General features: G+C 37.6%; 1 protein-coding gene across 6 annotated transcripts; it reads left to right on the top strand.

Annotated features, from left to right (window-relative positions):
* The first annotated feature begins 16,138 nt into the window (after positions 1 to 16,138).
* Positions 16,139 to 52,802, top strand: LOC121313593 (sorting nexin-13-like). 6 transcript variants are annotated; one of them, XM_041246288.1, is made up of 26 exons: positions 16,139 to 16,303; positions 23,142 to 23,254; positions 28,956 to 29,058; positions 29,744 to 29,833; positions 34,099 to 34,220; positions 35,233 to 35,360; positions 37,328 to 37,429; positions 37,664 to 37,752; positions 38,583 to 38,666; positions 38,858 to 38,996; positions 39,129 to 39,217; positions 39,781 to 39,880; positions 40,114 to 40,307; positions 40,785 to 40,889; positions 41,048 to 41,180; positions 41,881 to 41,918; positions 42,767 to 42,836; positions 44,383 to 44,525; positions 46,309 to 46,416; positions 46,877 to 46,987; positions 47,489 to 47,650; positions 47,777 to 47,848; positions 48,253 to 48,398; positions 48,924 to 48,992; positions 49,081 to 49,193; positions 50,206 to 52,802. In XM_041246288.1, exons 1-26 carry the CDS (start codon positions 16,292 to 16,294, stop codon positions 50,451 to 50,453), a joined length of 2,883 nt encoding a protein of 960 aa, XP_041102222.1. In that variant the 5' UTR covers positions 16,139 to 16,291; the 3' UTR covers positions 50,454 to 52,802. The 6 variants fall into 6 exon arrangements, with proteins under 6 accessions (XP_041102222.1, XP_041102225.1, XP_041102223.1 ...); XM_041246287.1 differs by lacking the exons at positions 16,139 to 16,303; positions 41,881 to 41,918 and adding exons at positions 16,927 to 17,504; positions 42,148 to 42,185; XM_041246286.1 differs by lacking the exon at positions 16,139 to 16,303 and adding an exon at positions 16,927 to 17,504.
* The last annotated feature ends 19,287 nt before the right edge of the window (positions 52,803 to 72,089 follow it).

Genomic DNA, 72,089 nt, shown 5'->3' with positions numbered 1-72,089 from the left:
ACTCTCTTACATGTTAACTGATGAACAGTGCATCATACAACCAAACTAAAAGGACCATGATATCTCAGTGCAGGGACCATGAAGAAGAGTTAAGCTCATTGAACTCATGCTTTTATGATCCTCAATTTGGTCTGATCCTTTGTATCCCCCATGTATGCCTTTACCTGGCATAATTCCATGTGAAACGCATTACGATTAAGATATATACTGTTATATATGATATATATATATATATTGTTTTTTTTTATCAATCTTCAAGTTTAGTCCCGAATCTTGCCATACACAGTGTATATATTATAAACTTAAAGAAAGCTGTTAAGAAATCTATCAAGTTTTCAGATGATTGTGAACAAATCAATAAACATATGATAGCTTTCATGAATACATCCCATAGATTCTGTCACTTCCATCCAATTAAATACTCAAAGATACAGTTTTCAGAAAATTTTGTATGTGGGCTTTACACTTAACAACAATTTAGTCATTTTTTAAACATTATGATAAATGTTTTTAAGAGTTGATTTTTTACACCACTCTAATTCTTTAAGATTTTATCAACCCATGTATTATGCCACACCATTGTTAGTTTGATGGAAGGGCTCCTCTCCCCTTACACTTCCTATGTTAACAATAAACAGATCTAGTTTCCTGCAGCATGTGCAGTATAAAATGTAAGAGTAAGGGTCAGATGGGGTTCTATTGCCTGTAAAAGTGAAAATATCAACAGCAACATAGAGATGCTTATGAGAGGTAAGTATTTTATACAATTAAATCTACCGAACCTAAAATGTAATACACAAGGGTATATAAGGCACTTCTGTCTTCAGAGTAATTCATACAGTGTGAGAAATTCACAGAGCCTTTGTTATCAGAATTTTTTTTTTCTGAAAAGAGAACAATAACCTTTTATGTTTCAACACAAAGAATACTCCACTATTAAATACTTAAAAAACAGTGTGTTACATTCCTGATTTTGGTTATTTTAAGTTAAATATAAAAACATATACACACTGAACTTTGAAGTATGTCTTAATGCTCTCAGTGCCCTCTTCTGACAAAAAATGGTGCTTTCTAGTATGACTTACCCTGTGTCTTGTTTTCTAAACTTTCCCTGTCTGTTATTCTTTTCTGAGACTTTTTATAAACATTTTTTTAAGAAGCCAGGTCAGTTAATAATCTCCTTTCTAACTTTTACAAAAATGTACTATTCAGTAGCATCTGTGTTTACCATTAAATGTAAATGTATACCATTTTGGGACATTTGATTTCATGGTATTTTATTTTATAACATTATAGTACCACTTACCAACTTCATAACTGTAGAAAAAAATGATTATTTATCAAGGCTAACTCTTGCTCATTGTTCAGCGATTTATCATTGGAACAGTTGTGAAAGGGAAAGTGATCTTGAGCAGGTTGTAACTGGACACTTGTGCTATGTCAGCAAATCACTAGTGATAAGCATTTGGACAAGAATGCAGCCAATATTTCAAAAGGGTTTATCATATCCAGTGGATGTGTATACAACTAAATAGTATAGAAGATACTTGAAGCTATTGCATAGTGCAATCGTACCGCAACCTACACCAACAAAAAGCCCAGGAATCATGTTTACATCCAGCAAATGCTAGACCATAAATGCAAATGGACTATGCAAGGATGATACAATGATAAGAAAAGATTGCATGCATGCCTTGCACATAAATACAAGGGTAATGTTTGGATGATGCAAGAGCTCTATGGCCCAAACAAGATTTACAATATTTGAACTTACAAACAGAAATTATACTACACATTGATGAAATCCTTCCTTATCCTGGCTTAGTTGCATGCTTTAAACATAAATGTTATGCTACTCCAAGTCTTGATTGATCCTAGAATAATTATTTATTTTGGTATGGGAATACAAACTATTAGGTTTGTATCCCATGTATCCTAAGTAACGGTAGTCATGGTGTGCTCTAAAATCACCCAGAGAGTTAAGAATATACAAGCAGATCTTAGTGACATTAAGCAGAAGAATTACTTGCATCATTGGTGTTTCGATTGTTTTTCCTTCTGCGGGCTTTCCATACAAACACCACCCTGCCTCTCCCGGTTTAGAAGAAGGCACACCTAGGCAAGGACTAGTTTTAAGGGATATGGAGTAACAGGTGCTAATGCATATGCTTATATTTTTTTTATTATTTACATTAGCTATAAAAATTGCCAGTACTAGTTATAGTAAATAAATATAAATAAATAAATAAATAAATTTGTGACAAAACTACATTATCATGGTATGTTGTAGTACCATATTCAAGAATGAAAGTTCTTAAATTCTTACTTTCAACATACATATAACATATATATATATATATATATATATATATATATATATATATATATATATATATATATATATATATTTATATATATTACACACAGTATAATACGAGCTGCAGTCCTATTCACTTGGTACATCAGTCACCTATCACTATGCTCTTTTGTTTGCACAAGTAAAAGATAATGCATTCTATTCACAGCAGATTATCATCCTTCAGTGCAGAGTAGTAAAATCAATCAATCTAACCTTAACTAGAAAATTTGCAGTCTGGGTGGAATAAACGTTTGAAAAGTACTATAGTCTTTAACAAATGACAAGAAATCCAGCGTTAGATAAAAACTTAAAGCAAACACAGTTACTTTGACCACCAAAGCTTTTCTTACTGCACAACTAAATCGATGGCAGAATGAATGCTCATGGTTGAGAAATATGCAGTAAAAACAACAATAATAATAATAATAATAATAAATAATAATAATAATAATAATAATAATAATGAAAAACTGTACACTTCCTACTTTTGTGTTATCGTCAGATGCAAATAGAATGCGTACTTTATTTTCACTCAAGAAGCCAATAACAAGTTTGCAGTTTTCAGTTGAATGGTTATTTAAATTGCAAACTACTCAATACAACTAATATCTATTATATAACCGAGTTTGTGTGTGTGCGCTTGAAGGACTTAACGAAACCATTAATTCTAATAAGAATCTGGTGCTAGTCGTAGTAGCATTTTACCATTCGCGGACCGATTGCTTCTGGTGAACCTAGAGCTTAAGTGTGACCCGATTTGTCTGCAAAGTCTCGCTTCTTTTGACATGCAATTTAAATGATGTAATACAATAAAAATGTAGCTCGCAACTGGATATAGTATATCCTGTACTAAGGCAACAGTAACTAAGTAGCGTACATTTTTAAATGTTGCCGTATTAAATAACTACCTCTATATGTAGAAAAGAAGTAGAACACAATTCAAATTTGTCATCCACCTGTGCATTATACGCAATATAAACGTAACATTTTTTTTTTAATCTCAGTTACAAACGTAGCCGTTATACCATCTTCAAAAACACCTTCTTTACATTTTTCAACAACTCATTTAAACACAGATACTTCGTATCGTTACATTACCTTTTATTTCGTGTGGAAGGCTCCAGGTGCACATGCAAGTTCTAATCAGCGTGTGATCTTTTAAAATCTCGCCTTCCTAAAGAGAGTCTGAGAGAGCAATGTTTTGAAACTGCAGAGGCTTAGAGATGCGATCAGCGCCTGTGGCGACACGAGTAGGATTTACTAAAAATAGCAACACAGTAGAAGCAGGAGATTGCCTGAGCCAACAATCAGGATCGTTTACACAACGAGAGAGAGAGAATACATTGTGATGGGCACTTACATAAAGCTGTGCACATTCCAAACAATCGACAGAAAATCCACGAATTGTCTGTGGTAGCTAAAGTTTCACTGTACAGCATCAAATGCGACGAATGAAATGTGTATAGTGAGCTGCTTGCGCTTTCCTTATAGCAGGGCCTATTATTTGACAACGTGTACTGTTACTATATATAGCATTTAAATTATGCTAGAAGACTCTGAAGTGCCCAAACAGCTACAATTCTTGTCACTAAACTATATATATATATATATATATATATATATACATATATATATATATATATATATATAATATATATAATATATATATATTTGTCCATAAAATGGACAAAATATCTCCAGGAAGATGCCAGGGTCCTTCTACGGTCCTTACAAAAAAAAAGACTAAAAAAAAAAGACTACAAGCTGTAAAGGAAGCAAAGGGTGGGCACACACAACACTAACGTAAGGTGCCTAAATACTTTTGTCAAAGTATGAAATTAGTTTTTGCATGTTATTTTTCCTTTTATGGATGTTATGCAATTTATATCTTTCAATAGAACAATTATTTGTTGATAGATGCAATGGTAGATGATAGACAAAGAAGAGACCTTGAGGCCTCTAAAGCTTGTGATTGATTATTTAGTTAGCCCAATAAAATGCATCACATATCCCCTTTTTTGTCTATAATAGAACAATTAGAAATTACAGAAATCACTTCTTTTGTGGTTTTTCTCTTTTTATTTAACTGCCCAGAAACCTACACAGATTATATTATAACTCATGTATGGAAATGCCAATAAAGTGAGTACTTCGTTTGTATAGTTTAAAAGGACTAAGGGATGTTTTATATGAGTCATATGCACTACAGTTAATCATTGAGATGTGTTACTGTAGCACATACAGTATATTATGGGACATATTAACCCTGTATCATAGTACTTCCACAGTCCTTTTTGGAGCATAATGTATATTAAGCAGTTAGAGGTAGAAACAACATATTAGTAGTAGAGTACCAACATTCAATATAAGTAACAGCTAAGGGTATTCACCAGGAGGTAACAGAAGCCATCGGGTAATGTGAGATATGGCTTCACAGCTGGATGGGTATAAGCTCACATGATGTCCAGCTATGCTACACATTGACATTATTGTGAGAATGTTCTCTTTGAACAGCTCAGCTCCTTTGTTGTTATAGTGTAAGTGAGAATACTGTATACAATCCCTAAAAAGATGCATCCCTGTGAATCTTTAGTATAATGTGGGCTCGGCAGCAGATGAAGTAAAGAGCAAACCTTTACTTTGTTTGTTAGATAGCAGGGTGTTCATTTTATGGGTAAATAAACATTCATTTAAAGTGCTGTACCATGAGCTCTCGAAATGTCTGAGTCCAGCAATACCTAGATTTAAATAGTTTTTGGCTATTTTTGTTTTTGTGAGATTTCTTTTTGTAAAGGCACTATTCCCTTCACACATATAGATGTTTTTAGAAGTCGTACATGAAGTAGCCTACTGGTATATTATTATCACCTGAATAACACATGTTTTTTTTTTTTTTTTTTTTTTCCACCATTGTAAAGGACCTCGTATTGACTCATAAAGATATTGCAAAACCTCAATTAGATAATGTAAATGTAGACCCACACATACATTCCATTGCCACTTTTATTGTTTGTGAGCCAATATTTGGTTGATATTTTGAGTATTCAGTTAATGTGAATTAACTAACTCTGTGTGTGTGTGTGTGTGTGTGTGTGTGTGTGTGTGTGTGTGTGTGTGTGTGTGTGTGTGTGTGTGTGTATATATATATATATATATATATATATATATATATATATATATATATATATATATATATATATATATGCATTTTACAGCAAAATGCAGTCTGGTTTAGGTAATGAAACATTAAACGCTCCTTCTGTCTGTATATTCAAATTTGAATCACATTTTTAGATTATAGGTACAAAAGCTATTAAAATATATAAAATACCTGTCAGTCATTATTATTAAGCATAAAGCACATATTGATGACCCTATACTGGATGATAATTCAAGAACAACAGGAGTCACGTTCTGAAAAAAATAATTCGTTTTTACTTAAATTATTAAACTTGTACAATAAATGTAATGCACTACTACAGAGTGCAATAATGGATACCTATTAGTATACACCACCTACTGGACGTCAACCACATTACAGTTCACTGTACATACAAACTAATGGTTAGTGTAACCATCCCCTACCAAATGAATGTGAAAGAGTGGGAAATATTGTAGTAGTGTACTTATGAGTGATTATCTGATGGCCACATAGGTATTAAGAATGGACATGAGTCAATCATGACCAGTGTCAGTATTGTTTTATATCTGACAGGTATAATCCACCCTCCCCATGTTGGAGTGATTGTGTACATTGTTCTTCCAAAGGGAATAGAAGTATACATTTCAAATACCTACTGATCAGTACCAACAGACAAGATGGGATAGGAATCAAATATTTACATGGACATGTTTTCACCTTATGGAAATACCATAGGGTATTTGCAGAATTAACTTGCCTATTTTTTTCCCATGCATAGGTCACTTTTCCAACTTGCCATCAATTTAAACAATATAATATTTTAATATTTGTCACATCACATAATGGTAAAAACATGTTGGAGACTGAAGTTTTGTTCAAAGATAGCTCTCGGATTTTAAAAAAATGGATGCAAAGTAGAATTTGATAAATATGGACAAAACTTATGATGTGATTGTGGCAATCACCATGTTCATTCTGCAAATATACCCTATGCTAGTTCCATAAAAGATACAATAACTTCTAGAGTAAATATTTAAATTTTGTTTGTTATTTGCAGGCAAATCCAATCTTATAAACCCTTGCCCTTTACTTAGTAACCAAAACCTGACAGGATCAGAATCCAGGTATGCAGATGATTAAGCATATTTAAAGTACAGCAGTGTTATTTCTCTCAGGCCAAAAATCCAAAGAATACATCTATTGATGTAATTATTATTGTTCCCTGACAGGCAGGGCATGGATCTGTGCTACCTCTTTAATGTATTTTTAGCAGTCAACCTTTTCATCAAGAGGTCCCAGGCAGAAGCCTTATATTTAAATGGTAATACATGTAAAAAGTGAAAGACCTCAGCTGCATGATCATTAAAAACATTTTCCTTCACAAATGCTGTATTCTTTCTCAAGTACGTTACACTAATCAAATCATGTCACTATTAATACAGCAAAATCTGGAGTCTGTTATGTCAAAACCAGCAGCTATTATAGCAAGTGAAAACATTCCAACTGCAACTAAAACATGTAGAATAGATGGGAAATGCTATTAAATCACAGAATATTAACCAGGCAATGAATTAGAGTGTAGATTGTTTCAATAATAACAACTGAAAGACATTTCCAACTTCAGACTTCAAACAGAATCAATATTTATTTCTCAACTTATATGTGAATATTCCTAGCTTGGCAAGACTGATGCATTCTCAGTTTTCATACCATTGGCTTCTCTTTAAAGCACATTAAAAGCATTACAAAAGCATGGGGAAAACTAGTTTTACCATGCTTAACTTTTACTAGGGCCAGGCTGCAAAACAAATGATGTACATTAAAATTTAACTGCAGTGCAAGTTACAGTGAACAATGGTACAATGCTGTAATTTCAGCTTTCATCAGTACACCAATAGAACTTTACTCTGCTTTTTGTTTACAGTGCCTGAGACAATATAGTTAGATCTGACTCAGAAGCAAGAGTGCCCCCTATTGAACCACCAACACAAAGCTTGGACAGCACCCCCTTTTCCATGAAGGTCCACCATGTAAGTACCAGCCACGTCAAACCTTAGCATATCTGAAATCTAATGAGATCAGATTCTCTTGTAGAATTATTTTTTTTTTTTTTAAAGCTATATGCTGATTATAGAAAGTATCCCTTTAATATCAAACTTCAAATGTGTATGTACTGTTTACTACATCAGTCAATGCAACTGGTCACACTTCTAGAATTGATATGTACTGTAGTTATCTGATACTTGATCGTACCTGCCCTGCCTTTAGCATTTGCATCTCAAAGTTATAAGGATAAGGTTTGGTGTGGAACTTGCTTAAAAAGCATTGTAACTGAAATAAACATACAGGCACTCGTTAGAGTTGCCTAACAAAACAATATGAATTAAACATCTTGTGGTTCCTCGCTGCAAAATAACTGTGATAAAAAAAAAAAAAATTACACCACACACACACGCACACACGCACACACACACACACACACACACACACACACACACACACACACACACACACACACACACACACACACACACACACACACACACACTTAATTCATTGTAGAGACTAATTTTGGAGAAAGAAAGAGCTCTCACCAACTAGCTGTAGAAAAAAAAATCAGTTATAAGAAGGATTATTGGTGTTTTTATATAAAATCTAAATGTAAAAATGAAATGCTTTTTTAGTATGGCATAGATTACAGTAAAACTATTAAACCAAACAGGGTCCCGTCAATTGGGAGTCGATGGTATTTAAACTTTACTATACAATAGGTAATCATGCTAACCCTACCCTAACCCATGTTTACCTGTTTTTACCATGATTTTACTATGTCTGTGCATTGCTTTACTATAATGTACTTTGCTAAGATGTTGACAAGCTTGTGTCATAAGAAAGTGCAAGACAGGAATAAAGAACGAAACAATAAAATAACAGCTGGAAAAAAAAATAAAACTGGTACATTTATGTTTGTTAAAATAGCAACATGTTAAAAAGTATATACAATTATATTTATTTTATCTTATTTTTGTATGTTGCAGTCATACACTATTAAAAAACTATTGGTATACCATGTGTTAACCATAGCAGACACATATGCAAACCAAAAATTAAAGGCTGGTTCATATTAAAGTCTTGGTTGTGCGAAACAGCTACAGTAGCTATAAATCATTGTGAGTGACTGTCATGAAATTTGAGTATGAACCAGCTATTAATGTCAAAACAATAGATTTGGAACAGTACTGATACAGTAGCAGACAATTGCACAATACTACTGCTATAGACAGGGCCAGCCTTAGAGCATCTGGCACCACAAGCAGACAAAACAAAATAACACAGTAAATTCATATATAATCTGCAGTATTAGAAAAATGGCTTACCTTACTTAGCTAGCTTACCTTGATTGAGGTTTTTTACAATGTATGTTTGAAACACGTGTCAAAACAAATGGTATAGAAAAACTGCACTATTTTAATTAAGGTTGTATTTATTTGTTCATTTATTTATTTATTTTAAATAGCTGGATTATAGTTTGCCAGTGTGATAGTAAATAATAAACACATAGGATCAGCTGGTCTCGGTATCTCCATTGTTCATTTAACAAGGACGCTAAGACTTTTACAGATTTGTAAAGCAGCTGCCCAGCTTCTGCACAAATTCAAAATTTGATAAAAATTTTATTTCTATAGATGGTGTATGTTTATAATTAATGTTAACGTTGTGTGCTTAGCTTTGTGAAAAAACTTATCGATGTAAAGCGATTGTTTAGGGTCTAGCAACAATGGAGTTTCATCTGTTTGCATCTGATATGTTTCTAATATCACATCAAAAGGTAACAGAAAATCTAATTCTACAGGTGTGACTTTTTAAAGCCTTTTGCAGCAACACAAAATTCTCACATTTTATGATAAGATTTTGTTTTTTTCATTAAAGCTAATGAGTAGTTACAAACTTATAGGACTATTGTTTACAAACCCTTAAATGTCATTTATTTAAGCAGTAGAGCCCGAATCACTTCATGCACTTAAATGTCTCGATCTGAAGGCTTGGGGATTTAATATAGCAAGGAAGGCCTTACCAGATAAATCACAAAGGTGGTAAACTAGATCAGACTTTGTATCAATTAAGAAGAGTTTAGCCTCAAAAAAGCAAATAAGTAGACTCCCACGTCATAACCACCTTAGTTCGGTGTGAAATAGAAGGTGCTGATGATCATATCCCATTTACTGGCACGGAACCAGAAATAAACGTGTATTAAGTGGCTGTTTTTTAATAAAATGGATTACCTGCACTGCTTACTCCATAACTGACTCCAATGTCTGGGGTGTTTTAAACACACACACACACAGCAATCATTTTATAGAATCATGTCAAGAGCCAACTACAGCGAGATGGAATTTAGAGTTCTTAAATTAAGAAGTTTCCTAAATTTGACAGCTCCCTGCAGATTACTTACAGGAGAAGAAAAAAAAAAGAAGTAATAAATACCAGTAGAGACAAAAACAATTTAGAAAATAAAAAAAATCTAAAACATGGTTGTACTAAAAACAAAAGTATATATGGGCAGCATTAAAATAGCTTTTCTAATAAAACTATGAAAACTTCGAACAATTTAAAGTAACTCCCCAGCTTCTATGGGCAAAGTATATTGTTATGCACTAGATGCAATGCAATGTAAGGGAGTTGTGGTCTGGGAAAACTAGTATCTGTTTCTCTTGGGCTCCTTACCATAGAGGAAAACACAAAGTGTCTTATTCTCTAAGTAGCTTATTAAAAAAAGGCTAAAGGCAAAAAGAGGCATTTGTCATAAAGGTGGAAAAGTCTAAACACTGGATGTTTATAGCCAATTAAAATTTCTATGGAAGAGCAGGACTCCTTTTCACTATGGAAAATCTTGCAAGTGCAGTCCATAACAGATCTGTCAGACTGTGGATTAACTGTATTATCAACTTTGCCTTGTTTGGGACTTGACTGGATGGTTGCGTTGTTGGAAACAAGTAGCGCGCTGTAACGTTTATTTTAATAAGCTCTTAGAGATGAATCTGTATGCATGTCAACTGTTTGCCATGTTTCTTTTTCACCTGAACAATACTGTTTAAAAAAACAAAAAATAAAATCAATGTAGGTACTGGAGATAGAAATTATTTATTCATCAACAGTGTGATACTCTGACTTCAACTGACCTCTAGTTTACAGTATATTGAAACTAAATGATACATGAGAGACAGATCTATTTGAAGACAGAAACTCAACACTACAATAGAAGAACTAAAATGTTAAAAAAATTTTATGTTGGTGGTGTAAAGCTCATTCAAAAAAATCTTTGTCTTTACCTAACCAAAACATTACAGAAGTACTGCTTTTGCAGGCCTGTGTAATATATACTGGCCTTTATACTATATACTGACCTATATACTATAATATATATGGGTAATTGTGTATTTTTTCTAGCGAGTTGTTTTATTCCTAATTCACTGCATAGCCCAGGAGACTGAACACTGGGGGAGAGGGTCAACTGAGGAAAATTTCAGCTTGAACTCATGGAGCGTCTGACCAGTAGCGATCACTGAATCTCAATAAGGTGAATTAAGCCCAGCTGTGGGTAGTCAAGATCAGAGACCGAGCACCACTGGGATTAACGTTCTTCTGACTGCTTGATTCACCCTGAACTCACATAGTAGTGGCAACCTTTCTCTACTCTTTTTGATTGTCTGTGTCCGTAGCACCCCCTAATTGTGTATTTACATTTTCTTCATTTTTAAATGTTCACCTGAAGGTACCTGGGTATAGCACTGTTGAGCACTCTCTCCTCCATGACTTTCTGGAACTAACAGCTTTCTTAGCTGGACAGAGAGAACACATTTCCAGTTAGTACTCCATTTAAAACACTCTGTGCCATCTTGTTTTGCTGAAACTGTGGCTCAGTTGAATGATACGTAGTGAAATATTTCCTCTGAAGAATTGCATTACACCCTTCCATTAGTTTTAATGGTGCTTGGCAGAAAGCATCAGCTTTATTCACTAATCTACAGCAAAAAGGTTTTGCACATACAGTCAGACATAAATGTCAATGTAAGTTGTTGTTTGTCATGCTTTAATGGATTATTCTGTCTAGGGAGCTATGTGGACACTGTAGAAGGTAGAATATACCAATACTAAAACAATGCCAAATTACATAATTTATTTTTAATGTGACAGCTGACGCTTCTCAGCAAAAAATTGTATCCAATACCAGGTGTTCTCAAAACTGTTTTGTTTTGGGGACCCCTTTTTAAAAATTAATTTTGAATCATGAATCACAACTGAAAACTGAGAAAATGGCATATTGCAAACAAGAAAGATAAACTGCATTGCAGCAGTGAATGTCAATGTTAACCTATACTATGATCTGAAAGCTGCGCTCCAGATAAGCTGTGTTTTATGCATTGAAAAATATGAATTACATATTATATTTAAGTTGAATGCTTAAAGAATATGCATAGCAATTTTGCTGCACAGCTTGAGTTTGCATGGTATTAAGCTTATTTTACTTTGTTGCTCCTGGCGTCTCAATGGTCAATTGTGAATGAATATAGGCCTACTGCTTGCTTTAGCTAGAGAATTTGGGATCGCCAGAAAGTTGTGACCAATAAGTCTGGGTTTTCACTCACTTGCAATGCATGTTTGTGACTGGATTCTTGATCCTTAGGATTTCTCGTTGCCGTCTCAGTCCCCCTCAACCCAACCTACTGTAGTGGTTTAACCATATTGAGATAACAGAACCACCTGGTGGAGCTAGTCAATAATGCAGTACGACATTGTTGTCCTGATTATCTGTTTGCTAACAGCAGTACATGATCGATGTCATTGTATGTGAGTGACTGAAAGAGTATAAAATAAATGAAAGTCATTTTTTAAGGTCAAAGCATCTTATTAATAAGTAAAGAGTCTATAAGAATTACAAAACATCACACCGGCAACAAGGATTCGGAACTGAGGAAGAGATATAGACTTAGAAAAGAACCGAATTCATTGTTGATGCTAGCCCTGTAGGCCTAGGTGCCATCCTCTTACGAAAAGACCATTTAAAGCAATACATTATTGCATATGGCAGCCGGTCTCTCAGCATTGCTGATAGGCAATATTTACAGATGAAGCTACAGCCTTACAATTTCAAGATCCAGAACAAAAGGGGAAAAAGCAATTCAGCCAACTTCTTGTCACGGCATCCAATCCCAGCAAAGAAAGTAGCAGAAGAATAAGTTCATAGTGCAGCACACCACACCGAAAGCAATGACACTGGAAGAAATACAACATCCAAAGAGGCAAGACACCAATACCAAATTGAAAATGGCACACCATTAGCTGCAACACTCCCCATGCTGATGAACTAAAGCTGTATCAACGAGTTTGCAATGAGCTCACTGTATCACAAAGCAATGACATAATGCTACAAGGATCCAGAATAACCATACCCTCTACTCTTTGACACAAAGTACTATCGCTTGCTCATGAAGCAAAGGACACCAAGGAATAGTGAAGGCAAAGAGACTACTTCATTAAAAAATATGGTTCCTGAACATAGTGCCCCAGAGCTTGCTGTTGTGTATGTGTGTATGTTTTTTTACTGTCCTTACAGTTAAAAAAAAAAGTCACAAGCAATACATTCTCTCTACCGCAGTTCTTCAGCCTATGCTCCACCCCGGCGTACAGTACACACTGTCCCGGTTGTGTGTGACTGCACACGGTCCAAATCATTCTGTACTACTACTCTCCTGTGCCTAACTGTAGCCACTCAAGCCTGTGTTCCCACACCGGTGTGTGCTACATGCTAGCCCGTGCCCTCGGTGCTTAGACGCTCTGTGCCTTGGTGCCCTCGGTGCTTCGGTGCCCCTGGTGCCCTCAGTGCATGCTCTCTCGGTGCTCACCATGCTCGGTGCTTTGGTGTCTTCAGCGCATCACAGCTTCAGTGCCTCAGTGCTTCACAGCACTCTTGGTGCTTCGGTGCCCTCAGTGCATCACAGCCTCAGTGCCCTCAGTGCTTCAGCACCCCCTGCTTCCCTCGGTGCATGCGCCCTTGGTAGTAGCCGCCCTCGGTGCTTCGATGCCCGCTGTGCTTCAGAGCCTTGGTGCTTTGGCCCCCTCAGTGCTTAGATGCTCCTTTCCTCGGTGCTTCGGTACCCCAACATGTCAATATCACCTGCTTCACATCTCCAGTGTTTTCAACGCAGGTAGAGACATTTAGCATGGTTAAATTTCAACCCCTGCATGTCCTGCAAGGCGAGTCACCCCTCAGAGGACAATCACATCTTCTGTGTCCATTGCCTGGGTATGCAGCATGCCTCCTCTGCCCTAGGAGGTGACCGGAGGATAGAGATGATCCATAGCCATCAGATGGTAATGACAGACTCATCCAACTTAGGTTGGGGTGCAGTCTAGGCAGGCAGAGGAGTCTGCAGGTTCCTGGACATGCCGTTGGACATCCCTGCATATAAATGCGCTGGAGCTGTGAATGGTTCTCCTCGCTCTCCAACATTTTCTTCCAGTGCTCCAAGGGAGACATGGCCTTGCCGGCCAGAGAGTGCTTACTATTAGAACTCCAACTATGGGTCTGGCCCCTGAACTGCCGTCTGTCTTTCTCAGACGCAGTCGTTAGTACACTGCAGAACGCTAGGGCCTCCTCCATAAGGTCATTGTAGGCTTACAAATGGAGGTACTTTCAAGACTGATGTCTGACCAAGTGTCATGACCCTATCTCTTGCCCTATAGTGGTCATTTTACAATTCCTGCAAGAATTGCTACAAGCAGGTAAAACCTCCTCTACGCTGAAAGTGTACCTGGCAGCCATATCTGCGTGCCATGTCCTGGTGATCTGTTTTCTCAAGGGTGCTCTGCAATAACATCCTCCTATAAAGGACATCCTCCTCAAGTAGAGTTTAGATATTGTTTTGGAGGCTCTTACTAAGGCCCTGTTTGAGCCTATGATTCTATAGAGTTGAAGTTTCCCTCTATGACGACAGGCTTTTTATTAGCCATCACCTCCAATAAACAGGTCCGTGAACTACAGGCTCTGTCGGTGCACAGCTCCTGAATCTGTAGTTGGGACAATGGAAACAGGGTGTCATTACAAACGAACACTGCTTTCCTCCCTAAAATGGTTATGGCTTTCCACTTGAATCAATCAGTGGAACTAGAGGCTTTCCACCCCACTCCGTGTTCTTCGGAGACTAAACTCCCTCTGCCCGGTTCGGCATTGAAAAGCTATGTTAGCAGAATGAGAGCTCTGGGTTAGTCAAACCTCATTTGTTATGGTGTAAGGACCCTGGGTCAAGCCCTCTCGAAGCAGTGGCTTTGTGGACACGGTTTCGATTGCGTATACTAATACCGCCTACCCCCACCTGGGCGGGTGGCCACGCAGTCTACCCGAGGAGTGGTTATGTCATGGGCCCTCTTTTTCACCAGGATGTACCCACTTAATGTTGTAGATCCCTCAATACCTTCTTTAGGCACAAGGATCTGTGAGGTTGCACGCTCGCACCACAAACACTAGTTTTGCAGTAGCGAGACATTCCTCATCAGATGTCTCCTCTCACGTTCCCTCGCAAGGGCTTTGGTATACTTTTCCCAAAAGTATTGCTTGGTGGTCGTCTTTGAATTGAAAGGGAATATTAGGTTATGTTTGTAATCCTTGTTCCTTGAAAGAGAAGACGACCACCAAACCTTGCAAGGTCACATCGGTCACTTCCGTGGGTTCAATGCAAAAGACGAAGTGAGCTCCGTGGAGTGACTGTTTGTTCTCTCAGGAGGCGGGACCAAGGATGTCACTCCCCGGAGGATTTATAAATAAACTGATAAATCAATAACGTGTGTATTTAGTGATTTTATTAGGCTACTATAAATACACATCTGAGAAAATATGCTCAGAATGTTAGAAATTCAATCCTGTCTATGCTGAGAAATAATGTAACATCTCCAGAGCTACAGTACTGTAGGAAGCAATAGGTGTTCATTGTGACATATTTTGTAATTAGTGTACCTTTATGTACGAGCACTTAACAGGTTTGTTATTGCGCAAAAAAAGGATTTCTTCCTTTAATTTTTAACTTTTTGCAGGATGAATTTAGATAGGAAACAAGTTCAAGGAAAGTATCTTTTTGACTGGACAATTTAGGTGGAATCAGATGGTTATTCACCAATGTTACACAGGTCAAAATCCATTTCAGGTTGTAATTTTCTTAATTAGATTTAGTACCAATCTGTCCTTTAGTTTTGACAGACCTCTGACCAGTATTATCTTTCACGTCACCTGACAGCAATACAGAAATAGATAAATTCACTAAGGAATTGATGCGTTCAGATATAGTGTAATGTGCATAGATACAACCTAATAACGCAAGTCTTTCTAGTCCTACCAGCCTGGAAGCTGGTTTATGTAGTAAATCACACAAAAATATATATTCTATTAAAACGTCTGTTACAATATAAATGAGGGGGGGGGGGGGGGGGTGCACGCACCTTATTGATAATAATCTTGCTGCTATGCCTGCTGTCGTTAATTTATCTAGAAAAGTTGGTAAGCAGCAAGATGCTCTGTCAGCAGTCACGGGACTTCTGACGCACTTACAGAGTCAGCCAATCATACGAGAGCGTCGATCCCGGACGTAAACCTTCCAGTATGGCAGCTTTCCGGGTAGAGTACAGAGGCTGGAAATAAATCAGATTTTAAGGACAAAATAGCATCTTGAACATACAGTTTGTTTAACTGTAATGTGGCGGGGTTAGGGTGAACATCTGCAGGCTCCACGGTTTTAATAATGTTAGCAGAGGTAAGAACTGATTGAGGTCTGAGAGTTTATTTTCCTCCCGCGGTAGTGTCCGTACAAGACGGTGTGTAGGTAAACACAGGGTGTATGCCTACAGACTACAGCACTAGACAAGCTACTTAGGGTTAAGCATGCGGCTGCTGTGTTAAGGAAATTGTGCAATTAATATGGCAGGATTATATATTTATGGATAACAGTATGTTTTGAGTTGGCTTGGCAATAAGAGGCGTGAAAAACATTGAACTGTGCAGAATCATGAGAGGCGAGTATGGAGTAGGCAGTCAGTAGCACCAGAAGCGGCACCTTAAGATTTGTGATCTGTGAACTATAACAGAAATCGGGCGGAAATATTGAAAACGCTGCCCTTGGTGTGTGAATGAAGTTCTATTTAGTTCTTGTTTTTTCTTCAGGCTAGATAATCAGAGGCGTTCTGATCTGGCGTATTTGCTGTATTCGTTGATGTGTTATGGTCATTTTAATGTATTTGCTGTATTTACCTTTCGCCAATCAGTAATTTAAAACCCTAGTCCCGGTTATTATAACTTGTATGCTTATTATTGCCTAAGTGATAGACGCTGTTACCTTATATATATATATAATGTGTGTGTTTGTTTATTGTAAATATTTATTTAAAATGTTAATGTTGCTGTTTATTGTTATTTTTAATGCCATGTGACATTCGATTTAAACACACGCACACGTCTTTGTTTGCTAGGTTAAATACACAAATATTAAGTTTGGTTTTGTGTCTTGGAATATCCACATGAGTATCACGTTTCTTAAAGTACTTTCTATTACCGAATGGTTTAATTTGAAGACTATAGACGCACATTTATTTCGTGCCATTTAATTAAAGGAAAGTTTCACGTGGGACTAACTTGATCAGACTGATACCTTATCGCATTATTTTATTGATATAAAAAGGTGCTTGCTGTTAAATATCCACATGCCCACTGCTTGGCATCACTATTTTTTCAGTGTAAGACCGTTTGTTTAAATGTTTTTGCCCACGCTTTTTCACTGGCATGTACAACTTTGTTCACAATATACACTAAACAATTAATAACTGCGGGCTTGAAAAAAAATTGCAAATCCATATTTGTTGTTAATTAAAAACATAAGCAGTGCATCTATTTCAAGTTATTGCGAATTGGAACATCCATTTATGTATTCATCACCAATGGTGTTTCACAGTTTAAACAGAGTAAGTATTTGTATCATAGTTTTGTTTCTGTTATGTTTTTGTGTACCTATAACACCGTCTTGTATAGGAAGAAGCCTGTTAACATTAAGTGCTTCAACAATGTTAATCCACCTTAATACTTAATACAGACCTACCTGTTTGAACAGACTGTTTTCAGAATTGTTTACTGCATGTCTACTCACCATTCTTTAGAATGCTTTATAACCTGTTCTCAATGTTGGTGACTGCTTAGCTGGAATGGGTTTATATGTGACATTGTTTGTAGTTTTACAATTGACCACATTATTTATTTATTTATTTGTTTATTTATTTATATTATTATTTTTTTACAATATTCAAATTTGCCAAGAAATTAAAGAAACCGTTTGACACCAGCTAAAGCCATGTCTTCCTAAACAGCCAGGCCAACAGTTTACAAATTATAACTGAAATACAAAATTGCTGAGTATTGGTATCAGTCTTCCAAATCAAGGAATACTGACATTATTGAAATCAGCCCTAATATTTAGATTTGCATATTCTGGTGTTGACAGCTGTTCATTAGAAACTCTCAAAGCATAAAACCCTTTTTTTCATAACAAGAAAGAAGAGTTGTGCCATCTATTTAATTTAGTAAAGTCTATAGGCCGATATTTGATGAAAGACTAAATACAGTCAACTGCACAGTACTATCTGGAATATTTTGCCTGCAGGATACAATGGTGTTGTTGATACAATTGCCAGTATTGTTGGGCCACAGTGCGTTCTGGCCTTATCACTATTTAAAATGTTTAGTTTAACATGACCTTGATGCATTTCAAATGTACAATTAGTCACATGCATTGTGACTCAGGTGTTGTGACAACAGTATATAACTACAGCAAACTTGCCTATAAAACATTGAGTTAGCTTATTCCATTCTGTCCAAATCTGGATTTAGAGCTGCACCAAAGAGCATCAATTGATGACATATACAGTTGTGACAAAGACTGCTGTAGTGGGGATGTCAAACCAGAAGAAACACATAGTATTGCGAGATGAAATGATAAATGGATGCGCCGCTGCATGGTTTATTATTATAAAAAAACTTAAACCAACAGTGCACTAACAGACAAACGCGGTGAGTCAAAACAGCGCTTATATATTTACGTTTAGTTGTCGTTTTAAATTCTCTCCACACCCGTTCTCCAATCACCGAACACACAACCCCGAGTGAGTGAAAACATGCTGCTTTTATGCAGCTGTACCGAGACTCGATTGCTAATCAATCATTCAGTTGGAGTCGTGGTACAACTTCATGTGAATTAATAAAGTGCAATTCCCCGTGCTCACATATCGTTACATTTTACTTGCACGTGAAGTGCTGTGCAATCCTTGTGCCTGAATACAAATACACATTTTAAACACTCATGTTCTACAAACCTGTTTATATCTCGTACCAATGACTGTACACCAACATTAACACACAACATATAACACAAAATACACACGGGTGGGGCACTTTGCCACAACAGTACATGCAATTCTCTGGTTGTTCACTATGAATCCCTAGTTTAAAACAGTTGTGCAATGTTTAATTTTACATATATAATTGGTCTTTTCATGTACCAGTCAGAATAAGCTTTATTAAGCATTTCTGTAAGTTTAAAAAAAGTGTTACACTAAAACAACATATGTTGATGTGAAGTTACTGTAGAAAATAAGGTTGCATTTTTGTATTGCTGTTTATTATAGGTATTACCACACATTTAACAACGTTAAACATATCAGGTACTGTATAACCTACAGCAAACCCTTGGGAGAACAGATTGCATCACAAGCCTATAGGCCTTTATGGTACAAGATAGCACTGTGGGTGGTAAACATGTGTGACACGGGAATGCTTGGTTTTTGTTCACAAAAAAAAAAGAAAAACACATTTCTAGTTTACTATATAGCAGACCACTTTTCAATAGTAATGACAGTGCTTTGACATTGTGTTCCTACATTTCAAGGTGAATACTGATCTGACATACAATACTTACCGTGTTAAACTATCCAGTACTGCGTTGCAGTAGCTACTGTATCAAGTGTTTGAAAGGTAATTTAACATTAGATGTCTTTGCTGCCAAGAAATTACACTTTAAGCTTTAATCATGACATGTCGTCAGTTTCTGTTCTTTACCAAAACACAGTATTTGGGTGAAATTTTCTTATTAAAGAAAGCCTATAATCTGCTGTTTGGTGGCTGGTCTATGCCTTCTGGTTTGTAGTCACAGTTGTTTTCACTAGGATACAATAAGGAATGCTATTAGGAAAAACTGAATCCTTGTCCTGCTTTAAAATAGGTACCATTTAGATGTACATTATGTGTAATAAATGGCCAGTGCTAGACAGTTAGGTTTTAGCACTTCATAGCTTAATTAATGTCAATTTCACTGGTATGGAAAGAACTTTGAATATCACAAGACAAACATGAACATACTGGTACAGCTATTAGAATTTTTGTAAATAAGAAAATCAGTGGTATAGATAAAACAGGCTTAAGTATAAACACTGAAAACTCTAAAGTCTAGCTTTGCCTTTTCAGAACAGAGATATATTATTGGATACAGGAAAAAAAAAGCTATTTTTTCCTCTCCCAAAGTATATAAAATAAAGTTTCAAATATTGAATATCAGTTTCTTTTTTTTTAAACTCCTGCAGGGGGCTGACCGTCCGAATGTCACACTTTCAAATTGTTCATCTACAGAAGCACATCTACAGAGCCCTCCTTATGGGAATTTGAGAACTGCAGTATCGATGCTGCTGTCTTCTGATCTTGATCAAGTTCACATTGCCTGAAAACATTTGTTAGACTGTAATGTAACCGGTTTGTTGTGTAGGCTTGAATAGCTTGCTGAACTGTGGAGATCTGGAAAACACTTCTTCCAATATACTTTGTAATGTAGTTAATGTAAATATACCACAGGCCCAGGTTTTTCAGAGAGGTGTGTGTGTATATATATATATATATATATATATATATATATATATATATATATATATATATATATATATATATATATATATAAATTAGAATTATTTTTGAGGAAAAAAGTTGCTGACTGTTTATGGTCAAAATCTGTTCAAAAAGTTCATGTGGAATAAGAGATATCATTACATTTGTGTCTTGAGTGTTTTATTGTCCCAGGTATACAGTACTATTGCAAATGCTCAATACCCAGCTCTTGTTTTTGTATAGTATTTTGATACAATAACAACTTCCAGGAGCCCGGCCAAGCTAGTGAGTTTACCAGCCAGTACGACAGTTCGGTTTCCTGGATTCACAATAACAGGAAATATGTTGGTGTTGACAATTTCAATGTAAACTTGTCTGTTAGTGATACTGAAGCAAAAACACTTGCGATTAATAATGTATACCGTATTTTACTACTAATTTCAAATGTTTTAAGTCAAATGAAATTGTTTGTTTATGAACAAACAATTTCAGAATGGTTTTGTACTTGCATTCTTGATTTCTGTTAACTACAATCAAGTACTGTTGAAGTGCATGATAAAAACATGTAGTCTACTGTTAGTCAAACTGGCGTTGAAATCACTTTTTAAATTAAATTATGTTCAGTTACTGAATGGGTATACTTTTTTCTCCAGTTTAGACATAATACTTTTCACAGAGATCTGTTTATATTATTGTTTTTATCAGTTTACTATCTTTTCAGCAGCCCAATGAACAAACGGGTCCACTAGTTATGGTTCTGTATTGTACCAGAAGTGTAAGTCAGTGTACTGTAACAGTTTCAGTAGGGGAAACAAAATGGTTAACTAGAATAATTTAGTTTAGTACTTTGACGTTAGTAGTGCCATGACAATAAGCTTTACCGTTGACGCAGTTGGTAATGAGGATTAATTAATCCTAAAGTAAGTGGCCAGCTGTTCACTGTCCATAATGTATTAACGTAGCTACTGTTAGTGACTCATCTTGTCTTTTTAGTGCTTTTAAGTCAGAAGGCTTCAAGTTAGTATGCAGGGTGTTATTTAGTGGATTATTAACTTGTTTGTTACTGCATCTGCAGTATTTCCTGAAATGTTAACACCTGTCTTGGTGACTGTGTACAGCTTATGAAACTACTGTAACCCGTATCACTACAAATTTATTTTAAACGGGCTGCCTTGTATGGCACTAAAACTAATTTATTACTTGTGTAAAGGTTTCTACGAAGTGTACTGTAGAGTAACGTATTTCTTGGTATAATTTTTTTTTGTGATAAAAACTGAAAATAGAGCATTGACTCTTAAATATATTCAAGGGGCCCTATTTAGGGGGCAGTAAGGTTACAACCTGTAAGGATTCAACATTCCCTTTAAGAGCACCTGTGAGTCTACGATAGCGCAGAGAGGGTATTTTGAAACCAAAAAGAAAGGAAGACAACAGCGTAACATTTTTTTAAATGTCCAGTAGCCTAAGTAAAGAGGATGACCAAGCCCCTCAAGCAAGGCTACACATTTTTTTTAGCAGCCTGGAGGGCGAGAGTGAATACGAAGTTTAAAAAGTGATGTAGCTGTCAGCATCACAGATCACACACTACTTGCACGTTGACAGAATTCGCCCCAGTACAATTTACATAGAGGTGCCTATTCTGTGTTGGTGCATGAAGCAAACCCAGTGCTCACCACATGTCTCCTTCCAAGTCAGCCTGAAGCAGTTGGCAGATGTCCTTGATTGTTCGTCTGCTGAGGCAAAATTGCTGCATATGTTGTCAGACAGGCTCAGAAAAGACGGATGACTTCTAAATATTTGGGGATGTCTCCTCCTCTTTGTCTGGCAACGTGGAAATTATTAATATTTATTTATTTATTTATTTATTGGCAGACTTACAATTGTTACAAAATGACAGTACAAAGTATTAATCCAGCGCGCACTCCATATTTATTTTATCTTTTTCTCGCTCTTGTCTTTGCCTGCTTCCCTGGCAGGTTCACCAGTATTTATCGTTAACCATGTAATTTGCATGGTTTAGAGCTGGTTTTCATATGTCTACTGAAATGCAAACGCAAACACTTATAATGATTTGGTACATCGCTACATTTGTATGTAACACACTCCCCTAAAGTTCACCCATGTCTAGTGCTAACGCTGACTAGGCGAGTGGGCACTAAAACATGGTTGCTAAATCACATATGTGGGCAAAGTCTGTTTGCCCACACATGCGCCTGATTCTGGTGCACCGAACTGTTCGCAAAAGTGTTTTGCAATTGCCTTAGATGATTGCGAACATTGCTAAATAGGGCCCGAGGTGTTGGCATGCAGAGATATACTGTAGCACTGAGTGTGTGATTTTTCTGGGAAGGTTATTTCTCCAATTCAAAGGCCTAGGGTATATGCTAAAGTAACTCTACTACACTGTTGGCACTGTTTGGTATAGGGGGTGGGAACTAACTTCATAATGTCAGTTTCCATGGTCGATAAGTCAGTGTTTCTCAAATGAGAACACTCTTTTTTTTTTTCCTTGTGCTATTTTTGAAATAACAACAATCCCATGTGCTAGTCCTAACTTGAATGTTTTAGTAATAATAATGTCATTTTTTGATTCCTAATGTCTAATTTTGTGTTGTATTTAAGTCTGTATGTTTCCAGTTTTATTAATGACACATTCTCTATGTTGTGTTTTGTTTCAGACCAGTCTTTCCATATGGGGATGGGGAGGCCTTGGTGTTGTGCTTTTTCTTATAACTTTTGGACCTTTTGCAATATTTTATTTAGCATTTTATGTCCTGTGCTTCACTGGTGGGTAAGTATGGCAAAGTCAAATTATGTTGTTTCAATGTTTGTTTGTTTTTTAAATTGTTTAATTATAATGCACCCTCATTGCGGCACAGTATGGCTGGGGGACATAAACTCATTACAAGGTGAAAAAACTCACTATCTTAACTATGGCTCCAGACTACAGCATTATAATGAGGGAGCACTATGATTAAGGAACATATCTGTAGTTTATGTTTTTTTTTAATTTGTTGTAGTTATACAGAATAGCTTTGACACTGTCTTTGACAGTGTCAATTTGCATAATTAAGCATCACCCCCCCCCCCCCCCTCCAAAAGCTTGCTTTATGTGAATCAACAGTGATGTTTGTTATAAAAAATGATTACATTTACAGTGTTCTAAGTGTAGGTTGTGTGATAATATACTAATGAAGGGAACTGTACATGTTGAGGAATATTGGTTAATTGTTTTGATTTTGTAACTCATGATGTATTTGCTGAATGTCAGGTAGTTTGACCATGCATCTGGGATTCCTGATCTCAATGAAATAAGTGACCTTTCAACTCATTCCCTACGCTCCATCTAAGACTTTCATTTAGTTAGCTACTATGGCTAAAGTGATTACTTTTTTTTTTTTGTCACACTGGGAAAAACTTAAGCCACACCAAAGAATGTTATAAAAAACTGTAATGTACACCGTACAATAAACAGAATGATCCTTATGCCACATTGGCATAACTAAAGAAACTAAATATGCAAACAGGCTTGAAAGGTTAATGTTTTAAATGTTAGAAAACTATTAATACAAGTAAACACACCTATGTAATATTGTTTTTTCTAAATACACGATTTATAACTGAAAAAAGATTTTCAAAAGTTAATGTTTTAAATGGTAATACAAATACATACCTGTATTTTATTTTTTTGCACATCGAAACAGTGCCGTCCGCTCACTGTTTGTAATTCGAACTTCTGTCCTCCCGGCATACACAACGTTATTACATATGTTATCAAGTTAGTGTTTTCCTTGTCCGAAATAAATCTGTCTGTATTGATTAATCTAGCAGCACATGTTCAAAGCAATCATGTAGTCAGTGTAGGGACCATCTTGGTGTTTGGAACTACTTTTTATGTGTATACGTATAAGTAATGTAGAAAGTAAAGTATTTATATAACATTCCTAACTTCATGAGATTGCTGGGCTTTTATCTTCACTACCAGGTCAGCAAGGAATGTTGTCATTTTGTACATTGAAAGTTGCTAATGACAAAATGTTTTATTTCTTTTGTTAAATTTGTTTCACTTTCTGAATGCTTTGTAGATAAATGGCGTCTCAATTTTGCAGGCTTTGACAAAACCTCCTGACAAATAATGCACTGGGGCTCGAGCCATTCTCGGATCCAGTAAATGTAAATGCCAGTGCTGGTCCCCGCAACCGTTACCTCGTAGCAAATTAATCTTTATATTTCTAACGCAACTTATTATTCGCCAACTTCACTTGATGAACATCTAAAAAACACTGGAATATGAAGACGAGGTGGGTGGTAAGCAATTTTGTAAATAGAGTGTACAGGATGTTACTTATCACTTCTGGTGGGCTGTGATATGTAAATTAAACTGGATTGGTGGCACACAGTCGCTTTAGGATTTATAGCATTTTGGTTAAGACAGCGTCAAGAACAGACTGTACACATTATTTCCAGAAGTAGTGTTAATAGACCTTCCTTTTGGCATATAGTCTCTGGGGTGTACAATTAAAAAAAAACAAAACAAAAAAATAAATAAATCTTTCTACAAAATGCTAGAAAAATCTACATGTCCTTCTTAAAAATCTACTTGCTCCTTTCACAAGTCAAGCTTACTAGATAAAGCTAACCTCTCCAAAAACATATCGGGCCCGATCTTCGATCTTCACGCAATCCCCCTGCTAGATTTGTGCCTCGCAAAAAAATAGTGCTTTGGCACAAAATGAGAGATATCTGTTTGCAATTCGCAAATCTGTTTCTGCCTCGCAAAACCGTCTCTGCATTCACTACCAATATAGCAACTGCACACAACAGCCAAGCGAGAATGTAGAATGATGGACAGTCACTATTAGTAAAGGCATTACCCCGACAAGCTGCTATCATTGGTGTCGCAACAGTATGTACCGATATGACAACAGATGAGACCACACAATATATCGTGCACACATACATACAGATCATTCAAATACACAATTGCTATCCATAGCTAGGCGCAGAGTTTTCAAATTAATGTACTGATAACGCCACTTATTATTATTGAATACAGACAGTATTGTATCACGAGGAAATACTATATAGGTTTCTTTAAAGGCCATCTGATCCGACATAGCTGTATGTTTTTGAAGTAAAATTTAAAAAAAAAAAGGCTTTGGATACTGTGTCCTTTCTTTCTTAATGTTTTTTTTCTAATATAAGTCGTGCCGTGACAAAAGTGACAGTCTACTGTGGTAGCGCACTCTCTGATTTGTAAATGTAACGAGTTTATTCAACTACCAAGCAAACATCAATCAAGCGTTTTTATATACACAATACACAGAGATTCGTTATGTTATTCATTCTACTCACCCATCTGAACATCATGATTAAGCCCAGTTTGTAAGGTTCTTTTGAGTGTCGCTGGAATGGATATTTTTTTTTCTTTATGAATAATAATTCTAAATACGTCCCTAAAATGTTAATTGTAGCCTACTATGATTTCTCAATAATTGAACATTCTCTGTACAATTATGAACATGTTGTATATGTTATGGAAACAAAAAAAAGAGGCTTATTGTTTGTATGTTTTTGCTGCAAATTGACTATGGTGATGCAGTATACAGGTTTGCATCACCATCAACTTTAGGTAAATTGCACTTGCGATGTCATGCAGCATTGAGGTACAATACAAATACAAGATTTAATACTCATCATTGTGTATTATACGATTTGATAGGCTGGACTTCTTTGGCTTCATGCAGGTTGAAGCACTGGTATATTCTGGTGTATAAGACTATTCAATGTAAATTATATGAATACTTCTTTAAATGAATACCCTATAGCTTTCCATAGTAACCATAGCTTCAGATCTCATTCTTTTTTGCAGTTTGAAATCCCAAATGTGCGTACTGAGGCTGGTAAAGGATCCTTTGCTTATTATGCCCCATTGTCCTGGAGTTCCAGCCTAAACTAAAGCTGCAGACCCAGATATCTTTATTGCAATTTAAGATTAAACTGCATGATTTCGTGACTGAGAGTTGTAATTGTTTTAAATAGTATTTTGATTATTGTTTTAAATGTGATTTGCCTGTGTCTTAATTGTATTTTATTGTGTATTTGTTCTTGTTGTCCGATTGACTTGCTGCAGCCTGCTTGGCTAGGTCTCGCTTGTAAAAGAGGTTTTAATCTCAATGTGACTACAAGGATATATATATATATATATATATATATATATATATATATATATATATATATATATATATATATATATATATATATATATATATATATATATAATATTCTGGTATTGACTGTTGATCTACTAAAAAAATAAAAAAATAGGAAAATATTGCATTGTCGGCAGCCAGTTTGGGGTCATACACGTACTAATGTTTGTGCACAGTTTTTGCAAAGGCTTTGTTGGGCACAAAAGTCGTCGTCTTAGATATTATAGATTATAAAACGATGACTCGTGTGTCTAGAAAAAGAAAACTGGTTTCTGAATAAGGTGTTTAGAAGGGCTAGCATTCCGATACTATCCTAATACTAAGTGGGTATTTGGTATCACGTTTTCGGAACACTGGTATCCAGAATACGGACGGATTCATTTGGAATACCCTGTTTACATGGTATGGAATAGCTATTCAAATTTCTCACTATTCCGAATACAACTGGAATCCTGATAGAACAGGCCAACTGGAACAAGTGCCCGGACAGCAATATGGGTGCAGTCAATTGCACCTACCACGTGCGGCAGGTGCACGATCTCATAAAAACCCTGCATTAGCTCCTCACTGTTTGCTCTGGTACTGGGGGATTTATTTTATTCCTCAGCACGTCGCAGCAACACGGTTATGAGGCGGTGGAGGTGACGGGACACTGCTGTCTCCGTAGCCAGGATACACATACAGACAGACACTACCAATTGCTCAGACAAGTCATGACTGCACAGGTTTGTTCTGGCCAGATCATCATGCAGCATGTGGCATATATGAGTCGAGACGATACCTGGACACAATTTGCTCATTGCTTAGCTCCTCATATGTGTGCCGAGGCCGGTGCACCCTTTCAGCATATCTTCGCCTATGTCGGGGTCGGGGTCGGGGTTGCTGTTGCTGGGTGTGCCTTGCATCATTCACATCCACACATCGACGGACATGTTTCATGCTACCCACGTTTCCCGTTGTTGCCTGTTTGTAGTCAGTGCTGGAATGGTAGTGTGCACAGAGTTAACGCAGTCCTTTTACAATCCTTATTCTGCGCATCACAAACCTGGTTTTGTGCTTGGCGCATACCTTCGAATATACCAGGATCACGCATATTGTCGGCCACTCCCTTCCCATATTGCGCGATGCATAAATTTTATTTCTGCACAGCACAGAACGGATTGTGATGCACAAAAGGACGTTTCGAATATGGCAACTTGGCACAATTTCGGCACAACGGCCATTTGAGACGCGCATACCCCTCTGTGCAGTGCGCAAACCTTTCGAAGATCAGGCCCAAGGTATATTCCAATATCCCTGGCTACACTATAGTACATATTTTCATATTGTTGAAAAGAAAAGTACTAAAACTGTAGTTTTTAATATTGTTTTTTTCTTTTTGTTTTTATTTAGTCATTCCAACCGAGTTGGACGTATTCAATGCAATGCGCTGCTTTTATGTGTAGTGAAAAGGCTGAGACAGCCACGTTACATTTTATTTTCCTGAACAGTAAACAGAAGAGGTAGAATAAGCACCGATTAGAAAGATGTGAATACTAGATGATTATGATTTATTTATTTATTTAAATAATGTTGGCTAAAAAAGGAAGTCTGTAATTAAAAAGGCCTTCATAATGTGTAAGTTATTTAGTTAGTATTTGTTTCACATTAGAAAGCTGTTTCAGTTAATGATGGCTTTGAAGGCAATGCTTGATATTGCATCAAAGGGAGCTGTAATATAGAATTTATAAACACACCCATAATAAAATAAAACAGATAAAGGGTAAAAATGCAGACTATATATATATATATATATATATTATATATATATATATATATATATTATATAGATATATTATATATATATAGAATATATATATATCTGTTATAACTCTATCACAGGGTTAAAGCTGTTGTTTTTAGTAATAGTAACACAACGTGTGATTGTGTAGACATTTGTTTTGGTTTTTTTTTTTCAAGAACTGCGTAACCACATTTTCGGAGTAGTTTGCGGACCACCTGAAGTTTACTTGCGGACCACAGGCTGTGTACCACTGCTATAATTGATTGCAGGTTAATTAAAATAGGCTCTTATTGCTTGCTGTTTTAAACCTGTTTCTTGTCCTGACAAACCATTTTGTTGTATATTTATAGCATGAGCTGTAACGTGAAAGTAGATCATGCCATAACAGTTGAATAGATCTCAAAGGCCTGCTCAAAAAACTGAAATGTATTGTTTAAGATGTTTAGAACTGTCTTTTTCCCTCCTCCACAAGAATTATAATAGTACATATTTTGCAGCTGTTTTGCGGTTACTCTTTTATTTGGAAAAACAAACTCCGAAAAATATCTGGAAAAGTGTGAACACTCCTTTCTTCCTGCAACACAATCCGGCATACCCAAGGTAGGCTTCTGTAAACATTTTTTGTTTGTACATTCATAACAAGATTAATGTCCTGAAGGCTGACATGTTATTCAAATCTGCTGTGTCCCACATTCATATTTAGGTTTTAGTGAGCTAACTAACCAAGATAAACCAAAACACAGCTTCAATAGAAGCTCTGCTTTGTCTGAGTTTGTCCTGCCACCCGTCCAGAACCTGAGCATGTGCACACTCAGCCTCACACTCTGAATGCAGTACATGCTGGAAATACATTCAGTATATTACTGTAGTTGATGACAACAGTTTATAAACAGAAACATTGTTTTCAGTGTATTAGTACAGCTGCACTGCCGTGGTCCAAAAGAAAAGTTTTCAAATGAAATGTATTGTTGTAACAAAAAGTAAAATGTACTGGCTTTTTTTGTTTTTCTAAAATCCCTTTTAGGGGAATACACATAGACCTGGCTGAATCACTATTTAGTTAATATTGCATTGACACCCATACAAAAAAATTGGGGCAGCACTGCACCTTTTAAATGTTGATGCAGGACACAGTAGCCTCAGGTAATTTTCTTAAGGCGAAGCCTAGGTGTTTTATCTAGCAGGAAATAAGTATCAGCATATAATCTTTCCATTGTTGACTTTCACCTTAAAGTTTAGGGAAAATATTTATTTATTTATTTATTCATTTATTTATTTATTTTAGACCTTGGAAGAAATGAAACGAGAAAGTAGGCAAATAAAAATAGACCGAAGACTGACTGGTGCCAGCATTATTGATGAACCTTTACAGCAGGCAAGTTTGAAAAGCTGTTGCTCTGAATTGTAATTTACTAATGGGATACAGTATTCCTATTTCTTATCAAAGTTTAAAATCACAAGCCTTGCTGCTGAAGACAACTTCAACGAGACTTTAGTTCATTATCACACTAGGACTTTTTGCATCCTCTGCGTGGTGCTAAAGGTGTGAGAACGAGGCTGATTTGATTATTAGTCTCACCTTCAACTTGTGTGAACTTCACTGCTGACCATTGTCTTGTGACAAGCTGGTTGTTGCTGCTGTTAAAGATATGCACAGTCTGCTGGATTTTATTGTATTTATTTATTTTATCAACGCAGGGCACATTAGTACAAATCAACCGATTTCTTTGAGTTTCAATAGAACATTAGTGTAATACAATTATGGCATCTCTCGTTTCCCTCTATTTAAAAAGAAATGAATTAATTAAAATAAACCACCAGCACATCACTGTCTGCTGGGATGTTCACATAGGTTTTGTAGATGAGAATAATGACTTCATTAGTCTTACTCTCTAACCTTTTAGAACCTTTAGTCTCCCATGTTTGTACAAGCAAATCCAGTGGTCCCTTACCTTGGTGTGTGGAGTTCATCATACAAGTGAACTCCCAGTCTCCATGGGTCAAGAGAAATACAAGAGATCCATGATATAATCATATTTGGTACCAGTCAGTGTTCATCCTCTCTTAAAAAAAAAAAAACAAACAAACAATTTTCATTTTCATTTTGTCCAAATTTCCCCCCACAAAATTCATTGAAAGAAAAAGGGGGAAAGAGGGTGGGATATAGGTGTGTGGAGTTCATCATTCTATGAAGAAACCATACTACAGGTAATCTTCGTTGTCTTACCTCGTATGATGAACTCCACACACCGAGTGAACTATACCATAGGAAGTATACAAAGGGTGGTAGGTCACATGTTAGTAGAAGACAAAAATAAGAGAGAGCAAAGGTAGGCAGAAAGCAAAACACATTTAAGTTATAGAGTTTTACAGAAGTCTCAGAGACCTTGGTAGCAGCATTGCAGATACCTTGAATTGAGACAGATTTTAATTTTGCCCATGTAGTAGCCACGCCCCTCACCGAGTGGGCTTTGATAGGTCCTGAAACAGGTTTCTTGTTAAGGTTGTAATAGAACTTGATACAGGATGTAATCCAATTATTAATTGTTTGTTTAGAGACAGGTTTGCCAGCTAATAAAGACACAAAAAGCTGTCCTGATGGCCTCCTATTGATAAACCATTAAATTAAAAAATTCACTGCTCACTGGACATCAGTTCTCTAATTTATGGAAAAGTTATGCTGTAGTCCATTTGGAACTTTGTCCCTGCTCTATAGCCCCCTCCCCCATTATTTAGTATTGTTGTCCTAATTTCTCCTGTGTTATGCATGGGTATGGACTTAGTAAAAAGTTGGCGTTCGTATACTTGCATTTTATTTTGTTTGTAGTTTGTCTTTCCTCCTAGCTTTTAGCTAGTTATTTTCCTGGTTTCTGTGTGTTTTTGTACACATGCCTTCTGTTTGTTCTTAGTGTGGTTCCCCTCCTTCATCATCTTGAGTTGGAGAGTTATGTATAATGTATGTTGGACACGCTAATACAAAGGGGAAGGGCTCCTTCACCCCCAGTTAGGTGTTTTGATAAGACTCGCTCTTCATCTTCATCAAGAGCAACAACTAAAAGACCAAGCAGTTCCAGGGAACAGCATTGCACCGGCAGGTCTCCCCTGAAAAGAGAACTAGTAAATCCACACATTCCCGCGACAACAAGGAGAAAGACGCGCCAGTCAAAACAGCAGCGGCCATTGCTGAGATTCCAACCGGGACTGCTCCGCCGTCTTCTGCACAGGTAATGATGCCCCCGGTAACCAAAGATCATTTCTTTGTGGCAGCAGGAGTTTGAGAACTCGAGGCAGAGAATTTCTTAAGCATCATAGATGTAAAGTACAGAAAAGCCTGTGAGGGTTTCCTCTTCCATGAGGCTTGGAGGCCTGAGGCTATGTGGAGAAAACCAGCATACTCGTTACCACATCTCCCCAGAGTAGATACATTCTGCAGGGTACCTGCAAGCCACAGAGATCATGTTGTTAAGCAGCTCAAGGTGGATACCTTTATGACTATACTAGCCACCGGTGCATTCTCCAAGTCCTTTCCACCAGATCGGGTAAACAGGGAGATTGATACCTTCTTGAAGAGGAACTACTCCGCATCCACTTGCAACATGCACATTAGTAATAGTCAAGTACATGCTGCCAAGTATCAACACAAACTGTGGAACCAGGTGCCTGCTTCCCTGCAGACCCCTACCCTGGAGAGTATTGAACTGGCCATGCAGCTTGGAGAAGAGGGAAAAAATGCTGCAAAGATTAATCTGCAGACGGCCTGCGAAAGCATTGACTCCAATGCTAGGGCGGTGGCAAATGTTGTATCTGCTAGATGGTGCCTGGAAAAGAAAACATCCTCCTTAACCTCTGATACAGTCAAAAATACTGGAGTACCCGTTCGGGGGAACTTGCTATTCGGCACTGGTCTCAAAGATTCCCTGGCACAGATGAAGGAGGCAAGATAGGCCATCAAATTCTGCTCAACAGTGGAGAGAGGTACATCCCCCAGTAGGGGAGGACAGGCCCGGTTTCAACGTGGCTTGGGTTCCAGGCCCTATGGATCCATCCGTGGCTATAATAGAGAAAGAGGTAGGCCCTCTACTTCTTCCCTACCGTGTCCTGTCTTCAGCCTCTGGCTTTGTGTATCTCTGCCAGTGTGTGTGTGTGTGGGGGGGGTGGGGGTTCACATTTTCTAACTAACGAGAAGAAAATAACAAAAAAAGTTGTACGGTCCTGAGGCTCGTACAACACAGCTACAAAATACCATTCTGGGTCTCCTCATCTTCTCAAGGGCAGGGTGCTTCTCCAGGTATTTCTTAATCCTGACCCATTCTAGACCTCAGGGGAGTGAACAAGTACATTCAGGCAGCAATGTTCAAGGTGGTATCACTGGCCACTGTCGTCAAAGTAGTTCAACCAGGGGACTGTCTGGTTTCTGTAGACCTGAAGGATGCATACTTCCGTCTCCCCATACACAAAGATTTCAGGAAATACCTCTGGTTTGCCATCAGGAACTGTCAATACCAGTACCAGTTCAAGTTACATGTTCTTCCTTTTGGGATCGCCACATCCCCCAGGGTGTTCATCAAGGTAATGGCAAAAGTGTCAGAGCATGGGCAATCGAGTTTACCCATACATAAACAATTGGTTAGTTCATGACCTATCAAAACCTACTCAGTGAGGGGCGTAATTACTACATGGACAAAGTTAAAATTCATCCCAATTCAAGGTATCTACAATGCTGCTACCACAGTGCCTCTTTCAAGACTTTTATAAAACTTTATAACTTAAATGTGTCTTGATCTCTGCCCAACTTTGCTCACTCTGTGTTATCTGTGTTTTCTTGCACTAACGTTTGACCTACCATCTTTTGTATACTTCCTATGGTAGAGTTTACTCGGTGTGCAGAGTTCATCGTACTAGGTAAGAAGACGAAGATTAACTGTAGTATGGTTTCTTCATAGAATGATGAACTCCACTCACCTATATCCCCCCCCCCCCCCCCCCCCCCCCCACACTTTTTCCTTCACTGAACTTTTTGGGTTAAATTTGGACAACACAATGAAATGACAGGGTTTTTTTTATAGAGGAGGGACACTGCCTGCGCTAAAAAGGCTTATATCAAAGCTCTCTGGGAAAGGGATTGTGTTGTTTTTCTCCTGACCCAAGCAACGTGGAGACTGGGAATTCACGCTAGTTCATCATTCTATGAAGAAACCATATTACAGGTAATATTCGTCTTTTCCACCTCCTGAAATCCTGGTTCTAATAGTTCTTTTAGTAAAACAATTAAAATTAGAGAGTCATGTGCTAGTGTGCTCCTGTTGTATTCTGTGCCATCATGTGCATCATCTGCTTGAAACAAATGTAATTTAAATGGTTGGCAACTCGGCAATTAACTGTTCTGATGCATTTTGAATTCTAGGCAGACTTCAATTTCCTTGAGAAAGTCATTGTTAATTTAGGAATAAAGAAAGCACAGATATAATTTTAATCTATTTATATTATAGTAATATTCTTAGTGATTTAGTTAGAATACTGTTAGAAAATATATAATGCAGGTAGACCAAAATTAAATCTGTATTTCTGAATTGCAGAAGTATGAACAGAAATGGTATTTTGTATTGGCTGAGGAAGTTACTTACTTTATGTATCATACAGGTAATTCAGTTTGCCCTGAGAGACTACATCCAGTACTGGTATTACACACTAAGCGATGATGAATCTTTTCTTCTTGAAATCCGACAAACAGTACAAAATGCCCTTGTCCAGTTTTCTACCAGGTATGTTTTAATTTAAAGCTTTACAGTTACATAGTAACACTAGAAATGCTGCAGTTATACTCATGCCTAATGCCGCCGCTGGCAGTCATTATGACGGTTACATTTTAAACAATATCTATATTAAAATGAAAGACAAACTTTTGAATACAACTCAAAGGTTTTATTCAAGCAGGTGGTATCAAACATCTGCACAGCCAAAACATTATATTTAAATGAACGTAAAAACATAAGGGTTTATTTTCTAACTTCCCACATGTAAAGCACTACTTCAAAAAATGAAAAACTATAGTAAAATAAACATTTCAAAAGAAACTAGTGTGTAAACAGATGTATGTACCTACAAAACTGTAATAACTAAATAATTCATTTTTATTTAAAATGAAAGTAACGTGTTTTCTCTGCGTGTCACTCTGCAACACTGAATCCAGGTTGAGCTGCAGCAACCAGCTTTGCAGTTTTCTAATCGAAATGTTCCTGCTGAAGCGCTGTGGCTAGCTTCAAGATGAAATCTCCTAGTGATATTTTCCCCAGTGCATTCCGTGTAAAAAATGAAGGAATTGATGGCTGCCAGGTCCAGTAGATATAACAGGCTTGTATGTATAAAAAGAAATAGAACATTGTAGGTTATATTCAGAATAAAAACATGTATTGTAAAGACAGTCAAAATGACTGCTTTGGTGGTTCTAGGTGGGCAGGATTATAACTTCCTTATTTTCGTGATCCTGCCTTTCAAACGCTGTCAGGGTATTTAATATATGTATTTAGGAAAAGTCATAACAGACAACCCTGTAGCCTTCAGACTCAAGGGGGAATTTAAATTTGAAAACCACAAACCGTCAAAATGACTGCTGTAGCGGTTCTAGTGTTAATAATATATTGTACATTTCGTGACATATTTACACAATGCACTGTAATAACAGTAAATGTGTATTATCATCTTTTAAAAACTGTGCAAACTATACCCTTGGAACTCTGATGTATTTATGTCTTCTTTAATTACCTTTTATTTAAGGTCAAAAGAAGTAGACTGGCAGCCGTATTTCACAACACGATTAGTAGATGACTTTGCAACTCACCTTCGGGTTTTTAGAAAAGCTCAAGAAAGGATGACAGAAAAGGATGATCAAAAACAACTCAAGGGTATTGTTTTGTCTAATTCTTCTACTGTCAAAGTATCATACTTGTACTCTTATTTTTCCTTTTTTTTTTTTTTTTTTTTTTTAACCTAATTTGATTTGGATATACAGGGCTTGCGAAAGTATTGACCCCCCCCTTGGCATTTTTCCTATTTTGTTGCCTTACAACCTGGAATTAAAATTGATTTTTTGGGGGTTTGTATCATTTGATTTACACAACATGCCTACCACTTTGAAGATGCAAAATATTTTTTATTGTGAAACAAACAAGAAATAAGACAAAAAACAGAAAACTTGAGCATGCATAAGTATTCACCCCCCCCAAAGTCAATACTTTGTAGAGCCACCTTTTGCAGCAAGTACAGCTGCAAGTCTCTTGGGGTATGTATGTATAAGCTTGGCACATCTAGCAACTGGGATTTTTGCCCATTCTTCAAGGCAAAACTGCTCCAGCTCCTTCAAGTTGGATGAGTTCTGCTGGTGTACAGCAATCTTTAAGTCATACCACAGATTCTCAATTGGATTGAGGTCTGGGCTTTGACTAGGCCATTCCAAGATATTTAAATGTTTCCCCTTAAACCACTCGAGTGTTGCTTTAGCAGTATGCTTAGGGTCATTGTCCTGCTGGAAGGTGAACCTCCGTCCCAGTCTCAAATCTCTGGAAGACTGAAACAGGTTTCCCTCAATTTCCCTGCGCCTATTTAGCGCCATCCATCATTCCTTCAATTCTGACCAGTTTCCCAGTCCCTGCCGATGAAAAAAATGGTGTTCTCGGGGTGATGAGAGGTGTTGGGTTTGCACCAGACATAGCCTTTTCCTTGATGGCCAAAAAGCTCAATTTTAGTCTCATCTGACCAGAGTACCTTCTTCCATATGTTTTGGGAGTCTCCCACATGCCTTTTGGTGAACACCAAACGTGTTTGCTTATTTTTTTCTTTAAGCAATGGCTTTTTTCTGGCCACTCTTCCGTAAAGCCCAGACTCTGTGGAGTGTACGGTTTAAGTGGTCCTATGGACAGATACTCCAATCTCCGCTGTGGAGCTTTGCAGTTCCTTCAGGGTTATGTTTGGTCTCTTTGTTGCCTCTCTGATTAATGCCCTCCTTGCCTGGTCCGTGAGTTTTGGTGGGCGGCCCTCTCTTGCCAGGTTTGTTGTGGTGCCATATTCTTTCCATTTTTTAATAATGGCTTTAATGGTGCTCCGTGGGATGTTCAAAGTTTCGGATATTTTTTTATAACCCAACCCTGACCTGTTTGGAGAGCTGCTTGGTCTTCATGGTGCCGCTTGCTTGGTGGTGCCCCTTGCTTACTGGTGTTGCAGACTCTGGGGCCTTTCAGAACAGGTGTATATATACTGAGATCATGTGACAGATCATGTGACACTTACATTGCACACAGGTGGACTTTATTTAACTAATTATGTGACTTCTGAAGGTAATTGGTTGCACCAGATCTTATTTAGAGGCTTAATAGCAAAGGGGGTGGATACTATGCACGCACCACTTTTCCGTTATTTATTTTGTAGAATTTTTTTAAACAAGTTATTTTTTTAATTTCACTTCACCAGTTTGGACTATTTTGTGTATGTCAATTACATGAAATCAAAATGCAAATCCATTTTAATTCCAGGTTGTAAGGCAACAAAATAGGAAAAATGCCAAGGGGGGTCAATACTTTCGCAAGCCACTGTATAATGTGTCACTGTCACTTGTACTACTAGTAGTAATGGCCTTTTTTAATTAAATATTTTAATTGTTTTTGCCCCTCATACAGATTTTGTGATGCAACCAACAAATGTCATACCTAATGTAACTACCATCTGTTGTTTACATTTGATTTTTCATAGTGCCTTTACAATTCACTTGTAACCATCTGGTGCTGGTGGTGTTTCAGTTGTGCAGTTAAAAACAAACATAAAAAACACACAATGCCTAACAACTGTGTCATGGTTGGTGACATTTTTTATAATATAGATGAACCAGAGGAGCTTGTAGAATCCTTCTTTGAAGCTGAAGTAGAAATGGAGAGAAAAATCTGTCGTGATCTTGTCTGCACTTCACCCAGAGATGAAGAAGGTTTGCAATCTTTAAACAACTTGAATTTTATATTGTGGAGTGATGCAATAAGTTATTTACATACAAAAAAGCAAGTTAGTAAAACTGTACATAAAATCAATGTTTAATTTTAATAAAAACATGGCATGGGTAGCCCCAAATATTAAATTACATTACAAGGAAATGTAGCTTTTTACTAAGTGAATCTTGGATCAAGTAAACTTAATCTAGCTTGTTGATGATATTTCTTTTAAGGTTTTCTGAGGGATCTGTGCGAGGTTTTACTGTACTTATTACTACCTCCTGGAGACTTCCATAACAAGAACATGAGATACTTTGTGAGGGTAAGAACTGTAGACAATATAACTTATTATAGTTATATTGAGATATACTGCATGAATTAAAACCACTTAACACCTCTCTGTCATAGTTTTTAACATGTTTTTAATTGATCAAAATGTATTTACTGAGTTTTTTTGTGTTTTTGTTTTTTTTTTAATCAAAATTGCCAAGACACAAGTAATCTGATTGAATACAGACGTTTAACTTGCAAAGTAGAGTATCATGTAATTGGCTTTATGGAAAATACAAAACTGAAAAGCCTTTTTTAGACTGAGATTAGAGAGAATTTTACAATATATGTTCCCTGGGTATATCGGTGTTTAGTATAAAAATACATAATTGTGATTATTTGATAAACAGACATAGGACACATGTAAGAGTTCTGTTTCTCATGTTTTGAATGTCTGAATATATATTTAAGTGTTTTTCACAGTACATACACCTACTCATCTTTGAAACCTTTATCTTGCGAATCACTTGTCTGGATTTTATTAAACTGTCTTGAAGGTGTTTTCTTTTTTTTTTGGGGGGGGGGCTATTATTTTTTTATGGTAAATGCTGACTGTGTAGGTCACCATGACTTTATATTCATGGCAGGGGATTTATATAGCGTTTTGTAGTGAACATGTTGGTGTCTAAACAGGTTGTGGAGAAGGTTTTTTTGTTGTTTTTTTAAATAGTAATCATTATTAAAGGTAGAATGGAGAAAATAATGATTAGTAAGTGATTATATCTTTGAAAATGGATACATTTCTGAATACATTTAAACTGAGATCCAATCACATGAGTAAACATGGTATTATCAAAATGCATTCTTTTTGTTTTATTTCAGGAAATCCTTGCAAGGGGAATTCTTCTTCCGTTGATTAACCAGCTCAGTGATCCAGACTATATTAATCAGTATGTTATATGGATGGTATGTAGATAATAAGTAAATGGTTCTACATACTGTATAGTACACGCCTAGAAAAACTGAACAAAGTTTAAGTACCGTAGCTAATCAAAAGAAGTGGTTTGCGTGTATTGGTTAAGTTGTTGCTGTTGTATTTTACAGATCAACATAACAGGTGTATGAATTTTAATGACTATGCTTTTGTATTTATATAGATTCATGATTCTAGCAGTAACTATGAAGCCTTTATGAACATTCTCAAACTAAGTGACGAAGTAGGAGAGCTGGAAGCTGTGAAAGATAAAGCCATGGAAGAGCTGCAGTTTCTTCGCTCTTTAGACACTGCAGGAGATGGTAATTTATTATTTTTGTCAAAGACTTGCACAACATGTATTTTACTAGAAATGAATAATTTATTATGTACAGTTAAATACTGTTTTTGTATTCTAAACTAAATATATGTTGCCTGTTCTTTTTTCCTTCAAGATATCAATGTGATTAAGAATCAAATAAACAGCCTGCTATTTGTGAAGAAAGTTTGTGATACAAGGATACAGAGGTTGCAATCAGGAAAGGTAATGACAATTTAGTTGGAAATGTACATCTATTGCCAAATGTTTTGCTTCATAAAGTTGAGTGAAACCTGCTGGTTATGTTAACATAGTGAATTACACACCGCTTTGTAGTTTTCCATATACTGTACAAAAAACTTAAAAATGTGACCTTTCAAAATCTAACATCAAATAAGGTACTACTGTTATGGCTTCCGGTAGAATTTTGCGATATCATTGTGTAGTTTCTTTGACGCAATGTTAAATAGGTCCATAGTAATAGAAGAAAAAGGGTTTACTCCAATTGTATAGCTCTACCTTTTTTCAAATATACATTTCTCTCTTGTTAAGGTGTGCATTTATACCACACAAGCGTTTATTAGATTCTCAGGTCAAGCTCTGATGTGCTTCATAATTCAAAGTTTAATGGACATGCAAAACAGAGAGAAGTATTGCAGGTTGTAGCGATTTAATATAATTTGATAGATTTTATTATTTATTTCACCTAATAAAAACTTAAGTGAATATATGTGTAATTTAAAGAAATACTTAATACAGTATGTTATTTTCCCCTCCCCCCTCCACAGGAAGTAGATGCCCTGAAACTTGTAGCCAACTTTGGAAAACTTTGCATAATACCTCTGGAACACATATTGGTCCACAACATTGCACTACAGTTTTTCATGGGTAAGCTTGGAGTTTCATATGTTTTGAAGGGTAAATATTTTTTTTTCTGTAAGCAGTGGCTCAGCACATTCCCCTTGCTGGTTGTGTATAGAGACAGCCCTACAGCTTTGCTGCAAGAACACAATTAACAGCCACTTGTAACTTATGAGATGCAAAGTACCGACATGAGCCACTTTCTGGATAATATGATAGAATATATGGTAGGCGGCCAGTCTGAAGTCTGTATTTTACAGATTACATGCAGCAGAAGGGAGGGCAGGCAGACCTTTTCTTCTGGCTCACAGTGGAAGGGTATCGAGTCACAGCACAGCAGCAGCTGGAAGTTTTAAAGAGCTGGCAGAAGGATGGGAAAAAGCAGACCAACCAGACCAAAGACTTGTTGAAAGCTGCTGCACTTGGAGTTTATGAACAGTATCTCTCAGAAAAGGTAGTTTTTGTTTGTGTGTTTTAGCTGAAAGCATTACCTTTTGGTTTAATTGAATGTATTAATAATTTAAATATAAAATATACATTGCTCAGACATATGTTGCTATCAGTGCTTAAACTGCTAACGTGCTTGTCTTTATATTTGTCGAAAAAGCTATATATAAAAGTTCAGTTCATATAAAATGTCAAAATTTATCATTGACTGTTAAAATAAGTGGGTCTCTTTTAAAATATGTATTTTGTTTTTCTTCCTATTTATTTTAAAGGCTTTTTTTATCTCATCTGTTTGCATTTCAATTAATATGATAGGTATAGCCCCATTATGGCTTGTAGTGCATCATTACAGTTCCCCAGTCTGTCCCATTACAAATGTGTGTCTGGTATATAAACCCAGCAATTAAAATAAATAAATAAATAAATAATGTGCAGGCCGTTTACAAATATAAAGAAGTTTGCTTTTTTTTTTTTTTTTTTTAAGGCATCCCCTCAAGTTCAGGTTGACAAATCCTTAGTTGAAAGACTGGCAGAAAAGCTCAACAAAGAAGACCCAACACCTGAAATATTTGATGATATCCAAAGAAAGGTAACCGATTACACTGGTAATCTATTAAGTACTCTCTAATGAGTTTAATCAACTTGCAAATTGATTGAAGGAGATCACATATGTGTTTATTTATCACAGTAAAAATAGTTCTGATTTCAAGTCCACACTTGTTCTTTCATTGTTCTTCTCCAAATGAGGTGTATGACATGATGCTGCGGGATGAGCGGTTCTACCCGTCTTTCAGACAGCACCCGCTTTATGTGCGGATGTTGGCTGAGCTTGACATGTTGAAAGAACCAAGTTTCAGAGGGTCAGATGATGGAGATGGAGGTAAGAATAAAGAATATTCTAATATTAGCAGCTACTATGGGTGATGTAGCCTGTATATAATACGTGTATAGTAGATTGTCATCCTTCACAAAAATACTGGAACTGTTGCTTCTGTGAGCTTTTTATTTTTTTGGGATGCAGTACACTTGAAATACCCTGTATTTTTGTGATGAGGGTACCCTAATTATTACCCACTATATATAACAGTGCAAGCGCCCTGTTTTTAAAATCACACCTAGAAATTAGTTTATCTAGGAAAGTTAGGAATGTTATCTCTGGAATAAGAATGTTATTTATGAAAGTGTTGTTTCTTCAACTACAGACATCTCATACAAAAATGTGGATGCTATGTGTTTGCCACAGGTTGTTTTATTTCTTTCATGGTAGACATGTAAATTGTGCTGCATAGACAGTGTGCTAGATTACAAATCATTCTAATACTGTACCTAAATGAGGTTTGTGCCTTAAAAAAAACTATCTGCTGCTGGTGGGACATGAGTGGTATATATGCATTTTTTTGTTGTTTTTGTACATATTAGTTTTAAAATTAGAAAAGAAAAATCACAATTATTATTTTCTTTTCAATTCATTTCAATCAGGATTAGGTCATGACCCCAAAATCCTGCCAAATTGTACAGAAGGTTTTATTGTATCTTTCACATATTAAAAAGCCCTTTTTTTGTTTTGCCTTTTTCCACAGAATCATTTAATGGTTCTCCAACAGGAAGCATTAATTTGGTGAGTTTTGAATTTTACTGAATGTGAAGAAAGGATGTATGGGAACTCCCAAGTTCAGAGTAGTTAAAATTAAACTTGTAGAAGCAAAAACATGTTGTATTATTTTCTTTTCAATTCATTTCAATCAGGATTAGGTCATGACCCCAAAATCCTGCCAAATTGTACAGAAAGTTTTATTGTATCTTTTGTAGATCAGAAAGCCCTTTTTTTGTTTTGCCTTTTTCCACAGAATCATTTAATGGTTCTCCAACAGGAAGCATTAATTTGGTGAGTTTTGAATTTTACTGAATGTGAAGAAAGGATGTATGGGAACTCCCAAGTTCAGAGTAGTTAAAATTAAACTTGTAGAAGCAAAAACATGTTGCTATTTTAATAATTGGGTTCAAACATTCTTTCTGACACCAGTGGGTCAGTTCACAAAGTGTAAGTGAAATATATTTTTGTGAAGGAACTTTTCCTTTTTTCTTTTTTTTTGCTGCTTGCGCTTGTCAAGGTCTGCACTGCTTCTGCAGGTGTTAGAATGCTGGCAGATTGATTTGTTCTGGCTCGGCTCCATGTCTGGAGAGGAGGCCTGCTCTATCATAAATAACAGAGCTCCCTTGTGTCATTAAGTAACACAAAGCAGAGAGGTACATGCATAGGCATAAGTGCAAATATGAGGTCAAACTATTATTATGATGAACTCATTTTTAACTGGTATATTTGTTTCAGATTTCTAATTTTCACTTTTGGCTGTTTAAATCAAGAAATTGTACTAAGATTTAATGCCTAATGTAAGTACGTGTTATGTATGTCTTGTTTTATTTACCAAGCTTATTGTATGGAACCATGTCTCCTTGCTTTTACAGTCTCTAGATGACCTCTCCAATGCTAATTCTGATGAATCAATGCAGTTGCATGCATTCATTTCTGATACTGGTATGTGCTTTAGTTATGTGAAGATTCCTTCAAGTTTTCCTCCTTGTATTGTGTAATTGTTTTGATTTGAAGATGAATACAGTAGTGTGTGTTTTGTCTGAACAGTTTTGGAAAGAATTGCAGATCATGTTGTTCTCACATATGAAGAATGTCTGTATAAGAATTTCAGTCACAAGAACATCTTTTATTTCCTTTTTAATGCACTAGTTTAATGCATTGTTTCTTCAACCCCATTTGAATTTATTTGTAAAGAGACCTTGTATGTGTGTATGTATGTATGTATGTATGTATGTATGTATGTACTGTTTTGTTGTACCACCTTTGTAGTATAGTGTCTTCTTTTGTGGAGTTCAAAATTTCCCTAAACAGAGAGTACTGTAAAAACTGTTGCAAGTCGATCTAGGCATTTTTTGCAGGGCCCTTAAAAGGGGGGAGTGACTAATACACCAGTGTGACATACCGCGGTTAAAGTTGTTTGTTAGTTTTTGGAATATTAAAACATCACAGCTACACTGCTTCACTGTTAACACAATAGCTGTCAGTCTATGAATTTCCTTATTCCCACCCTCCCGAGCCATTGATTTATCAGCTTTCAGACTGAACCCGCCCCTGGGATCAGTAGCAAACAGCTATTGGTTAGAAAGCCCTAGTAAACTTATGAAGTCTTCCGTTCATTGTAATAATGCAGACTTGACTTTCAGACTGGATAAAGTTGGACAGTCAGGTACAAAACGAAAATGCTGCACAAGAAGTTTGAAAGTGCGCGTTGTTGAATTTGCCGAAATGCATAGCAATCGCAATGCTGAAAAATTACTAAGTGGCTGCATGGAGATGAAACAAAGACAAACTTAAACTGGTTGAAAGAAAAACTAGCTCATGATAGAGCAGGAAAGTGTTTATGGCCTGATGTAGAACATATTTGGCTTGAATGGAGGACTTTGAATTACTTTAAGGCATACTATAACTTACAGTATAAAGTATGTGTGTGGTTATAGTTCTGAATAACAAAACAAAATTAATGTATTTCTACAGCTGGAAATTGTATGCAATTGTACTGCACCGTATTGCAACACTAAGATGTTGCAAACAAAGGTTATTTTGTAACTGAACCTGCATGTCTTTCTTTATATCTGTGTTGAGCACATAGGGGGAAAAACACAAAAAATGTTTCGCAAAATTGAAGTCTCAAAGGGGGAGGGGTGACTTTTTTTACAGTTTTTGTACTATTTAATTTTTTATTGAATGTAAATGTATACCAAATGTCTGTTCAGTCCCGACCAGTCTTTCTCCTTATCTCAATTCACTTTTACATCGATTAAAACAATAACCATGATGCAAGCCGTTCATCATTGCAATCTTTTGTTGTCATTCAGCCTGTCTTGCAACATGCCATTGTTTCCATTATATTTTCTGTTCTTTTACCTTTTTTTATTTTTTTTTATTTTCTCCTTGCATTACAATTTCCACCCTGTCCCTTGTGTCTGTTTTTTTTGTCCTTTTTTGCACTTGATAGCTCATGCTTACTTACACCCATATCCTGTGGCAGGAGTGTGCAATGACCATGGGAAGACGTATGCATTGTATGCAATCACTGTGTTTCGGAAGAATCCAGACGGCAGCGAGGACACCTGGAAAACCTATCGTCGTTACAGCGACTTCCATGACTTTCATATGCGCCTCACGGGGCAGGTTAGATTTTAATTGCCCTGTATTGCAAAATTAAGAGCTGTATGTCAACAGATCAGAAAAATTCAACACTGGAAACGAACAAAGTTAACAATTAAATCTGTTCCTAAACTAATGTTGGAATTTGTCGGTGACTCATTAACTCTTTGATCTGGAAAGATGATGGCTGTCAACAATAAAATGGCAGCGCGCACGAACTACTGCTTTTGGATCCCCCATTTTAAAATCTCTGCATTGGCGCAACGAAGTTCTGTTCACTGATCTGTTGACACTCGGTGCTGAATTTAAGATGTCTAACTGCTATCTGTTTTGTGTAGTGATAAGTAAGGACATTTATCTCAAGTTTCAGTGTCATATTTCCAAGTCATATAAAATGCAGAAGAGTTTATGAAAATAATGATTTTCTGTGTTTTTTGAGATTTACGATTATACTGTACATTTACAGTATAATTGTAAATCTCGAAAAACTACTCACTTCTAAATCTTTTGTAGTCATTTTTGTATTGCTTTAGTATAAATACATGTTAATTTGGATTCATATGTTGTTTTTTTCTGACTTTAAGTGAACGAAAAGACACAAGCGCCCGTTTTCTCATTGGAAATAGTGATATTTTGAAATTTACCTGTCCTGGTCACAAAAGCAAAGTTTGTGGGGAATAATAGCCATTTTCCATACTTTTGAGGCATAAGCAATTAGGAAATAACACTTACTACCCAGGAACAAAAAAAAAAAAATTGTTACACAGTGTAATTTGCCAATAAGTCTTGAATCAATGTCTTCATAACAGTAGAGAGGTGCAAAGTGATTTGCCATACATTTTGCATGTTTAAATGGTTCATTTTTAAGCATCCACAGTGAGTTAAAATGCTCTTTCTTCACTTGTTGACAACTTTCGCAGGCAGTAAACGAGGCCTGCTCTGTCACTGACGTCTCAGTGCATGCCTGCCACTGCAGGAACAGCGCGGACGCTCGACGGATGATGTGCTGTCAGTCAACTATTTGAACAGGGAGTCTCGGCCAGGATTCGGCTGACCGGGAATCCCTGAATGGCTGACAGGGTGTGTCCCGGGGAGTGCCCGACCATTTAAAAAGAGGCTGCGCTACACTCATTCTATTAAGACCCCTGCAACATTCCCATGTTTTAACCCCCTACCTGCCAAAGCTATATTAAAACCACACTATTTACACTTGGGGCTTTTGTCCTGCCACACCCTGTTCATTTGTGCAAAGAAAGAGTCACTGTGTGTGTAACTGGAACTTTTTATTGCTGTGGGTTAGGGTTAGTTTACAGAATCTGGGAACAACCCCCAACCAGAGAGTGTGTAGCATTACTGGTACCCTAGTGGTGGCACCTTGTAATTACTGCTGAATGAACTGTGCCTTCAATAAAACCAGTGCAGCGTGTCTAGCACATTGTCTGTCTGTGGCTGCTTAATACAGTGAACAACCCATAACCCCCTTTCTCAGTCATATTCAGGTTTTTATCGCACAGGATCATGTTCAATAGAATGACTTGTTAAGGAACTGGATTTGAATCTGAGCAGTGCATTCTGAGAAGAGGCTGGCATTACCAGGGAAATTTACCTCTTCAGACTGTCCTCTTTATAAAAGCAATACAGTACAGTGCCGCACACCACCACACCCCCCCCCACCCCCACCCCCCCCACGGGATCAGCCCGTTAATTCATGCAATTTAACAGTAAATGTTTTACAGTAGCCTACACGTGTTCATGGTACAGCAGTAGTTTTCAAAAACTTAAGCCATTCTTGCTTATTTTCACACAGTTTGAAAACCTTACAAGTATTTTAAAGCTCCCTGGGAAGAAAACCTTCAACAACATGGATAAGGATTTCTTAGAAAAGAGAAAAAAAGACCTGAATGCCTACATACAGGTAATGATAAACGGTTTTCATACTGGCAATACATATTGTTATAGTCGCACAGAATTATTATAAACCTCTAAAAGCAAAAGGAGGACACACCGTACTAAAGCACGGATGCCAATACTTTTGTCATGAACAAGTACTTTAAATGATTTTTTTTTAAATTTTATTTTATAAAGCTTATTTGTTAAATTACTAGAAAATGTGTATTTTGCATTTATTTTATTAAAGTGGTTAAAGTTTACTTGATGCTTGCCCTTAATCTGTTGCTTTTGAATTATTGTAAAGTAAGTGTAGGGTGCCAATATTTTTGTTTGTGACACTAAATAATGAAGACATTGTGATTTTTTTTTTAATTTAAATTCAGTTTTCTATCTATACTGTTTGTAAAATATAGTTCTGTGCTTACGAACATTTCTTAACCGAATCCGGTATTGATTGTGGAGTAACCCTAATGTTTCGTTTTTAGTTCTTACTGAATCCTGAAATGATGAAAGCTTGTCCCCCTCTGGCTCTCTATCTGTGCGATTTTTTGGAAAACAAAGCCTACAATAAAGGGAAAGGGGACTTTGCACGTAAGGTAGTACTGACACGTATTGTCTAAAACCTATGAAGAGAGTTGGGCTTTTTTTTTTTTTTTTTTCAGTTTCTAAAAAGGATTTGAAACTTGAGATTTGAATCTGTCCTACATGACGTAATATGGCGTTATATATTGCTATATATATATAGATAATATATATATATTATATGTATAATATATATATAATTATTAATATTTTTATAATATATAAAGTAAAATTTATTTATTTATTTCTTTTTAAATATCCTAAAGACTCAAGTGCTTCTGTTTTAAAGGAACACATTGATTTCCAAGTAAAACACTACTTTTGCTGTGCCCAAATGTGTTTCATGTTAATAAATTATTTAATGCAATCATATTGGATGTTGTCATTTTCCATTTAACAAACAAAGTTGAGAAAATAAGGGATTCATTTGTATACAGTGTGTGGTATGATTTTATATTATTTAATAATAAAAGCTTGTACATGTGTCTGCACCATTTTATATATGTATATTTCAGATGGATACCTTTGTAAACCCACTACGCAATTCCATGAGAAATGTCTCCAACGCTGTCAAGGCCATTCCTGACAGTCTGGCAGAGGGAATGACGAAAGTGTCGGACAACATGGGAAAAATGTCAGAAAAACTGGGGCAGGATTTAAAACAGTCAATGTTGAAGGTGTTTATGTTTTTTTTTTATTTTATTTCTTCCCGTGCTAAGGGTATTTGTTGACTTGAATTGGGTGCTGTACTTGATGATAGTGATTGACTTGCTGATCGTAGTTGTTCTCTGTACTTGGTTTAGGTTCCTCCATTGATTCAGAAGTCTGATATAGACCCTGAACACTGCCGTGTCTCTGCACAGCTGGATGATAATGCAAGTACTTTTATCTCCTCTTTTTATTTGTAATTAATTTCATGTGTTAGATTACATCAGTGATCATGTATGTGAATTTTTTAGGAGAAAGATGATTTTATCTTCACTACGAGTTAAGGCGTGTAAGATTAATACAGATTATATGCATGTTTGTCATCGTCATAAATCTGCAGCTGTCCCACACTTATTTGTCACATCAAGGCATTCCATACTGTCTCTGTGGTTTACTATAGCTTTGACAAATGTCTTTTTCTAAAATAATAAGGTTGTATTTACCTGTTTGCTTGTTTTTGTTCAAGTACAACTGTGTTTAAGTATTAGTTACTTATTTTTCTCTAAATAAATATACATGCTTAATGAACTCTGTTTGTTTGAAATATACATCTTTGTTTCTCATCAAATAGGTGGATGACAATATTCCACTCAGGGTCATGCTTCTTTTAATGGACGAAGTCTTTGATCTGAAAGAAAGAAACCAGTGGTTGAGGCGGAATATTAAAAACTTACTGCAGCAGCTCATTCGAGCAACATATGGAGACACAATAAACAGGTAAACCCGAACGGTATTTTAAACAGGACTGTAATTATTCCCAGTGGTTATAGTGAGTTTTGTCCTATTGTAAAAAAAAAAAAAAAAAAAAAAAAAAAGGTTAAAAATTTAAACAGAATAGAACCATTGCTTGTCGGTTTCATGTATTTAAGTATATTGCAAATATGTGCCCCTTAAGTTACAGCATAGAAAAAAAAAAGTTAATTAAAAGGAAAACCATTTTCAGTACAAATGTGTGTGCACGTATCAGCAGAATCTGTTTTAAAAACCCTGCTTAGAAATAATGCAAAACCTGACAGATTAGACAATAACCAATTTTAACTATATAGCTTATTACTGCAGTTCTGAAGCTATTGCATATACAGTGGAAGGACACGCCTACTAACGCCTGTGACATAAAAAAAAAAAAGGATTGCAGCAATGCAGATCTTGATGTAGTGTATTAGTATACTGGAATGACTCCAATTAAATTTAAAATACTATGGAAGCTGAATACATAAAATTATGATATTCCTTTTCTTTTAGGAAAATTGTAGATCATGTGGACCTCATGACCTCCCCTGAACAGGTTGCAGACCATGTGAAACATTTCAGGTAAAATATTTATTGTATATTTGTTGTTGTTGTTGTTGTTATTGACTCATTCCTTCATCTGACTTTCATATTTGTTTTTTTCTAACAGAGATGCCTTTTGGCCCAATGGTATTTTAGCAGAAAAGCCACCCCACAGAAATAAAGCAATCCGAATGAGAACGAGAGTGGCTGCCAAGACTAACCTGCTAGGAATAATGCCCGGTGATTATTCTAAATTGTTTTTAATACATCCTGTCTCTTAAATGTAAAACCTCAGTCTTATTTACTTTTCTTGTTAATTCTGTTAACTTCCAAAGCTACATTTGTCAGCATGATAACTTCTTTTGCACACTTTTGCAAATTTTACAGTAAGAGTTGTGTGTGTCTTTTTTATTATGCTATGTACTATGGTTGTTGATAATAAAACGTATATCTAGGGCTTCTGATTTTTGGTTTTAACCAATAAAACAAAATCAGTGTATAGCCAATGACACAGGAAAAACACTGGAAATGGTTACTCTATTCACGTTGACTTCACCCCTTTCCCATTACAAAATTTAAAAAAAGTAAACTTTTACTAAGCAAACTACCTTTCCCAGTGTAGTTGGGCAATGTCCCTCCTTCCTGACTTGTATCTATTGTTGATTCGATCTGAATACTTTAAGAGATTTTAAAACAAGATTACAATTAGGAATGAAGACTTGTTCACATGATTTAAAGCAAGATTACAATTAGGAATGAAGACCTGTTCGCATGATTTAAAGCTATATTACAATTAGCGAGGGAAAATTTAAATTGCAAATTGTGGCAAAATGTAAAAAAATGCCTAGACATAAAAACCCCAGAATGATGTGCCTGTGACCATAATGATGTCGTTGTGGAAGACAGCAAATGAAAGAAGGTACAATTGAATTACTCTCGAGTTACTATACATAGTGTGACGGGGATGGGGACGGACGGACGTCCATTTTGTAAAGAAACATTTAACAGTCATTTCATACAGTATATAAAAAGTGAATGCCTACTACCAAAAATAATTTTTTGGTGTATCTCAAAAATAGCTAAAAATAAGCACCGAAAAATCTAATAAATAACTGAAAAACAGAAGCCCTACATATATCCTATCCATTTTTTTTTTGTTATTTTATTTATTTATTTTAAACCTTTTTGTTTTAAAGAAGCTTATGTTAATTGTGACACAGAACCTTCTAATTTTTGGCTTCTGACTTTCTAGATGAGCTGAAGCACATTATTGGTGCTGACACAACACGGAAGGGAATATTACGGGTCTTTAAGATGTTCCAGCACAACCAGTTAAACCGGAGGCTTGTTTATGTTTTTATAGAGGGATTTCTTGAAACCATGTTTCCTCAATATAAATTCCCTGAGCTGTTTATCAAACTACATTCAAGATCTGAACGGATGGAAAAATATTCACAGAAATTAAAGACATCCCAGGTTCCCTCCTTACAAAAGAGGTGACACCCCAAACCAGCAAGCTGTGCCCTTATGACACTAATGAATGTGAAGAAAAACGAATCCACACTTGGGTAAGTTTTCTGGGGGGTTCAAAATGTACATGATATTTTCTGGCCTGTCATCTTAGGACAGTGATGATCTCAAGAACTGCAGTTTCCCCACGTCTACATTCTCACTCAACCACTATCTTGATGTGATTATGGCACATGTCATTTGTTATTTAATTGTGCAACTTGAAAGAGGAACACTTCTTTAACTGTGTAAGAGGTGTTAAACTGCAAAATCATTGCTTTCTCTGAGGCAGATAAAAAAACATCATCCAACCATGGAAAAAAAGATGTCCTTAGAAACTGGCAGAGATGCCCATAATGAAAATGTGTAAAAGGATTTGGCTGCATAGCAAGGTTAAGCACAAAATGTGATGATCCAAGCTAGTGTTCGTGTGAACTGAAATGGGCATTCGCACTAATCTAGAACCCAAAGTCACGGGAAAGTGGTAGTGAAAGATATGAAATTAACGCTCATAAACTGTTTGAATAGTTTGCATTATTTTCCAAAAATGACATTTGCATAAAATTCCTCAGACACTTTGCTGACTGTAGACGGTCAGACACTGCTGACTGTAGATATTAACATCCCTTCATTTTAATATGGTAATCATAAATCAAAAGTAGATTTAGCTCTCAGTAGGGATAACTGCAGCTTCATGCTTACTGTAGTTTGTGTGTTTTAGATGTCTAGGGATGTTTACGTATGCAAACACTCAGCCTGGGTACCGTATCTTAAACTTACACAAAAAGTTTAGTGTCATGTCTGTGAAATTACTCTGTATAGACCTAATAAAGTAATAATGATGTTAAACTTACTAAAACAGCTAAATGCAAAAGTACTGAAAGAAAATGCATGTATTGTTGCTGCATTCTATCTACATATTAATTAAATTCATATGAGCTACAGTACTACTCAGATGTGATTTGTCACTTACAACTAACTCAGGTGACAACGCGAGTACCAACAAAATAATAAATAAAACAGTGATGCAATAACACTTTTTTGAGCATGTCACTGTTTAAAAAAAGATTTCGATATTGGTGTGTCCAAATCTATTCTGGTTTTAAACTTTTTAATTTTCAAAACAGCTGAAAGAGTTTATACAAAACGGAACCGATCATAACTGACTTATTTAGTTATGGGCCAGGGAACCTGGGTGGTACACAACATCTGCAACACTTCAATACAGCATTTAAAACAAATGTAGTTGCGAATAGGCAGGCATAACACATTTCTCAAAGATACCAAAACACTGTCTCCACATGAGCTGCGTAATTGAATTTATTTCAAAACATTTTCTATATTGAGAAAATACTGTGCCCTTTCCAGTTTCAGCTTTTTACCTTGAGGCATCCTTAATTTAGAGTGAGGATGCAGTCTTCGCTAAATTAAAATGATATACCAAAAAAAGAGCTATGTGATATTATTTGTAGCCCCAGGATCTTGATTGTGGCAGACACAGGTATACAAAGTCTGATTTTAGGGGTGTGTGTGGAGACATTAGACGTTATGCGATTTCTCACTGAGAGACAACAAGATAGCCAGAGCCAACCACCTGCTTGTGTAAACTTACTTGGCTGTTTTTTTTTTTTTTTTTTTTTTTTTTGTTTGTTTTTTAATTATATTAAAAGCCTGGTATTTTAATTCTCCATGAACCAGGTTAAATCACTAACTTCCCCAAAGAAGGCTGTTCAGTCTGTAAGTCGTTCTCACGGACACAAGTAAGGCTCATGTACAAGCATATTAAAGTATGCTTTAAAGAATGTAACTCTATTTCTAATGTAAATGTATGTTTGTATTTTTTTTTTAAACTCTGTTTAATCATGTATTATGTTAGGCTTCAGATGTGATTGTAGGATAACTGTGCACTTAAATGCAGGAAGCATTGTGTTTAGTCTGAAAACTGTACCACTGTATAAAGCATATAGTTTCAGCCTTAAACTAAGTTTAAATAAAATGAAACCTTTATTTAACAAGGTAGTAGCATCCCTAAAAAGCCCACTACAGTTACAGAAAAAAAATGTATTTTTAAAACCTATTTCCACCTTAGCATAGTTTCTTTCTAAAAAATATATATTTTATTTTGTGCAATATTTCTTTAATGCATGTGTATTTGAATAATTGTATATGGAAATGAATGTTTTGAAATGTAAAAATAAGTCTTCTATACCCAACAATTTACATTCCGATGTCATACTAGTTTATTTAAGGACTTGTTTTATAAGTCTTGATTTTCACTCTGTGTAAACTCACTTATTAATGGTGAACTTTGTTTGTAAGCATGGTGTGTGTATGTGTGTGTGTATGTGTATATATATATTATATATATATATATATATATATATATATATATATATATATATATATATATATATATATGGAGAATCTAAAGAGCACATTGCAAAATATCTGTGTATAAATATATAGCATATATACTAAAAGGTTCAGCATCATAGAGAAATTACATTGCACATGCTGCACATGCAAGTTATTACAGAACATACAGATATAATCTGTCCATAAATGTTGGCATAATAGTTTCCTTTGATGCAGGACCTTATTAATCATGTATGTATCCATGTGTTTTAATGAATTGTCCATATAATTGTACAGTAAATGTCAACAGTGTGCCTAATTGTACTATTTTCTTTAAAGAACAAAGCGTCAATCGGAATGTCATGGTCATTTTTTTTAACAGACTGAATAAGACTCTAAATTGTTAGTGTGTGTGTGTGCATTATGCTATTCAAATGTTCAATAGAGCAGCTGAAAACAATATTACACTAATAAAATGGTAACTCGAAGTATTGTTAGCATGTGTTTTGGTGTGGTTTAATATTTATACCTTGCTTAATTAAATGTGATTGCAACCACAGTGAAAAGAAAAGCTGTACTGTGTATTGAAGCATGAGCAACAGGTAAGTTTTAAACTTTGCCATTTAAAATGTAGCCAACATGTGCTACAAGAGAGCAATGTCCTGTATAAGTGAAGACCTCACTGTCGGGCATTTATAGGAGCACTACCCTGCACCTTGCTCTGTGAAGAAAAGTTTTAAGTTAACACCGAGAAAAAAGTTTGAAACCACTTCTGACATCTTTCCCCCCCCCCCCCCCCCCCCCCCCCCCCCCCCCCAAAAAAAAAAAACCCATAGTTTTCAAACATCTCCATGATTGTTGTTTGTTGTTTTTCAGGACCAGTTGTAAGTAAGTTGGCACAGTATTTGTTTGTTCTGATGCTGTCAACTCCTGACTACCAGACTACTGTACTTGCTAATGAAGTAGATGTTCAGGAGTGTGTGCATCCCTGTGCTGTAGGTCACGTTGTCTAAATGTAACTCAACCACTAGGAAGCAGAAGCAACATTTCAGCTTTTTAAATACAACACATTGAAAACAAAAAAGGATCTTCAACACAATATAGGTGGAAAGTTGTGACAATGTTGCTAGGGATAATGATGAAAGTGTATTTTTAGTCTTTCATTTGTGTGCTAAAAGTTAATCACATTTTCTTTTTTATACAAGATAATCAAAGATTATATGAAATAAGTGATTGGGTATTTCTAAATTAACATATCAGTGTCATTCAGATGCTGAAAAAAAAATCAAATGATTTTAATTTACATACCAGGCTGTAAAGTAATGCAGCCTGGTATAGGTAGGTAATTCGTAACGTACCTTTAAATGTTGAGAGAGGCAGGTAGCTGCTGTACTTAGCAAGCTAAGCATTTACTTGCAATACTTACAATCAAGTCAGAAAAAATTTTCAATCTCTAACAATAAATACTTTCATAACACAGAACTCATTGTCTCAAATAGAGTAGTCAAATATCATTCCAGTATACTTGTAATGTATATTGTTAACTGATAATCTTTTGTTTTAATGCAATTGAATTGTTTTAAACTGAATAAGATATTTTATTTAGTTTTACAGACATTCAGGATATGTGATACAGTAGTAGGGCAATATTATGAGAATGATCTGTGTAAATATTATCCAAAGTCACTGCATAAAGGATCTAGATAAAACATTTAAAAAAAAAAAAAAAAAAAACATATTTTTGTGTGACCTACACCTTGTCACAGTACTGTGTTTTCAGGATGACAATGCCTCTGTCTATGACCTAGTTGGTATCTACAACTCAAAACATGCTTCAATAAAATTATCAAATGATCTGTGGGATTTATTGTACTTCATAGGATTATACATATAGACAATCGCTGACCCCAACTGCATTCAGTTCAGCACTTCCAAAAAATCTTCTTGGCATTTACTGTAGGTCCAGTGACTGGTTGCACCTGGATTCATCCACACAAACAGTATATTAATTGAATGATCAGTTAATTTATCAGTTAAATTAATTGAAGTAGAGAACTCTGCTAATAAGATTTTCTACTTGTAGAAATGCTTCTTGCACTTAGTAGAATAGTAACAGCTTAGTTTAAGAAGGGAAAAAAAAATGTTGGCCTCGATGCAAGGTGACCCAAACAGACCTCGCTGACTGAGACACTGTGCTCACTGTTGTATCACAACTTAATATATTCAATGTTTAATGTATTTTGATCTTTTGACTTGTAGCTTTTTGGGTCCAGGTTGATAAACACATAAACCTTTGATTATATTGGCTTCTTACACAATGCACAACAACATTTTAGAATTCTCTAGGACAAGTTCAATTATTGGTATAGTACCAGAAATGGCAGTGTGTAGGGGTACACCCGCCCCTGTGCGTATTTTGTGTTTTATGTATGTATTTATTGGTGTAAGGGGTGTGGTATTATTATGATTTAAAATGTAAATGTATTTGGCCACGGGTGTTTCACAAATAGTTGCAGACTGTGCCTGGACTCAATTGAATGATGCATTAGCAATCGAGTCCCGATACCGTTGCATAAAACAAGCACAAATCTCTCACTTGGGGTTGGGTGTTCAGAGGAGAGAATGTGATAAGAGATGGGAGAAATAAATAGAAGGAAAGTAAACAATTGCTACTCGTGCTGGAAGGACCAGCACGATTCTTTGTTTATGTGTTTGTACACTCAGTTTTGTTTGTCTGTCTCTTTGGGCCATCGTGCCATTTATTTTGTATCAGTGTTTTTTATTCAACCTTTTTTTTTATCAACTTACAATAAACAAGAGCATCAGCACTTTACACGCAGTACTGTGTCCATTGTCTTCCTGCTCTGACATCAGCCTCAAGCCATCCTTGCCACAGGCAGTCATTTTACAAATGGCATAATGCCTGGGAAACAGACATATAACTAGGTTCAGTCACTGGTGCAATGTGGGGGGAAAGAAATGTACACACCCCTACTGTAGTTTGTTTTATTGTATTTGTTCAATGTATGTGTGTGTGTGTGTGTGTGTATATATATAGTATGTGAAATACATATTTGTTTATATATATATATATATATATATATATATCTGTACGTGACTAGACAGTGTTTCAATAAGCAGACAGAAATGTGCCCCCGTCCTTTGCTATACAGAAGTATTCTGTCTTCTACAGACATGTTGTCGTTATAGTAAGCTAACACTGTCTATATTATATTATTATTAGATATATTATCCATATATCATATATAATATTATATCTCTATATATAGTAAGCTATTCTTAATTTTGTCCAGGTCCAGCTATTCTTAATAAGTTTCCAGGCAGGGGAACAGTAACATATCACTTGGTGACTGATTACCTGCTTTGGAAGCTAGTTCTGTATGATTTGCAGATGTTTTAATAAATAGCACCTAGCTACTAAAAAATGAAAATTGTAAAATGTTCAAAGAGACAAAAAAAAACAGAGGTCCTTTAATATTCTACCAACCACCTGCAGTGTTAAAATCAAAACAAACCATCATTCTGCAGGTTTTCCCCCAGTCTGTACTTTTAGAGGAGCTGGGCCCTGCTTGGTGAAATAGCTTTTATCTTATGATGTATAATATCCAGCTGTTTGACATTTATCATACAGACTGCCAGAGTGAGTGGCCTCTGATTATCATCCGTGCATGACAGTCTGAAATTCACATCCCTGTGCTACTATTAAGTGCAAGTCAAAACAAGTAGACCAGTGTCAACTACAGTTGCTTCATATATCACTTCATCAGTCTTTTTAATATTACATACTTTATGACCTGCAGCCGTCTTTCAGCAAAACTTCATACTTCATCCCTTAACTGTACCTTTTATAAAGTACTCTCCCAGACGTGTATTGTACACCAACACTTTTTAAATTACAATGAAGAAAAACATTTACCTCCTAAAGATCCGAAACCTGAATATCCTATTCCAAAGCTGCTCAACTGAATCTGCCCCCGATGGCATAAAATGACAGCACTCACAGACCTCAGCATACTTTTTCCTTCAAGTCTGCTGCAATCATGAATTCAGTGACCTTGAAGGGTAATGGTTACATTTCTGTCTTGGGGAACCAAGGTTTTGATAATAACATAACATTCCCTTTCAAGTATGAAATGTAACCATTATCTAATGGGTGAGTATACCAAAGATGTTGTGAGGGAAATATTGCAGAACGACTGGAAGGCTAAGCAGAGACTGTCTTGTGCGTTGCCATTAGGAACCCCAGAGACACTCACCTCTATGCCTGTGTTGTAACGGTTGACTCTGAAGCCTCCCTCAACACTCTAGTTTATAAGTCTACAGAACCTAGTAAAGGTATGGGGAGTAGCCCACACCAGTGCATTGGACATTTCCTTGACAGATGCACCCTGGAATTACACCCACAAAGTTGCCATGCCCCTGGAGGACTGGGCAGTGAGCTTTCTGGAGGGGGCAAGTTGATCAGCTCATAGGTAGTCCTGGCTGTGTCTGCTATCAATTTAGCCTCTGCTTAGACAGGGTTTGACCATGAGACTTAGTCCCAGAGCAGACTGCCTCCAACTTTTCTTCCTATCAACATAGTATGCCAGGGCCTGCACTAGGCAGTGTATAGAGCTGCAGTTCCCTGTCAGACTGGAAGGAAGCCATCAATTCCACAGATATGTTTGACATGGAATATCGAAATTGTCTTCAGCAAAAGGCAGGATTCGTACATTTGTCCTGGCAAACAGTCGCTTGAGCAATAAATATCTTAGATCAGCTGAATGCATGTGCTCAAATGAAGGTTTCAAGAGTGTATGGAGCACCACGTTTAAACTCCAGTGAGGAACAATGTCCTTCATATGCGACCGAAGCCACCAAACCCCTTTCTCAAATGTGCCTGCCAGGAAGCTGAGCTCCTGGGGAGACCGAGCCAATTTCTACATGGCAAACTGAATGGTTGCCAGATAGACCTTTAATGTAAAGGTATGATTTCCCCTCATCAAGTAGGTCCTGCAAAAATGACAGCATTACTGCCATGGGACAAGTCGTGCAGTTGAACGTATGAGGCAGACACAATGTCTGAAAGATGCTCCACTTGTATCCGTAATGAGCTGTGAGTCTTTTGGGATAGGTCTCTACCAACTTTGCACACCTAGATTTGGCAATATTTGACCATTCTTCTTTACAAAACTGTTCAAGCTCTGTTAAGTTCCTTCAGGAGTGTTGATGGACAGCAATCTTCAAGTCATACCACAAATTTTCAACTGGATTCAGGTTGGGGCTCTGACTGGGCCACTCAAGGACATTTACCTTTGTGTTCCTTAACCAGTCCCATGTAGCTTTGGCTGTGTGCCTTGGGTCGTTTTCATGTTGAAAGGTGAACTTCCATCCCAGTTTTAGCTTTCTTGTAGAAGGCAGCAGGTTTTCCTCAAGGACTTCTCTGTACTTTGCTCCATCCATTTTCCCTTCTTTACAGACAAGTGTCCCAGTCCCTGCCGATGAGAAACATCCCCATAACATGATGCTGCCACCACCATGCTTCACATTAGGGATGGTGTTCTTTGGGTGATGTGGTGTGTTGGGCATGCGCCAAACATAGTGCTTTGCATCTAGGCCAAAAAGTTCCATTTTAGTTTCGTCAGACCACAAAACCTTTTGCCACATGGCTACAGAATCTCCTGAGTGTTTTTTTACATACTTCAAATGGGATTCAACATGAGCTTTTGAGTAATGTCTTCCTACTTGCCACTCTACCATGCAGGCCAGATTTGTGGAATGTTTGGGATATTGTTGTCACATGCACACTTTGACCGGTCTTGGTAATAAAAGCCTGTAACATTTGTAAAGTTGCCATTGGCCTCTTGGTAGACTCTCTGATCTGTCTGCTTCTTGCCCAGTCATCCAGTTTGGAGGGACAGCCTGATCTAGGCAGGGGTCTTGGTGGTGCCATATACCTTCCACTTCTTAATAATTATCTTGACCATGTTCCAAGGGATATTCAAGGCCTTTTATATTTTTTTATACCCATCCTCTGATCTGTGCCTTTCAACAACTTTGTCCCAGATTTCTTTTGAATGAGCCTTGGTGCTCAAGGTTGAGTCTTTGCTTTGAAATGCACTACCCAGCAGAGGGAATCTATAGGAACTGCTGAATTTATCCTGAAATCATGAGAATTGCTACATTGTAACACAGGTGGAGGCCACTTAACTTGGTGTGTGATTTTGAAGGCGATTGGTTACACCTGAGCTAATTTAGGATTGGTAATGCAAGGGGGGGTGGGACACTTACCCAACCAAGCTATTACAGATTTTATTTTTAATGAATTTTCTACAAATTTCTAGAATACTTTTTCACTTGGAAGTTGTGAGGTAGGATGTGTAGATAAATGAAAAAAAAAAACACTATATTAATGCATTTTAATTCAAGGCTATAAGGCAACATATGGTGAACATTTTGAAAGGGGGCGTAGACTTTCTATAGGCGCTGTAAATCTTTAAGCTAATTTAAAGTGTTCATTTTTCTCTCTTTCAAGGCTCTGTGTTAAACCACCTTTCTTTCACTAGACTGAGCAATTCAATCACAGAGATGGGTTTGATTAGCTTTTTGTTTCCTGAGTGCCTGATGCATTCAAGGTGTTAGATCAATCATTATCACTAGGCAAAGCTAGACAAATTAAAGTTAATTCAATTTAGCTTTCTATTAAAATATACAGTATCCACAACATTTGCAATGTATTTCTGATGACAAAGACTGTATGATCTACACAGCCATCAATACCTTTGCTTTGTACAAGCAATGCACCAGGGAAAATATCAACATTTCAGCAGAAACATTTTGATCAGAAAACTGCAAAGCAGCAGGTTGCTGCAGCTTAACCTAGATTCAGTGCTGTACCGAGTGATACACATGAGAGAAAATATGTTACTTTTGTTTTAAATTAAAACATAATTTTGTTTTTACAGTTTTGTTTGTACATATACCTGTTTACAACCATTTACACGCTAGTTTCTTTTGAAATGTTTATTTTATTATAGTTTTTCATTTTTTGAAGTTGTGCTTTACATGTGGGAAGAAGCCCCTTTTATGTTTCATTGTTCATTTACATACACCCTTTTGGCTGTGTAGATGTTTGATGTGATGTGCTTGAATAAAACTTTTGAGTTGTATCCGATAGTTTGAGTTTCATTTGAATACTGACATTGTTTAAAATGTAACCGCCATAATGACTACCGGTGGCGGTTTTAAGTATGAGTACAACCACTAGGGATGAAATGATAGTAAACTTCCACGATATGAATAATTGAGAACCCACTCTTTCACGATACACTGATTATCACGTAGTAGCTGTTATTTTTCAATTACTTAGTTAACTGAATAAAAAGAAAAAAATAACAAGTTATGTCATTTTTTTCACTATGGAATATGGTCTGCAACACAAGGAAGCTACAGACTTTAAAAAAGTAAGATTCTAGCAAGAATGAAAAAAATTACTAGCACACAGGTGGAAGAAAAATAATCTTAATGAAATGGTCCTTATATTACCATTTAATAGTTGCAAAACATGACACCTTTATTTGAGTCTGTCAAAATGGGACTGCAAGCTTTTTTTCTCCTGCTTTATTTACACATTTTATTTATGTATTTCACGGGGCGTGAGCTGGGGGTGTAAGGATAGGGCAGAAGCAGCAAAAATGACCAGACCTAGGATAGAAGAGCGGATGAGGCCGACTCTAGTAGCAGACCAGCGAAGCTGGACATGGAAGCTAGGATAGAAGGTGGTCACTGACTGAAGGCAGCAATGCCAACACAACCCAGGAGCAAAGGACCCAGCAACTGAAAACACATACAAGGGTTATGACTCGGGGAGCCACCCCTCAGGAGGAAGATGGTTCCGGAAGACCGGGACACTAAAGGAGATAAAGAGGGAGAGGTACCCAGCGTCTGAGACTTCTGTAAAGGGGCGCTCGTTAAATCCCCAATTGGCCGAGACTTTTTGCTGTCTGGGACCTGAAATAAGAACGAGGCATAGAGGTTAGTATGGGACTCGAGCACGGAGTAGCCACGTCCCAAATTGAGGCAGAATATGGAACAGAGCCTTGAGTGAGGCAAAATAAGCACAGGAGCTGTGAAAGAATAGAGTGTGGCCGGGGGTCCGCTCTGACTCACATGGTGAGAACCCCCCTGAAGGTAAAGGGAGGCTGATGCCTAGCTCTGAGGTCGGGGAAGTGAGACTCACTTGCCCCCCAAAGGATGGACCCCCGGCTCCTCACGAAATCTCCCACACCGTGAGATGAACAAAAGACAGAACATGCCAGCACATAACAAACAAAAGACCAGATGGACAAATGGGACAAACAGGAGGATGGTTAGTAATTTAGTAGGATGTGACTATGTGTATAACTGCTGCTCAGTGGAGAGAAAGAAACACTTTGAGGCTGATTAGGGGAAAACCTCTAGTGGCCCCGGCAGACAGGTAGCCCCCACTCTGGGCATGCTAGCAATTTTAGAAGGAGCAGCAACTATATCAGAAAAGGATGAATGAATGTAGGAATTCACTGCAGTGGAGGACCAGCTCCCCCACATTTGTAATCAGGCTGGGGGAGGGAGGGGGGGGTGTCGAGGAGGGAAGCCTGCTCTGGAGGCAAAGGTGGAGAGGAGGGAGGCCTGTTTGGAGGAGAGGGTGGAGTCGAGGAGGGAGGCCTGCTCGGAGCGAGTAGGGAGGTCTGCTCGGAGGCGAGGGTGGTCAAGGAGGGAGGCCTGCTCAGAGGAGAGGGTAGAATCTAGGAGGGAGGCCTGCTCTGGAGGCAAGGGTGGAGAGGAGTGAGGCCTTCTCAGAGGTGAGAATGGAAGCGAGTGATGATAGGAGTGAGGGGAATCAATGAACAGAGAGTCTGAGGAGGGGGGTTCCTGCTGGAGTGATACCTTGAAAAGGGGGATAGGGGTCTTGATACTTAACTGGTGAGTGGAACGACCTTGCTGAATCCGTCTTGGAGGTATGCAGCCAAGTGATGGAGTAAGCATGGAAGGCGGCCGAGAGGCAACTGATCTCCATGGGTTCATCCTTGTAGGGGGAGAAGCGGATTTTCTGAAGAGTGGAAATTACCAAACGGAGAATGTATGTTAATATAGACAAACAGGAATATGAGGCAAGGGGAAAACTTTTAGGAATCCCACAGAGGATCAGGCGGAATGCTGGTATGGAGAGACTGGAGGGAGATGGAGAGAATCCCTAGCATGGACGATGAGAGCCAGGATCCGGTTTTGATTGAAGGGCTATTGATAATTCGATTCTGGGCGCAGAAGGTTGAAGACACTAAGCAGGCTGTAGAATAGGAGCTCTTGAACAAGGGGCGAGGGCTGCAGACATGTAATGCTGAGCAGATTGAAGAAGGTTACTGAGAGTAGGAGTCAGTCAAATAGCATCTGGAGAAGCTGGGGATTCTGGATGGGGGTTGTAGAAGCAGATAGGACCAGCTGACTGAAATTGGATACCAAAAGCAGAGGCAGAAGGAGAGCTGGAACTGAGGGCTGAGGCATCAGCTGGACTGAACGAACATATGAATCTGCTACTGGGGAAGCTTGGCGCCTTTGCACCCCATATTCTAGAAATGAGGGCAGAGAGATGAGATGCCACCTTTCTATGTGTTAGTCAATACAGGATTGATCAGCGGTTTGCTACTATCATGTCTGCTTGAGATGGAAAAGGTAAACTCACATTCAGAGATTTGGGTTTCACAACTCCAGTTATTCTCTTAATAGTGGAAATCCTTAGCTCATAATCAAGACAGATTTCTAATCTCGTACCATGTCTCAAAACCAAGTATTAATGCTGTAACATTTGAGAGGATGGGCGGAGATAGGAATAGGATTGTTGAGGAAGTGCCCCATATTTTGATTAGTAGGGATTAGTGTTAGCCTTGAACGTGGGAATGCTGCCACAATCTGTGTATTGGAGGAAGGCTGGAGCAATGGAGGCTCTGGAGAAGTGCAGTTGCAGATTTAAACAGTAAACTAGAGCAACTTTTGCATGCTGTACTAGTGAGCAGATCTGAAGAGGGAGTGGACTGTAATGAGGAGCAATTAGCAGTAGAGGGCAGGATCTGCTGAAGTGAGCAGAGGTCTGAGGAAGAAAACAATGGAGTACTGTCAGTAGTGTGCAGAGGCCCAGCTGTAGAGAGCAGGGATCTGCAATCGAGAAAAGAGGACTACCATCGGTAAAGTGCGTGGTCTGCTGCAGAGAGTAGGGATGGCTGAATGCAGTAGATATTGGTCTTTCAGTCTTTTGAAAATTTAGATGGAGCCAAAGATGGGGCTGCTTTTGGGAGAGATGAAAAATGCAGAGATCTGAGACCGCTGCAGAACCAGAGAGGATGAAGAATGTGTTGCTCAGAGGCATCTGCAAAACCTATTGATTGGTCGGGAGCAGTTTGAGAGTATTGTCTATTTGGGGTAGGAGGATATGACTGGAATGTTGATAATCATAGGACATGGTTCCGTGACTGACTGGCGGCTCACGTTGATGAAATGATGACTTTGAAAGTTGAATAAGGTGCCTTGATGAAGCTGGTCGGATTGGAGAAGCAGCACCAGATGAGGAAATATGAATCTGGGAACAGGAATAAGTCACGGGAATGGATGCCTGATGCAGGGAAGCTGGACGTTACTGTGATGGTAGATATTGAGCATCTTTAAAACAGCAGAGTAAGGTTGCTTCATGACCAGGTCCTTGAAGAGGGGAAGAGTTGAAATTGGAGAATGTCAGTTGCTACAAAACGTTGAGGAGGAGGGGGCTCCTGAGAATCCCTCAGAGTGACAACAAATTACAGGAATGTATAGAAAAACTGGAGCGTGTGAGCTTCACAGTGATTGCAAACCAGCTTAAAGTCAATATAAAATATGTGGTGTTACACTGCCATCTAGCTGTTATGATTGGAATTAACCATTGGCTGAGTGAAGCTGGGTAGAGTATATTTGGTTATTGTGATTAAAATCCTTGTCAGTGTAGAACAACAATTGCATATTCTTTTAGATTTGAATATCTTCATTACATGTTTTAGGACAGTTAGTCATGTATATAAATACATTAACACAGTATTTAGATGTCACAGTTCGACGAGTTGAATAAGCCCTTGCAGATTGTGAAAGCACGGCAGCAGCAAGCCAGAAGATTGCAATACTGAGGCGTGGAGCTCGCAGTGCGGATGAAGCTGCCTGGTCACCATGGCGACTTACCGCTCCCCGCAGTCACTCAATGAGGGTTTTGTCGTGGTAGCCATGGACTGAGAGAAGACGGTGGAAATGTTGCAGAACAGCAGTGTTGTTGGAGCATGTTGTGACCAGTCAAAAGCTCAAGCCGCAACAGATTGAAATGGAGTATGAAATGGGCTGGATAGGTCTCTAAAACATTGAACGTAGCTAATAGAAATCCAGGGCAGGATCTTCTGAAGGAAAAGTAAATTGTGCTGGCTCTGGGAGCGGGGGAGGGGCACTTGATTGCAAGCAAAGAGTAAAGGATAATTCAGCTTTGTGGTGGATTTAAATAGGGGAGCTAAGGCAAGGCAAACGCTGACGACGGGAATGTTGATGTTTTGTTGAAGGAGCTTTGAAAGTTTTAGCGGAGGGACAGTCCGTCTAATAAAGACGAGGACAAGTAAAGTAATGAAGCTGTGGTTTGGACGGTGCTGTTGCTGGGCTGGGAGCTGGATGGAGCAGGAAAGACTAATGCTGGAGCTCCTGCAGCTGAATAGAGTAGCTGAATGATGACAAGCAGCACCTGAGCAGGTAGGAAAATAATTGATATCTTGGGAGCGCTGCGCAGAGAATTGACCTCCAGTAAAAGGCAACGAAGTGTAGATTAGCGGTGAAGCACGAAAAACGCTACAAAAACGAAACGCTAGACAGAGAAGGTGCAAGTGATCAGGGCTTAAATAGAGAATAGGTACTAATTGACAGGAAATTGGAAGCTCCGTGCTGCACGCCCCCTGAACTGCGCTGAGTAACATTTAAATGTACTTAGAAACAGTACATGATTACAAAATATGACCTCTCTATTTCTTTCAATACATTTAAAGTACTTCCTTTACACACATACTGCTAACTATTCTCAATTCTTTTTCCAACATTCTGCAAAATAAATAAATTATTTTGTACTATACAACCTGTAAGTATGGAATAAAACAATATGAGCTCTTATGCATATTCCTTTTTTGTCGTTATTTCATTTATAATTTCACAAAAAAACATTTCAATACCGTTATCAACTTTGCCCGAGGTAGCCTGTTTTTCTAGTGGCATAATAACCTAGATAATATTAATATACATTATATACATTTTAATGAATGTATTGAAATTATATACTGATAATTGAGGGTGGAACAGAAGACAATATAGGGAGGGGGTCACACTGGAAAAAAAAGTATGTTATTAAAGTGACCTTGCTTGTTTTCTGCTAATGTTTTTTTTTTAATTCGGAAGGACATGTTTGAAGTTGTTTCTGCTTTTGTTGTTGTGCTTTTGCCACATTCGTACATCCTACGGTCCTGTATTTCCCCGCTATATACATATTTTTTGTAGTGAAAGTACACACTAGGGCTGTTAGTTAAGCCTCAAAATAGCAATCGATTAATTGGGTACACAGAATATAATCGTTCTAGTAAATATCGATGATTGTACCATACATTGTACGTTATCATTTTAATAGCATTGCAGTTCAGTAAAAGCGTGTGCACAGCAATTGAATGCGTGGGGTAATTACGCCTGGGTAGCGTCAAGAGAAAAAGAAAAAGAAAACATAACATTCGCAACAAGCCTAACAGGTTTACAGTCCTTTGGAATGTAAGCTGTATAAACTATACACAAGTTTACCATTTTTTTGTTTTTTGTTTTTTGTTTTAACTCAGTGACAGCTGTATCATCATGCATTGCATTTTGTTAATACTGTACCACCTAACCTTCATTATCTGTGAAACACAATCCAGAAATCTGTCCTAAAATATAATAATAATAATAATAATAATAATAATAATAATAATAATAATAATAATAATAATAATAATAAATGATTTACTTAGCACAAATTGCATACCCAGGAATAGCTGATCCTTACTTCAAAATTATGTTTAACATCATTGCTCATTTATTTATTTTTAACCTTATTGAATATTGTTAAACATTCATTATATAACAGTTCATTTTCAAACTCCAAAGCAGCACAAGCTATATACAGTAATTTTTTCAATATGCACAACTCATTTACAGGCTGTTTGCCAGGAATACAAGCCTGCCCTCCTGCTTTGGATACAACAAGGTGTCGCAGGGTTTTTTTTTTGGTTTTCATTTTTTTTTTGCACATTGATTACACAGAGGAGCGTATTTACAAGGAATTTTCAAAACTGATTCGTTGATAGGATGGGACCAGCAAATCAGATGCTAGATAACACGAGCATAAAAACAAGAGCATGTTCGTAGCAGCCCTAGTACACAACAATGATTTTACCCTTATTTGGAGAGAGTATGTGACTATCGTTTTCTACGAATATTCGTAATCACGATATATCATACTATCGAAAAATCACTTCATTCCTAATAACCATGGCGGTTCTAGTGTTAAAAGAAATTCATTCTGTAGACAGATGCTTCGGAGGTTGGGCTTGGGACAGTACCCTCACAGGAAATAGAGGGAGAAGAGCACCCAATAATATTCCTTAGTGAAAAACTGTTGACAAGGGAATGTAAATATGTTGTTGTTGACAAAAAATGTTTGGCTATCAAATCGGTGTGAGACACACTAAAATATTACCTATTGGGACGTGAATTCACACTGGTGACAGACCATGGCCCTCTTAAATGGATGAAGATGAACAAAGAAAGGAATGCTAAAGTCACTCACTGGTTTCATCTCTGCAGCCCTTCCATTTTAAGATTGAGCATCATATGGGCTTGAAAAATAATAATGCAGATGGGTTGTCCAGCGTTCACTGCCTCTCAGCAAGAAATTCTCTAACCCATGGGTTTGAGCTTATTAGGGGAGGGATTTGTGTCACAGCGATGTTGCCGATGCTCAGTTCATTTCGTCGACCACTTTTTGCGATGCCATCGAAGTCGGAGGTTTTAAAATTGCTAATGTTTACTAGCCTCCGAGTGCCAACTGGGACAGTCAAGTTCTACCGGTGCTTCGTCACCCCGCTATCTACGTGGGGGATTTCAACAGCCACCATTCAGACTGGGGATATGAGGATGTATCCAATGACGGTGACAGCCTTGTTACTTGGGCCTCCAGAAACGACATTATCCTGTCAAATGACTCAAAACAACCAGGTTCCTTCCACTCAGCCCGCTGGTCCAAAGATTACTCACTGGACTTATGTTGGGCGAGCACTTGAATGGTCGTTCCCAACCTATTGCTAGAACGATCCTCAGTGACTTTCCACATTCCCAGCACAGACCATCACTGATACATATTGGTCTGTGCCTACCAACAATCCGCAGCTCAAACAAGCTTCGTTGGAACTTCAGAAAGGCAGACTGGGAGAAGTTTAGAGATATAGCCGACTGCAGCATTCCAACGATTCCACTTCGCTTCATTCCGGTTAAAGAGGCGTACAACCGCTTCCGTCAAGCAATCTTCAAAGCAGCAACTTCATCAGTTCCAAGAGGCTGAAGACCGGTGTACATCCCGTGCCTGGACGATGAATGTGAGGCTCTGTTGAAAGAGTACGAAGATTCAGGAGACCCAGAGATTGCGGACCAATTGCTGGAATCATTGGATGCAGCCAGAACAGCGCGCTGGGAGGAATCAACAAGTAACCTCGATTTCACCCACTCAAGCAGGAAGGCATGGAACTTGATCCGCTGACTTGGTACATCCCAGAAACCTCTTTCATGTAGCTGCCCAGGAGTGATGGCAAACCAGGTGGCCACTCACCTGATAGAGGTTGGCAAAGCACCTCTCGAGAAACAATGGAAGAAGCGTGTAAGAGACGAGTGGCGCCAACTCCACTGAAGGAGTACTGGTCAGGCCACAGTTAATCCAGTCACACCTGCTGAATTGGCAGAAGCTCTAAACAGAATGAAATCTGGAACCGCCATGGACTATGACAACATCCCCCCAGAATTCCTGAAGCATTTAGGACCACGGATAAGGTCCTGGCTGGCTGAGTTTCTAACGCGTGTCCTGTCAGAGCACCACATGCCACGAGTTTGGCAATACTCAAAAGTCATCGCTATCCTGAAACCGGGTAAGGACCTTCTCGTCGCAGCAAGTTACAGACCTACATCATTGCTTTCAGTATGCTACAAGGTCCTGGAGCGGGTGATCCTTAAACGCATTACCCATGCATTGAGTGGATCCTCCCAATTGAAGAAGCAAGTTTCAGAGCAGGAGGACAAGTCCTGGCTCTAGCTACCTTCATCAAAAACGGCTTCCAGCGGAAGTTTAAAACCGGCGCTGTTTTCCTGGATTTAACTGCAGCGTACAACACTGTCTGGCACACAGGCCTCTTGTTAAAACTGTCAAAATCCTTGCCAGCTTGGGTTCCAGATGTCGTGGAGTTCCTGCTGCAAGACCTGAGGATACGAGTACACATGGGTGAAAAAGTGAGCAGGTGGCGGATTCAGCAGAACGTTCTCCCACAAGGATTTGTTCTCGCACCCACTCTCTTCAATGTGTCTTAGACCTTCCTCATACAAGATCCAGCAAGTTCATGTATGCGGACAACATCTGCTATGCCACACAAGCCCAAGATTTCGAAGAACTCGAAGAGCATCTCAACATCGATATAGCAATCCATCTATTGCAAAAAGTGGCAACTCCAACCAAGCATCACAAAAACTGTCTCAGCAGTTTTTCATCTGCACAATGCAAGTGCTTCACAGTAACTGAATGTAGTCCTAGATGGTAAATGGCTTAAGTGCGATCACAGCCCAATTTACCTCGGTGTTACCCTGGATCGTTCACTGACATTCCACGACCACCTGATAAAGTCAGCCGCGAAAGTCCGTGCACAAAACAACTTGCTGAGTATGTTGGCCGGCATACTATGGGGAGCACGAACACCGGTCCTCCGGTCCACAGTCCTTGCTTTCTGCTACTCAACAGCTGAGTACTGTGCCCCAGTCTGGTGTTGCAGTTCGCATGCAAAGAAAATTGACACTCAGCTGAACTCTGCAATGCGGACAATCTCCGACACTTTTCGCTCAACTCTCGTCCAGTGGCTACCGGTGCTGAGCAACATTACACCTCCACACATTCGGCGCAAGGAAGCAGTGGTCAAAATCGTCAACAAAATCCAGGATAACCCAGCACTACTATTGCATAACTTTATCCTCCATCCACCAAAGGTGCGTCTGGAATCTAGACGTCCAGTCTGGCTGTCACTTCCTGACCCTGATTGGTCATCAACAATCCAGTGGCAAGAGAAGTGGTTCCAGAGCAACACTCTCAACCAATTCTTCATTGCTGACCCAACAGACCGTCCGCCCGGTTTTGACTTGCCACGCTAAGATTGGACTTTACTCAATCGCTATCATACTGGTCACGGTCGGTGTGCAGCGAATGCCTTTTAAACCTGTTTTACTCTGAAAAAAACTATTTTAAACAGCGCGTGTAAAATAAACAGCACATGTGAAAAGAAATTGGACCTGACCCGCCTGACAAGCACTGAATAAATTAACTGCTAAGGGTTAAAACCTGTGGTTACAATAGACTGACCTCTGGATAACAGCCTCGAGTCATCATATGGTGAAATTGCAAGTTTACCTGAATACAATCAAAGTAATTTAATTGAATTATTGAATGAATATGTGCAATTAAGCATGATATAAAACGACTCATTTGTGTTCAGAGCTTTTTTGGGTGTAGTAGGAGAAGGTTGTCACTGGCATGGCGTTGGTGTTGGCGTCGGCATTGGCGCTGGCGAAGGTGAATCTGTTCAAATCATGAGTATGTACCCTGTGTGGAGAAAATATTATGACATTATACTATCTGTCTTATAAGTGTTAACCACTTCTACTTTTGTAAACGAGTAAACAGCTTAGCTGTCCTGTATTTTGAGTTAGTTATCCCTGCCATTATACCGTGTAGTAAGTTCTTCAAATGAAGATGGAATTTATTTTGTCTTTTTGTTGTTTTGAAAACCTTATAAATGCAAGCTTTTGTTTACTGCAATTACTGTCTCCAAAACAGTTTGTATGTGTAATGATCTGCACCCTGCATACGGCCACATTACCACAGCTGTCATTTTATGCCCTCGGGGGCGGGCCATGACTGCGTCATAGGCTCGGCAGCAGCTTTGGTATAGAATATTCAGGTTTTGGGCTTTTAGTAGGTAATTACCCATTAGGTCATGGTTACATTTTGTAATTGAAAGAGAAGCTGTTTATATGTAAATCGCTGCATGTATATGTCATGGAGAAGTGCCTTAGAATTGATACAAACACATTTGTTTAAGTAAGAACACCTCTTATAAAAGTTTCCCATGCTTTTCCCATGGTTATACTATGCATTTACCATATTTACCCTGGTTTTCCATGTTCTTTTAATATGCTTTACCATACTTCTTTGTGCTATACAATATTTATGTTACCATGTTTCAACTGAGCTTCATTAGCTTTTGCTATGCTTTTTCTATGAGAAACTTTGATAAGGAACTAAGGTACGTGGCGGGTGGTCTAGTGGAATCAATCCTTCGGATATCAGTAAATCTCTTACAGTGTAGTTAGTCATGGCTGTTCCCTTAACAAACACTCTTCAGTTGAGTAGCATGGGAGAAATGAAGCAGAGAGAACACCAGGTGAGCAGCGGAGTTCTGGATGAGCTGGAGTGGGCGGGTGGCAGATGCAGGGAGGTCGGTCAAGAGGGACTTGCAGACGGGAAAGAACCAGGGCCTGGATGAGGAGTTGCGTGGAGTAGTTGGTGAGGAAGGGTCAGATTATTTGTATGTTGCTCAGGAAGAAACAGCAGGTGTGTGCTAGATTGGAGATGTGCTGGGAGCTGGAGGGGCAGGGGTACAGGTTTACTCCATGGCTCTTGGCTGAGGAGAAAGCAGAGTGTGAGGCATTCCAGAAGAATGGAGATAAAGAGATCAGAGGAGGGGGAAGATGAGGAGGGGAAGAGGTCAGATTTGGAGAGGTTGAGTTTGAAGTGGTGCAAGTGCATCCAGGAGGAGATAGCAGACAGACAGGTAGAGATACGGGAGGGGATGGTGGGGTCAGGGGCGGGGGGAGAGGAAGATCTGAGCATCATCAACATAGAAATGGTATGATAAACTATAGGATGCGATGTTGGGGCCCAGAGAGCAAATGCAGAGAGAGAGGAGAGGACCCAAGACAGATCCTTGGATATTTTCAGGGTCAGGACCCAACATTTGAATGCCTTTTTTAATCCTTGCAGACAAGAAAAAGTACTGTTAGGGCTGATTCATATGTATGCCGCAGATGAATGCCATAGCCAGGTGCAGACAACTATAAAAATGATGCAGCTTCACTCCGACTATGCAGCAAATGTTAACATTTTTCAACATTACCCGACCCTATGCGATTTCAGGTTGCAGAAAAGGCTGAACAACAAGACTGTGGGTGACAAATTCCAACCTGTCTCATAGAGTCAGAGACCTTTGACTCCAACTGGAAATTATGTCAGAGTCTGAAGTATGAACCAAACTTTAGACTCCCGCTCTGACTGTATCTCCTCGTCTCTCCTATTATATCTCAGCCTGCCAATGTCTTTATCTTGGCTGGGTTTATTCTTCTTACCTCATGGAGTTTAGAAAGCAGAGCCAATTGAAATCTTTTTTAACAATTCCACAAATCCATCCACAATGTGAACTGGCCTGTATGTATTCTCATGCTTCCAAAACTCATCATTCAAGAAGCTCTGAAATGTAAGGCTGTGATCTTTTATCTTTTCAAATATATGATTGTGGGTTAAAGAGAAAACCACAAAAATGCCAGCTCATTTATATAGCATTTCTGCACTGGTTATTGTCCCCAGTAGTCTAGAAATGGAAAAAGTAATTCACCAATCACTGTTTTTAAAAGAAATTTAATCAGGGATTGAGAATTATTTTCTGTATGGTATGTTTCAACAGAACCCTCATACACGACTGGATCGTAGTTGTACACTGTTACTGTATTTCTTTTACAACTAGTGTTTATATATAGTAAAAGAAATACAGTAACAGTTTACAACTACGATCCAGTCGTGTATGAGGGTTCTGTTGAAACATACCATACAGAAAATAATTCTCAATCCCTGATTAAATTTCTTTTAAG

Source organism: Polyodon spathula, chromosome 3, assembly GCF_017654505.1.
Source record: "Polyodon spathula isolate WHYD16114869_AA chromosome 3, ASM1765450v1, whole genome shotgun sequence".
NCBI lineage: Eukaryota > Metazoa > Chordata > Actinopteri > Acipenseriformes > Polyodontidae > Polyodon > Polyodon spathula.
The sequence above is the reverse complement of the archived record's forward strand: the minus strand, read 5'-3'. Positions and strand labels throughout refer to the sequence as shown.

Coding starts and splice junctions, on each gene's coding strand:
- LOC121313593 (XM_041246287.1), top strand. CDS start 17,466: ATGTATTCATCACCAATGGTGTTTCACAGTTTAAACAGA. Junction 38,667..38,857: donor ATCAGTATGTTATATGGATG/GTATGTAGATAA, acceptor GTATTTATATAG/ATTCATGATTCTAGCAGTAA. Junction 40,890..41,047: donor TTGATGATATCCAAAGAAAG/GTAACCGATTAC, acceptor TCTCCAAATGAG/GTGTATGACATGATGCTGCG.